At 41.4% G+C, this 72,089-nt stretch overlaps 1 protein-coding gene and 1 long non-coding RNA gene across 5 annotated transcripts; both read left to right on the forward strand.

Annotated features, from left to right (window-relative positions):
* Positions 1–23,815: 23,815 nt before the first annotated feature.
* Positions 23,816–27,720, forward strand: LOC146492741 (uncharacterized). The gene is made up of 3 exons (XR_014871848.1): positions 23,816–24,308; positions 26,364–26,430; positions 27,410–27,720. It is a non-coding gene; the product is annotated as an uncharacterized LOC146492741 (long non-coding RNA).
* A 2,086-nt stretch (positions 27,721–29,806) lies between these two features.
* Positions 29,807–53,738, forward strand: rxrba (retinoid x receptor, beta a). 4 transcript variants are annotated; one of them, XM_085147932.1, is made up of 13 exons: positions 29,807–30,049; positions 30,839–30,987; positions 33,335–33,570; positions 34,080–34,233; positions 34,327–34,506; positions 37,373–37,393; positions 39,182–39,342; positions 39,584–39,713; positions 42,323–42,455; positions 45,123–45,158; positions 46,892–46,983; positions 47,111–47,216; positions 47,776–53,738. In XM_085147932.1, the coding sequence occupies exons 2-13, from the start codon at positions 30,972–30,974 to the stop codon at positions 47,921–47,923; spliced, it is 1,413 nt and encodes a 470-aa protein (XP_085004058.1). In that variant the 5' UTR covers positions 29,807–30,049; positions 30,839–30,971; the 3' UTR covers positions 47,924–53,738. The 4 variants fall into 4 exon arrangements, with proteins under 4 accessions (XP_085004058.1, XP_085004060.1, XP_085004059.1 ...); XM_085147934.1 differs by lacking the exon at positions 45,123–45,158 and having other exon boundaries at positions 29,808–30,049; XM_085147933.1 differs by lacking the exon at positions 37,373–37,393 and having other exon boundaries at positions 29,808–30,049.
* The last annotated feature ends 18,351 nt before the right edge of the window (positions 53,739–72,089 follow it).

Raw genomic sequence — 72,089 nt, forward strand, 5'->3', positions numbered from 1 at the left:
GACAATAAGGCTCTGGTATTTATATAAAGAAGAAGTGCACAAGAGAATAACAAGGGGGCTGTGTTTCTACCAACCAATAAAATTATAATGAAATAAAAAAGTTGCGGAGGAAGCTGATGAATTAAAAACACATGTACACCCATCAAAGATATATGGGATCATAAAGTTTATAATAATTCTGTGCAAGGATTAATGATACTTTGAATAAGAACAAGATAAAGAATGAAGTCATAATGTGATATTGTGTAATCATGACTGTGATAGTTTGAATTGTTTAGAAATGAGTCTTTAGTCAGGTAAACATGCTTCACCTACCATATTTCATAAAACCAGGAAGCAGTCCTACATTCGAGACTCTTATCTTCAACGCCACACTTTTCCACAACAAAATGAAGACGTTTCTGTTACTCCTGGGTTGTTGTGTTAAATTTGCAGATATGATCACATTTTAGACATTTCATGTGCACTGTGTGTTTGTGTGTAAGTGAGTTTAAATGTCAGGAACACTAAAATCTGTAATTTAACACCTATTTTAATGGATGTAGCAGCACTGCCCTGAAGTTGCCCTGCTGTTTGTAAATGTCAGGGGTTGTGTGTGGAGGCGAGGAAGAGATGACCCAAACGCTGGACTCACGGTGCAGGATAATGGTGTTTTATTGTAGGTAGGCTGGATGAACAGAACATGAACTGAAACGACTGACTGGGTGACTGAACTAACTGGCTGACTGGACTGGACCGGACCGGCTGGCTGGCTGATTGACTAAACTGAACACACATGCAGAAAGACGACATCGACATCAATGAGTCATTGATGAACATGCTCTACACCAGCTGAACTTAATCAACAAATGCAGCCACAAACTTGGGAATGCTCTGAGCTCCAGAGGTTTCAGTGGAGAAATACCTCAACTAGTGTTTCACTGTAAAATTATAAAATGAATGTGACTTTGAATTAGGAACATTGTTTTTATACATACTTTCTTGTAGTATAATTAAGGAATATTTTTGTCATTAACTATTCAAATTAACTTGGCTTTTCACTCCAGACAGTTTTCAGTGAAACATTTGTTTTGGGTTATAATCATTAAAATGAAATATTTCTGTATTATTCATTGTGGTAATCATTCAGTAACCCGCTGAATGCTTTTGATGAATTAAATGTGTCTCCATAAGGATGGGGTAGATAACCTTGCATTTTAATCAGTCAAAAATTACAATACTAAAACAGGGCTCTATGTATACACTCCACTCAAGAAAACCTGACTTTTCTGGGGCTGATTACATTTTCTCCACCTTGAGAATAGGTAAATACAATTTCAGCACCTCATAGTAAAACAAACACAAAATTATTCATAGCAGTTCAGGATGGAGAGACCATTTAAAAAACTGAACATGATTTAAAGAGAAACAGAATTTGAGAAAGGAGCAATTTGTTAATTAGGCTCTAATGAAGCAGGACAGGATCACCTGGAGTCTACACACTGGTGCACCAGTGTGTAGACTCCAGGTGATCCTGTCTTCACCTCCATGGAGGTGAAGATGAAGATAAAGCAGATGGAGACTTGGACTCTCACCCACATGCTTGAGAGTCTGAAAGGTGAACTGACAGCAGGAGAAAACTGAGATTTGAATCACACAGACGCTGATAAGCTCACCAGTGAGAAAATTATTAGAATACAGTAATGTTGACAGAGTTTGATAGCATGAAGAAGCAGAAGGAAGAAAGATCCAACAATAAACCCAAATGTACAGGAATGCAGTCAGACAAGTGACTACAAATCTTCTTTTTTAATCTCTTTTTTAATCACACATAAGTATCGTGAACAGGAAATAAAAATAAACCTGAACCAATCTATGTCTAAGAAAAACAAAGGTAGATAAATACCTGCCTCAAATAACCACAAAGGGACTTTACCAGTTATCCTGCTTGGTAAGCAAGACTGGCATATTTCTAAAACCCGCAGACGAGGCGGAGCTCATGGGAGTTGGTTATGTGATGCCATGCAAGCACAAAACAACAGGTGACATTTTGGACAAAGTTAAGGCAATAAGTTCCTGGTATTTCTAGATATACACATTACAGTAACATATTTCATAAAACCAAGAAACAGTCCAACATTCGACACTTATGGGGGGGGCCCTGGCGCAGGGGGCCTCTTGTGCATCGGCCTAACCGGGGGGCTCTTGAACTGGCGGGGAGGTTGTTCCATCTTTGCAGGAGTCCACTCTGCAGGTGGGGGAGACATAGGAGAGGTGGAGAATAAACTTAACCTGGGTGTCTGTGTCTTGTGTAGTCTGGGAGATGATTGAATGTTGGGGTGGGTACAGTTTCCTCTGCGGTGGGGTGGGGTGGGCTGCCCCGGGTCCTGTGGGGCTTGGCGGTGCTGCGGCCGTAGGCCCCGGTCTGGATGGGCCTGGGCTCCCTTGCCTTGGTGGATACCAGGGGACGGGGGTGCATATTGGGGTCAGCGGGGGAGCTGGCCCTAGGGAGGGACACCCTCCCCTCCCTTCTTTTCCTCCCCATCCCCGGCTGCCTCCCTCTTCCCGCTCCACCACACCCACCCACACAGGTAGGGCTTTGGGGTGCGGGTGTGTCACCAGGGTGCAGGGGAGACATTCCCCCCCCCTCTGTCCTCTTCTGGCCACCTGTGCCTCAATTTTATCTCACAACTTAGACATCCACATTACTTACACTCTCATAACACACACATATATATATATATATATAGGGCCTTGAGGGTGGGCACGTTAACGGCGTCCAGTAGACGGTCTGTGTATTCAAACCTGCCTCTGGCGCCGGTGCCCACCTCTCAATTTTAAATCCATGTAGACATTGAGGGTTCTCGGGAGGGGCCGTGCTAACACCTGCTGCTCTCTGGCAGCAGCACCACGCTCTCCCTTGTTTTAAATACACTTTAGAGCAACACGCAGCAACACTACACTTGAGCGGGAGGAGGGAGGTATGGGGTCTTATCACACCCCTGTTCTCTGCTAGCCATCGGGGCGGGGGGGCTGGGAAGAGATGCTGGCTGTCCGATTGGCCTCCCTGCTGCTGCGGAGCCTGGGGCGGTCTGCTTGCCTCCACCCCGGAGGGAAGGGTAACATCTCTTGGGTCTGGGTGCCGTTTCCATCTCTGGGGGTGAGGATACCTGGACCCAGGGTATAGAGTATGTTTGGGGAGTGTGATTGTGTGTACATGTCCATTTACGTTTATTCCTACGTTGGGTGAGTGCTGAGTGTTTGTATATGTGTGCATGAGGGTGGGAATGCATGTCTGTGTCTGTGTGTGCCTGTTTGTCTGTGTCTATATGTCAGGTCGGGTCTTAGACTCCACCTCTCTGGGAACTCCCAGGCCCTCCAAAGTGTGGAGGCCTATCTCCCCTCACCACACTCCCTGCCGGTGACTGATGCCCTCAGGGGTCGGTGCGTTGGTGGTTCTTGGTGTCCGGGGCTGGGCGCTCAGGTATGTACCAGCTCACTCCCGGTGACTACTTGGCGGGGCCTGGCGCCTGCTGCTCGGTCAGGCCTCTTCCGGGGCGCGGGGGGCCCTCGGGCCTCCGGCCTCTGTGCCTGCGGCTCGGTTCACTCTGGCACAGCTGGCTGCCGGCGGAGCCGGCGGGCACGCCGGTGCAGCCCCCTCTAGCTTCTGCCCGGTGGCTACTGGGTGACCCCTCATCTGGGGATCCTCAGCCCTTCCCATGAAGGTGGCACGGATGCCCCTCCGGTGGTCCTCCTTGGGCTCTTGCACTCTGGGGCCTCTGGATGTCTGGGGCCTGGATCTCCTCCATGCCTGCTTCATGCCCTGGGGGACGGGGCTATGGCTCTCTACATCCTCTAGCAGACCATTACATGGGGAAACCATTTGAATACAAGCGCGCCGATCCACACAGGTGTGCACATGGGTGTTCACTATTCGTAGACTTAAATCACACCTTTCTTGGCTGCTACTTCAAAGCACATTGTGCGCTGTCTGTCCTGCGTGCTGCACAACAACATTCAATATTTAGTATTTACTGCTGTTTACACTTAGCTAGATTAATGCGATGGTGTTGTGTATAGTATGTTGCATTGTTTTGTTTTTTTTGCTTGTTTTCTATTCTTTTTCTCTCAACAGGTGATCCCGGAGATATTTTTTCTTCCCCCCTTCCCCCCTTTCTTCCCCCCTTTTCTCACTGTCCCTCTCTCCCTCTACTTCTGTTTTTCTTTTCCTTCCTCTTTCTTTCTCCCTTTCCTATCCCTCACTCATGTCTGTCCCGTCTGTAACAACTGAAAATAAAATAAATAATAAAAACAAAGGTCGATCAAATGGACCAATACGGCAATGCCATGATGATCCATTTGGCAAAATAAATCCATTGGGTATCCTTGTTGGTCTTCAGACAACAATTCTGACGGCTAAAGAACCAAATGGGACAGGCAAAAAAAAAAAAAAAAAAAAAAAAAAAAAAAAAAAAAAACAATTGACTTCTGTCTGACCTCTTTCCTTTGAGTACAGTCCAGGAACGCCTTAGGCTGGGCTGAATCCACACCGTGCCATATGAAAAGGAGGCCTTTAGAATGTAGCCTACCTAATTGACTTTGTAATAGTGTCATAGTTCACTGCCACCAAATTGACTGAGTTTTCAAGCATGCTTTGGCTACAATGACCCCTGAAAAATGACAAAAGGGCCTCCCAGTGCAACTCCAAATTTATCACTAGCAACAAAACGCTGACAATCTAAAACTGAATAGCAATGTGATTATTTACAATTGGTCATTTTGAGTAATTAGTTTAGCATGTCTCATTTCCTCTCCACTAAATCTGCTTTGCTTAATGTTCTTTCATTTGGATATTTGACCTACTGGGAAAGATTAGAAGACATTAAAAGGCTATTTTAATACACTACTCTTTCAAATGTTAATAAATGATGTATTTTTGAAAAAAAAAAAAAAAAAAAAAAAAAAAAAAAAAAAAAAAAAAAAACAAATGCAGCCACAAACTTGGGAATGCTCTGAGCTCCAGAGGTTTCAGTGGAGAAATACCTCAACTAGTGTTTCACTGTAAAATTATAAAATGAATGTGACTTTGAATTAGGAACATTGTTTTTATACATACTTTCTTGTAGTATAATTAAGGAATATTTTTGTCATTAACTATTCAAATTAACTTGGCTTTTCACTCCAGACAGTTTTCAGTGAAACATTTGTTTTGGGTTATAATCATTAAAAATGAAATATTTCTGTATTATTCATTGTGGTAATCATTCAGTAACCCGCTGAATGCTTTTGATGAATTAAATGTGTCTCCATAAGGATGGGGTAGATAACCTTGCATTTTAATCAGTCAAAAATTACAATACTAAAACAGGGCTCTATGTATACACTCCACTCAAGAAAACCTGACTTTTCTGGGGCTGATTACATTTTCTCCACCTTGAGAATAGGTAAATACAATTTCAGCACCTCATAGTAAAACAAACACAAAATTATTCATAGCAGTTCAGGATGGAGAGACCATTTAAAAAACTGAACATGATTTAAAGAGAAACAGAATTTGAGAAAGGAGCAATTTGTTAATTAGGCTCTAATGAAGCAGGACAGGATCACCTGGAGTCTACACACTGGTGCACCAGTGTGTAGACTCCAGGTGATCCTGTCTTCACCTCCATGGAGGTGAAGATGAAGATAAAGCAGATGGAGACTTGGACTCTCACCCACATGCTTGAGAGTCTGAAAGGTGAACTGACAGCAGGAGAAAACTGAGATTTGAATCACACAGACGCTGATAAGCTCACCAGTGAGAAAATTATTAGAATACAGTAATGTTGACAGAGTTTGATAGCATGAAGAAGCAGAAGGAAGAAAGATCCAACAATAAACCCAAATGTACAGGAATGCAGTCAGACAAGTGACTACAAATCTTCTTTTTTAATCTCTTTTTTAATCACACATAAGTATCGTGAACAGGAAATAAAAATAAACCTGAACCAATCTATGTCTAAGAAAAACAAAGGTAGATAAATACCTGCCTCAAATAACCACAAAGGGACTTTACCAGTTATCCTGCTTGGTAAGCAAGACTGGCATATTTCTAAAACCCGCAGACGAGGCGGAGCTCATGGGAGTTGGTTATGTGATGCCATGCAAGCACAAAACAACAGGTGACATTTTGGACAAAGTTAAGGCAATAAGTTCCTGGTATTTCTAGATATACACATTACAGTAACATATTTCATAAAACCAAGAAACAGTCCAACATTCGACACTTATGGGGGGGGGGGGGGGGTTTACATTCAGATAAGGTCACATTCTTAGACTTTTTTATGTGATGTGCACTCTGTTTTTGTGTGTAAGTGAGTTTTAATGTCAGGAACATCAAAATCCTTAGTATCATATGTCCTTTGCTGGATATACAGTGGGGCAAAAAAGTATTTAGTCAGCCACCGATTGTGCAAGTTCCCCCACTTAAAATGATGACAGAGGTCAGTAATTTGCACCAGAGGTACACTTCAACTGTGAGAGACAGAATGTGAAAAAAAAATCCATGAATTCACATGGTAGGATTTGTAAAGAATTTATTCGTAAATCAGGGTGGAAAATAAGTATTTGGTCAATAACAAAAATACAACTCAATACTTTGTAACATAACCTTTGTTGGCAATAACAGAGGTCAAACGTTTACTATAGGTCTTTACCAGGTTTGCACACACAGTAGCTGGTATTTTGGCCCATTCCTCCATGCAGATCTTCTCAAGAGCAGTGATGTTTTGGGGCTGTCGCCGAGCAACACAGACTTTCAACTCCCGCCACAGATTTTCTATGGGGTTGAGGTCTGGAGACTGGCTAGGCCACTCCAGGACTTTCAAATGCTTCTTACGGAGCCACTCCTTTGTTGCCTGGGCGGTGTGTTTTGGATCATTGTCATGTTGGAAGACCCAGCCTCGTTTCATCTTCAAAGTTCTCACTGATGGAAGGAGGTTTTGGCTCAAAATCTCACGATACTTGGCCCCATTCATTCTGTCCTTAACACGGATCAGTCGTCCTGTCCCCTTGGCAGAAAAACAGCCCCATAGCATGATGTTTCCACCCCCATGCTTCACAGTAGGTATGGTGTTCTTGGGATGCAACTCAGTATTCTTCTTCCTCCAAACACGACGAGTTGAGTTTATACCAAAAAGTTCTACTTTGGTTTCATCTGACCACATGACATTCTCCCAATCCTCTGCTGTATCATCCATGTGCTCTCTGGCAAACTTCAGACGGGCCTGGACATGCACTGGCTTCAGCAGCGGAACACGTCTGGCACTGCGGGATTTGATTCCCTGCCGTTGTAGTGTGTTACTGATGGTGACCTTTGTTACTTTGGTCCCAGCTCTCTGCAGGTCATTCACCAGGTCCCCCCGTGTGATTCTGGGATCTTTGCTCACCGTTCTCATGATCATTTTGACCCCACGGGATGAGATCTTGCGTGGAGCCCCAGATCGAGGGAGATTATCAGTGGTCTTGTATGTCTTCCATTTTCTGATGATTGCTCCCACAGTTGATTTTTTCACACCAAGCTGCTTGCCAATTGTAGATTCACTCTTCCCAGTCTGGTGCAGTTCTACAATTCTTTTCCTGGTGTCCTTCGAAAGCTCTTTGGTCTTGGCCATGGCGAAGTTTGGAGTCTGACTGGTTGAGGCTGTGGACAGGTGTCTTTTATACAGATGATGAGGTCAAACAGGTGCCATTCATACAGGTAACGAGTGGGGGACAGAAAAGCTTCTTACAGAAGACGTTACAGGTCTGTGAGAGCCAGGGATTTTCCTTGTTTGAGGTGACCAAATACTTATTTTCCACCCTGATTTACGAATAAATTCTTTACAAATCCTACCATGTGAATTCATGGATTTTTTATTTTTTTTCACATTCTGTCTCTCACAGTTGAAGTGTACCTCTGGTGCAAATTACTGACCTCTGTCATCATTTTAAGTGGGGGAACTTGCACAATCGGTGGCTGACTAAATACTTTTTTGCCCCACTGTAGCTGCGCTGGCCACATTATGCTCACAGGAGAAGGCACCAGAAATAAATACACTGATAAAGACATCATCAAATGGAGTCCCAGAGTTTGCAGATTTTGTGTCTGTTGCTTTTCTTAAAAAGGAGATATGGCTTCTGCAGGATCAAGAAAACTGAACTGAAAGAAGACTGGTTGACTGCACTATGTATACAGTCCCCTGCTGCTGCCTCATTCGCTGGGACAGCAGTGATCTTTAAATCTGAAAATCACAAGTTCAGTGTGCTATAACCACACTGGAGGTAGGCCACAGAAAAAATGTTTTTCCTGGCTTGCTGTCAAACAGATGTTGCCAGGCAGGATTTTACAGAAGCGCAAAGTGACAATGTGCTCACATATTACTGTGGCACCATTGATGAATAGTTTCTCTATTTTAATCTCCAATAGATGAGGGCTCTGGGATCTCATTGTGCCTTTCTGCTTTACTCTGCTGGTCTGTCACGTGTCCATGTAGTTCAACAGATGGCAGGTTGGGAATGTAACGATGAGACCGGGGATATTATTGCTCATCATCTGTACAGTTATGATGGAGAAGCCTTCATATCTTTGGCCCTCTAACATGGATTACTCCAAGGCCGCAGGCTGTTGCCACCAAACATGAATTTTAAAAAAAACTTTTTTTGTGAAAACCAGATTATGTTTACAGTCACATGAATATTGAAATATAGGAAATTAGACTTTTTCTTGCAACTGTACGTACTGTAATTTGTTATAGACATAATTCAGAACCACAAACAAAGACTACAGGAATTTTTTTTTCAGATTTGCCAGTAGTTAGTACCCCACTAAACACACAATATTAAACAATGACATTATATCTTGATCATATATACACAAATATCTTTATTCTTTCAATTTCTCTGAATCTCCAGTTCCTCCCCCAGTGTCTCTCCTCCAGAATACTCCTTCCTCTCCAGTCAGCTGCCATGCTGCAGGTTTCTATCCTAACAGGGTCGTGATGTTCTGGAGGAAAGATGGTGAAGAGATTAATGATGGAGTGAAAAAAGGAGAAATAATCCCAAACCATGATGGGACCTTCCACACAAGTGTCAATATGAATGTTTAATCGGTCCCATCTGAAGACAGGAGAAGATACCACTGTGTGTTTCAGCGCTCTGATGACAACATCATAACCAGACTTGACAATGAAATGATCAGAACAAACTGAGGTAAGTCTAAAATGAGATTTAGCAGTCTTTAACAATGCCAATGTGTTGTTTTAGTTCAACAGAGATCCAAACATTATTATCCTCATCATTGTTGCTCTGGCTTTTCTTATTTTCATCATCATCACTTGCAGAGTCGAATGAACAAAAACAAAGAAAAGTAGGAGACAGTCGTGTTTAATTTTTTTACAACTGTGTCTAAAACAGTCTACAAGAACTAAGTAAACTAACAACAGAGTACTTATGAGGGAAGATGGGGAAATATTTTTTGCATTTCCCCAGTATTATCATTAGGCACTACTTAAAATGACTTATGTTGTTGTCACGGCCAGGGGATCAGCAGGCTGCCGACTAGTAGCGTTCTCTCTCTCTTGCTCTCTCTCTCTTGCTCTCCCTCTCGCTCTCTCGCCAGGGCGGAACTCATGGTGGGTTCACGCCCTCGGCCCACGCCCCTCTGAAGAGGAAACACCTGGGCCTCATCAGTGCAGCCAGCATTTAGGCCAGGGAGTGGCTTCTACTCATCGCTGGATCGTTGTGTGTGACTCGCGTCAGTGCAGCCCGGCTCTGAGCAAATTCTCTTTTGCTTCCCTGCGCAAAACCTCTAACGTGTGTTTCCTTCTGTACATAGATCCCCTGGACCCGACTCTGCATTCCCCGAGCGGATTCCTTTTTTGTGTGAGTGTTTGGAGAGAGAGTGGTCACGATAGGAGAGAGTCAGAAGAGGAGCAAGTGTCTTTTCCCTACCTGGATTTCCCCGGAGCCTTTTCCCTGTCACCGCTTTGTATATAGCACTACCCCTTGCACTGTTTGTATATATACACCTGGTGGAACTGCAATAAATACTAACTGTGCCTCTGAGTCCTGCGTGTGAGTCCTCAAGCGAACCGTGACAGTTGTATTATTGTATTATTATTATTATTATTATTATATGTATTATTTAAAATTACTTACACATGATTTAAATTTACATATATTTTATTTATTATTTATTAGTTTTACCCCCATATTCTACTGTACTTACCTTCAGGTGTTTGTAAGTTAATAGAATTACATATACTTAGAGGGGACTTAATCCCTCAGTCACAGGCCACATTATAAAGTGTTACCATGAGGTCTCATCGTTGTTTATGATAATAATCATTTTTGATTAATATTGTTTTTAATATTGTCACCAGGGTCTCAGAATTTTCAAGCAAATCAAATACTTTAGTAATTTTAAAGTGAGTATCATCAGTATCTTTACAGAGGACAAAGAGGAGTGTCTCTTCACTAACACTGTGTTTCTGTCTTTACAGCTCCTCACAGCAAGGCAAACAGACACTCCAGCCTGCATACCAATAATTAATGCATGCTGAGATACAAACTGTGTACACTTTTGTTAGACAACTTTCATAGTTAATTTGTCAAACTGTTACATTTTATGTGTTTTTTGGTGAGGGTTACATTATCACAGCTCACACATCACAAACACAATATTCTAATATACTTCCCACCTTCATCTTTGAAGAAGAAAACTGTAAATACCCAAAGAGTCTGTGTTCACCCGTAACGGGTGAATGCTGACTCAGTGGAGATGTTTCCATCAGCTGCCTCTAGCTTTATTCCAGCTTTACTACATTTTTAAAACATTATTCATTTGTTTGTATTGAACAATGACATCTACAGACTTTTTTAGATTTTAGACTTATTTTAAGCCCTGTAATTTTGACTATTGGACTTTTGGAGTCACTGTTTTCTAATGTGTAGGCGCAGTCTGGTTTTATATTATTTTAACTGAAATTAAACTTGCTATGTGGATTTCTGATACTTCTCTTTTACTCTTTGACCTCCCAATTATATTTTTCAGATTTCATCTTGTTCTAATATGATGCATAATCAGCTGATGAAAATAGATGTCATGAACAGAAACACACTAAATGTGTGAGGGTGAATGAAACCTGTAACAAACCCGTGCCACCCAACAATTTTCCTTTCAGTGAATCCTCAGGCTCAGTGTGTGTTTTTCCATGTTACCACCAGAGGGCAACATAGCGAAAGTCCCAACAGAGGAAACAGTTGTCAGTGTCAGTGTGTTTCCACACCTCTGGCTTTTCAGAGGGTTTATGTTTTTTAAGGAAAACATTCAATTTGGCACTGAGATTAGTCTTTTATTGTTTTGTTCTGTTTTATTCTAGGGGAGTTATACCTATCAGAGGAAAGGTAGCTTCAGTCTTGTTGTTATCAGAATAATGATCCAGTAAAATAATAAGTAGATATTCATCTATATTTGCTGATATATTTAGATTTAAAACTGGGGAAAGTAAATTATTTAAGTTAACATGATTTCGTATAAGTTGGAAAACTGTCTCAATCAAACACAGACAATCATGTTTTCTTACTGGAAGAGCACAGATGTAGTTTTTTGTGCCTTTGAACAGTTATTTTGTTGCTTTGTTTTTTCCTATTGATTTGCATCAATCTGATGAGTTTATGTGCTGATAAATATCTTAATCAGTCCAGCAGCTAAATACTTCCATTCCACAATTTTATACATTTTATATTTTGTGAGGATTTACTAAATGATTTTGTGAATAATTACTGTATTTGCAAAACGTGTGATTTGAGATAAAAATCTGAAGTTTCACATCTGATTGGTTTCAATTTCTCTTCTCTATGCAGGTTGTACTCACACACTCGTAGTACTGTTATTAGTTTTAGGGCTATTTTAGTCAAATCCAAAGTGCAGTTCAAACACTAAAAAACAATAAATGTTTTTTTCATAGTTGGAGAAACACAGGAAAGACAGATGTCAGACGCACTCCCAGACAGACAGACATTTGAATCAATCAATATCCTTGTCACTGAGTAAAGTCTACTTCAAGTTCACACGTTCTCAGGGGCGTCTGCAGCCGGCTGCTCATTTTGTCCAGGGGAACTCCGCTGACCCCTGAGCTGCTGCTGGGGATTGTCCCGATGCAAATCAGGAGGGAGAACCAATTCATCGCAGCACAATTCGATTAGACATCTGCATATTGAGCATCTGCACCCCTCGAAAATCTGCCAATACCTACCCTCCTCCCCCTCGCTGGCCCCCCATGAGGGTAGCCCCCACGACCCCGGGGCCAGCCTGTGTCCCTGCTCCCCACCCACCTCCCCTTGTCTCCCTCTCTTGTCCCCTCCTGACCCTGTCAGGCCCGGCTACAATACCTGACCCCGCCCCAGAGACGGGACAAGTGGAGTTCAAGGTAAATGTCCCTTTCTCTGCGTCCGTCTGCGCCCTGCCCTGTGTGGCCTCTGTCCGGCCGTTGTCCGATAATCACATGCACCGCGCTTTTTTTTCATACTTTCTCACACACAGACACACACACACACTCTTTTTTTTTTAGAAGACATGACTTCATGACATGAAGGCTTTCCTTTCTCTGAAGCTCTTCCATTGTAATCATTTCTGGCTGCTGGCTCTTATTCAGACATTTCTGCTACTCTTTTTTTTTATTGATTCATCAGCCTCTTTCAGTGCTGAGGGAAAAAAGAGTGAGGATGTCAAGAAGTTTAAAGCAACTAAGAACTGAGCCTTACCACACACAACGCAAAGTTAAGATGTGATCTCCAAACCTTAAAATCTATTAGACATTAAATTATAATTTTAAGCTTTTAAAGCATAGAAAAGCCTCAGAATGCGTTCAAAAGATGATCAGATTTATTCACATTTACTGTTTCACACACACAAAAAAGAAACTTTAGGTCTGTGGTGCAAACATGTCGCTACATGATGTGATACTCCGTGTCCACAACAAACTTTTACACTAAAAACAATAAATGAATTTCTGAAAAGTCCAAAAGCTAACCATCCACGTGATGGTAACTTACAGACTGTGTCCAGATTTTAAGGTGTCCACCCTGATAATAAATGACTTTTGACTACTGACATATGAAATCATGTATGTGGCCAGCACGACAGGGATCAATTTAAAAATAATTTCCTTGATATTTAACAGGGATGTTTAGGTTTAGGTCTTTTGAATTTTTGACTGATGAAAGTTTTCTTCCATCTTTGAGTCATTTATTCTGCAGTGCTGTAGGATGCTGTTGTTGTAGAGGGGAAGAGATGTATGGTGTGAGCAGTGTTGGGAAGGTTACTTTTAAAATGTATTCCATTACAGAATACAGAATACATGCCCCAAAATGTATTCTGTAACATATTCCGTTACGTTACTCAATGAGAGTAACGTATTCTGAATACTTTGGATTACTTAATATATTATCATGCTGTTTACAACTACATGAATGTACTATTGCTGTGATTTATTACTGTTACTGAAGGTCCGCGGCTCCGAACCGTAGTAAAGGGACCTCTGGCTAATACGGTGGGTTCTGTGTCGGGCTCGTAGCCGAAAACTAGCTTTACTTTGTTGTCTGGGTCAACTTTGCTAGCGAGAGACAGAGAGAGGCGTTGAAAGGCTGCTCCAACAGAACTTATTGTTTTTGGAGGAAAACACGAACACGGTGTACAGTCGAGTCTTAATAGCTTACTTACAACTGGGCTCGTCAGGCTCTCTTCTTGGCTGCAGTGGTTATTATTATATTTACATGCTTCCAGCTCCCGTTTTTGCTCGATGACAGCTCGTACTTTTCCTTTTTCTCCCTCCCTCGCTCACAGACACATAACGTGTATGGCAGTCCATTCTCCCTGCAGCACGGACTACACTGCCTATGATGCTACATTCTTTAGAGCTATACCTGTAGCATTCTGCCTATTAGCTTAGCACAACAACAACAAAAAGGCCTCTCTCACCCAGGAAACACGCAGAGAGAGAGCGTCACCCTGTAACCATGGCAACCGTAATGCTGCCACCTGGAACAACAGAACGTAGCTGTCAAACAAAACCCAAACAGTCCTGACCCGCCACAATATGAAACAGGGAAGTACCGCCGTGTAATCCATTTATTTCAACAAAGTAACTGTATTCTAAATACCACCTTTTTAAACGGTAACTGTAACGGAATACAGTTACTCATATTTTGTATTTTAAATACGTAACGGCGGTACATGTATTCCGTTACTCCCCAACACTGGGTGTGAGCGACATGCAGCAGACAGTTGTTCAGTTCAGATATTCCCTTCCCCCTCCTTTGTGTCTCTGATATGGACGCTGGGGTCAGTGCTGACCTGTATGTATGTCTTGTGATTCTTCATCCATTTTGAAACTGTAGCTGGAACTTGACACCACAGGCAGCGACTCTTATGTAACCTACCAGAGACAGACAAATGTTTGCAGGTCTCTGTGGGTATATAAGATAAAGTCTTTATTAACTCAGTGTAATAGCCAGTCCAAACAGACAGAGACATCTGAGAGGACTGATCCTGGTGTTTAAAAATATATTTAAGGTAATGATAGTAAATTTACTTTTTGCCTCCACCAATCAGGACAGTAGAGTTACTTTCTTTGTATCTGCGCAAAATTTGTTTTTATTTCTCTGACTGTTCATTAGGTCTCAGACGTGTTAAGCTTTGATCAATACAAAGACTCAAAGGAGAGGAAAACTTCAGTCTTTCTTCTTAAAAAATGGAAGTAAAGGTTGAATAAGCTCAGAAACTTGTGTTTTATAACAGAAACATTTGTTCCTGTGTTTTAATTTACTTTTTACAAAGAAGAAATGTAGTGTGAAACATTTATGCTGACAACAGCACTCCAAGTCAGCAGAGAGGAACTCCACAGCCAGCAACAAATGAGAACAGGAAAGTCACTCTGAAAACGTGTGTTTAGTTTTGGTCATAGAAGCATTAAACACCACTAATGAAACAAACACTTGAATTTATCGTGCAGAATTCAAAGTTTAATGAATTGAATACAGATTCCAATGGATATTTAAAGACACTGGTATCACCATATAAGGTATAACAATGTATTTTATTTTTTAAAATAACTGAATATTAATGACTTTCTGCAACTTTCACACTTTGCACATCCATCCTGCAGATGGACTGGAATGATTGGGGAACTGGTTTTAGGACTTTAGCTGTTAGAGACATCACTGCTGCTGTTTTTAACCTACTCTACTCATTATAAATGATTTATTCCTTAATCAATGAATGTGTCCCTGTGACTGATGGGGTTTTGAAGACTCAGGACTCGCTTCTATAGGACCAAAGAGCAGGCATGGACTTGTTTCATCCACCTGTACTTCAGTGAAATTTCTCCAAACATTTATTGTAGGGATTATGGAAGTTTAGGCTGTAGGAAAAAGAGGTCGTGTAGCATGAACACATCCATCACTAAACTATAAACCAAGTTTGTACGTGTGCGTCATTGCATGTCTGTTGGTATGTGTGCCTCAGATGACTTTGAACCTCCTCTTTCTTATTCTTGGCAGGAAGTGAGCGTCAGCAGCTCTTGGTTGTAAAACTGCTTTTGGTCGCTCTCCCAGAGCGCAGTGGCAGGAGAGAGGACAGAGAATCTCTGTGTCATCTCGCTGTGGCACGGGATGTGAGGAGATCGCCGGGAATGTCAATAATCGCTCAAACCGAGGACGAGCTGCTGCCTGCTCTCAGTGCAACACAACGACCCGAATATCAATATGAGAGAAATTAAAACAAAACATTTCAAAATAAGTTGATAAATCCTGTAAAGGTGAGTCACGTGCCCCAGATTTATTCATACATGACACTAGAGCAGGGGTGGGCAACTCCAGGCCTCGAGGGCCGGTGTCCTGCAGGTTTTAGATCTCACCCTGGGTCAACACACCTGAATCAAATGATTAGTTCATTACCAGCCCTCTGGAGAACTTCAAGACATGTTGAGGAGGTAATTTAGCAATTTGAGCCAGCTGTGTTTGATCAAGGACATGTCTAAAACCTGCAGGACACCGGCAATCGAGGCCTGGAGTTGCCCATCCCTGCACAAGAGGAAGATCCACCAGAGATCCGCATTCATATTTAAGGGTAATGGCACCATTGCATTCTTTCTTAACCCTTTAAAGCCGGTTGGAGCGGGCACGCTCCGTTTTGCGTAACTATTTTTAAATCCGCAATAAGCGCAATAATTTTTTTTGCATATGAAACCGGAGGAGTTGTACTTACATCTTATGCCATTAGCTTGTCCTCGGTCACAGTTTCCTTCCACATATAGTTTTGCAAAAATTGCATAAAAAGCGCTTGCAGGAACAAATACATAATATTCCAGAAACACGCTTTGCCGATCCGATCAGCTGTTCATAACATTTCCTAGACGTCAGCGCAAACTTTTGCATGTCCACCATGACCTGCCCAAAACCGGAAGTGACGTCATTTCGCTGAAATGTAGTTTTTTACCACCAGGGCCTTATGAACCTATACTGGTGTTTTTAAAAGTTATCTTTGACTTTATGACTTTCTGTGTCGTTTCTGGGATGCTTAGGACTCATATTGCACTGCTGGAAATAGTTTATTTTGATGCATATGCTGTTTATTTGCAAATTTGCATTATAATATTTATTTTCGTTTTTCCTGCAGTATATAAAAATTGGTGTATTTAAAAATTAAAACTATGATAACACTCAAAATAAATTTCGTGTTGTTGGAAACTATTTTGTGCAACTTTTTTTATTTACAGTTTTGAGGGATAAGCCTCTTAAATTTCTCTAACTAGAAATATATGTTAAAAAAACAAAAACGATTTTCAATTTTTTTGTAGTTTATTGCACTTTTTTGCAATTTATGTAATTACTATGCACTTAATGCATACATATTATTAAAATTTGGGCTATAATGGTTGTATTGATGTATAGCAACCTGAAATGCTCCCACAAATGGCTCCACAGCATGTAAAAATATAATATAAGCTCTGGCAGACTTGGTTCTATGGTAGGTCTTAAAGGGTTAAACTTCAATGTACTCACAGTCAATGTGCTTGCATTCCTTTATTGAATTTGTGATATGACAAATAGTGACTTTTTTCATATTGATAAACATGAAAAATTGTGTTACAATCATGCAACCATTGTGCCCATCCATGTATCCAACCAGGGTCATGGTTGGACTTCGTTAGACGAGCTGACACTGGGTAAACGATGGTGTAAACCCTGGACAGGTCACCAGTTTGTCACTGGATTAACAGAGACCTGCAGCAAGTTTAGGAAAACAGAAAACCTAAAATGGATGTGAAAGCATACAAGAACGTGCCATCTTTCCACCGACCAGCACATTCACACCAATATCTGCTGTCCTTCCCTAACTGAACACTGTGTATTTATGTTGTTCCTCTCACTGTGGAGCTTTTTAACACATTAAGGTTGATTCTGAGACTGTGGCTGAGTCTATCTGCACATATTTACTCCCCTGGGCATGCAACTATAAATGGAGCAAAACCATATGGTGACTACACAGTATACCTCTTTCCTCGCCTCATATACAGATCACACCTTTATCATTTAAATAGCAAAATTTAACCATCAGACAGGTCAGCGTCATGGTAAGCTGTGTGGCAGGCTGGTTTGGACCCAAACGCAGCACTCGGAGACAGAAAGCTTAGCTAAAGGCAGCAGCTTTATTGCTGGAAAATAACAACTAAAACTAAGTAAATGACTGATGATAGAAACAAACAAAAGATGAACGAGAACTAAAAATCTTGCACTTGACTACTAACAACTAGATGAGACTTGACATAACATGATGTAGCTTGAGAACATGAAGCTTACCAGGAACGCACAGCAAAAATGGAGAAGCATGACAAATAGGTAGATGCAGACAACACACGTGAGCTTGAAACTGTGACTGGGGGAATGAAACAGAGACTCACAACAAACAAGAAAACACTGGACAGTGAAGTAGAAGATAATCACCAAGAGCAAGAAAGTAACATAAGCACAAAAACCGTACCTGATACAAAACCAAGAAATATTACCCAAACTCAAAAACACACAAACCCTGAGTCACCAGACCCAGGACTGTGACAGTCACTGCCTCAGCTTCCACCTGTGGTCTACAGCAGGATATTTACTCATCACTCCTGAATTTTTAAAGCGAACATTTAAGGAGAATGATAAACTCAGACCATACATGCCAAAATATCCAAAAATTAAATTCTGTGTTTTTAATTAGCTTTTAAACACAACTATGCATTATGTGAGAGAGAAAAACTTCAATTCAATTCAATTCAATTCAATTTTATTTATATAGCGCCAAATCACAACAAAAGTCGCCTCAAGGCGCTTCATAGATACAGAGAAAAACCCAACAATCATATGACCCCCTATGAGCAAGCACTTTGGCGACAGTGGGAAGGAAAAACTCCCTTTTAACAGGAAGAAACCTCCAGCAGAACCAGGCTCAGGGAGGGGCGGGGCCATCTGCTGCGACCGGTTGGGGTGAGAGAAGAGAACACCTGAAATTACACATTTATGACAGAATTTACTAATTTATACTGTATACCAGGCATCATGGATGCTGTCATTGTGATCCAGTATATGATGTCTTTCCTGTGGTGCACAGGAAGTGGTTCTTCTAATGGTTTGGTTGAAATAACTCAATAAATACACAATGGAGTAGAAGCCACAAGACAAGCACATGTTCCTACCAAAGGATCTGCTCTCACTTTTAAGTAAAGAACTCACATCTCAGAAACTTTCCAATACTTAATAATGTATAAAATCACTATCAGCATCAGGCCTTTGCCGGTGAAGGCATTGTATGGACTTAAATTGTGAAAACGTGTTTTCTCCATTTTGAAAATTGATTGAGTTGTCAAAATCGCCGTCTGTTCGTTTTATCTGCTGTGGACCTCGAGGCTCAGCGTTCTCCCATCAGGATATATTTGTAGCTACAACACAATGTTCAAAAGCTTTTGTCCCTCATCCTATTGCTGTGATCTGCGTCTCAGGGCTTGTGGACAAAAGGTGTCAAACGGAGCAGTGGACTTGGCCTGCCACGTCCTCCCGAGCCTGCTCCTAATCCTATTAATGTGGGCCGCAGAGGAGTATGGATCCCGCACTCCTTTCATCCCGGCAACTATTAAAGTCTAAAGGGGCCCTATGTGTTTATTCTATGTATTTGTGTGTCTGTGTGTGTGTTCTTGTGTGTGTAATTGCATTGTAAGCGTCTTCTTATCCACGTTGTCATAATGTGTTATCCACTGATGCGGCTCGAGGTTGGCCGTCGATTTTGTTCGCTACGGGGCAGATGGACATTTCAATCTCTCGCTCTTTGCTGCTGCCATAGTTGAAAGCTTATGAGAGTCCAGTTCATGTAGTCCAATTTGACCTCACGTAGGCCCATCTATTTAAAACGCTTCACAATGACCTATAAAAATTACAGCTACATCCTGAAAATATCCACGTTTCATGAATTTACAAAACAAATGTGTCAAACTGGGAATTCTAAGGAAAAAAAGAAAAAGAAAGAGAAATTTCAACTTAGAGGTTTTCTGCTTCAATAATTTCAAGCTAAGAGTGGCACACACACCTTCACATAATAATAATAATAATAATAATGGATTGGATTTATATAGCGCTTTTCAAGGCACCCAAAGCGCTTTACAATGCCATTATTCATTCACTCTCACATTCACACACTGGTGGAGGCAGCTACGGTTGTAGCCACAGCTGCCCTGGGGCAGACTGACAGAAGCGAGGCTGCCATATCGCGCCATCGGCCCCTCTGGCCAACACCAGTAGACGGTAGGGTAAAGTGTCTTGCCAAAGGACACAACGACCAGGACAGAGAGCCCGGGGATCGATTCTACAGATTCGCTTCCCAACCCCCTGAGCCACGGTCGCCCCCAATGACATGTAGAATATGTGTAATCTAAACAACACCAGTTTTTACATCTTCATGTGTTAATCATGTTAGCAACACGAACGCCAGGAATAACAGTGCATTTTATTGAAAAATTGGAGTTTTTAATGACTTGTGTGACCCATCGAGTGAACCAGACTGGAGCTTTTGGTGGGCCAGTTCTGACCTGTAGACTGTATGTTCACATCTTTCAGTCTGGCAGGTATGTGAGTGGGTATATTTTGCAAGAACAGCTGATTAGTTAGCTGTACAATGTTTTACTTGCAGAAGTTAAACAATAAACGAGTTCATAAAAGTAACATAAGATCACAGACAGCTCACACTGGGTGAAGGCCAGGGGAGTAACAGTGTGTTTTTAAAAGAGCCGCAACTGCAAAAGCATCTCAACACATGCAAACCTTTTTCCTTCGTGTCTCTACTGAAACCAGTCTAATGCCTTATTTGTCCCTGGTTATGAACATGATTCAGTTTTAATAACAGTATTAGTATATCCATCTTGGTGTAGCTCTCATTTCATCATTACCAGCTTTATTATCAGACACCTTTTGTTGTGATAGCCTACAGTCTCACTTTTACAAGACAAATAGTAATAAATAGGGATGCAACAATACCAATTTTTTCAAACCGATACAATACCGATACTTGGATCTGAGTACTTGCCGATACTGAGTACAAAAACCGATACTTCTACCACACACACACACACACTGCCCGTGGATTTTCTCTTGACATTTTTCATCGCTTTTCCAAAACCTGAGTTAAAGTTGTCTGTTCCAGTCCACACTGCTGACATTTTGTTTAGCCTAGCTACAGCAGCCTCCAGTTTCTCTTTTTTTATCTGGAGCTGCCAGTCTCACTCGCCTAACCCTGTGCCTGTTTAGCGCCGGATGTCCCCCTAGTGGCCAATCTAAAAAACTACAACAGAAATGACAAGCCACCCTCTGATTAATGAAATAAGTTAGTATCGGTTCATGGTATCGGTTAACTTTTCTGAGTATGAGTACACACACATTTTACAGTATCGTCCCCGATACCCGATACCAGTATCGGTATCGGTGCATCCCTAGTAATAAATACTATGATCAGTCTCACATAGGTGTTTTTAGGTGTTACTTAAAATGTGTTAACTGTGACTTTAATCTATGAAATCAAACATTGAACTTTGATATTTTTCACACTCCAGACTTTCATTTTAAAATCTTTTTAATGAGAAAGTGGGAAAAAAGGTATTTTCACACGTGAACGTCAGACATCATCGGATCAAAGTATTGTCCTTTCTGTCACGCAGGCAGCAGCAGAGGCTCCACAGCAGCTGAAAAGTTTTCTGACTGTTGAAGTACGGCATTTGGTGCAGGTGAGGGAGCTGCCTGGACAGAGTGAGCTGCCAAGTTAGAAACAACTTCATGTCCTTTTTACTGAGTCGGATATTTGGTTACCTGCCTGTTACAGAAAGAAAAACATGGGGTGAAGTTAAAGGTGAATTGTGTGCAGTGTCTATGAACAACTGAAGGTCAAATTATCTTCAGCGCTTTCTTTTTACATTTTAAATTTTGAGTTTTCCGCCAACATAAGCTCATATTTGAACATTACCAAAGGAAGTACAAAAACTTCTGCCTGAGCAGATTTTATTAGAAACACATGACATTTGCTAACAAACCAACTCTGGTCTCAGGTTGTGCTTTTCATGTATGCCTTCCTTCAGTATTATTCTCTCACACACATATTTACTTTCTCACAGTTGATGCCAGTAAAATGAGGCTCCAAGTGTGCAAACAGTCTTTAACAGATAGTCCTCCACTGCAAAGAAGCCTCCTCATTTGATTTTGATAAGCTTTAATCCATTTTTTTAACTTTTAAAAGTGCTGCTGGTCGCTCGCTGCAGTACATGGGCAGCAATTTGTGCATGAAAGAAAAGTTCTAGGTAATGATACGAGATGGGAAAAACATGTAGAAAACGGTTTTCCCATGCTGAGCGAAAGTTTGATTCATTACCTCCCTTCAGTTTGTCTCATTGTCTGCGAGCAGTTTTGAGGCCTAAAACGAAAGGAATGAAATGTTGTCCAAAGGGCCTTTTGTCTTTTTTGAGGTATCACTTATCCGGGTAAAGTGCAGACTGTGGCCACACAGACAGACACGCACTCACATGCAGCCGGCCACATCCTCTCAATAGTCGCATTTGCGTGTACATTGACCAGAGTCAATTGCCTGTCAAATGCAATGTGCGATTAGACACCAGTAAGGCAGCGCTGCCTCCCAGAGCCTGGACGCTGTGGGAGCCCTGCTCTGTGAACCCCACGGCCCCTCTCACTCCCTTCATCCCCTCCGCCTCCCCCTTTTCATCTCACCACCCCAGTTCAATGTTAATGTCCACTGGTGTCCACTCTTCGGACGTCTCCTTCTAGAGTGAAAAAAAAATGAGAGAAGAAAGGATGAAAAAGAAAACGAAAATCAAACCTTCGCTCCTTCTTTTCTCACCCTGGCCTCCTCTTGTGTGCTGTCCAGCTGGCTGTGACCCTTGACCCCCTGACCCTTACTCCTGACCCCTGGACTCGTTCCCACGCCACGCCTTTTTGTGTCCACCTCGCCATGGCAACACCTTGGTCACCACTGCTGCCACGGTAACAGATGGACAGGGGCCTGGAAATAACTTCATTCAGCCCCGCCCGGAGGGGTGAGTACCATGGACAATCTGCCCGCACCCCCTCCCTCCCCTCCCTCCCGTGTCTCAAACACATACACATCCTCGGACACACTCACACACACTCACTCACTCACACACACTGTCACACACAGCGCGCCCCAACTCTGCCACCCTCTGTGCCACATTCTAACACCCCAATCCCTTTGGATCCATTCCCTCAGCAGGGGCCTCTGGGTATCAGGGCCTGATAGAGTCATTAACACAGAGATCCCAGATTCACCCTGGCATGCACACATGAGAATAAGAATAAGTTTCCGCTGTTGGCGCAGAAAAGCGTGTAAAAAGACATCCTAAAGTCACCCACATATCCGATTTTACACCGGCGGTATTTATGGTTTTGGGGCGTAGGAGCGCAAACTTCTTTGCCGTGCTGTAATTATCTCTGCTTCTTTTATTAGCCCCATTGTTTTCTCACATCCTTCGATGAGAAAAGGGGCTCGGGGAGAGTTGTAAAGACACAGAGCTGAGCAGCGGGGGATCTGTTTGCCAACCCAGAGACGAGCGACAAACTGAAAAGAATCGCTGAAGAGCTCAATAAGGTGCACCGGGAAAATGAACTGCAACAGTTTCTGTGCTAATCAGTAACTAACCTCTAAACAAGGTTACATGTGTTTTGACTTCTTTTATTTTGGGGAGGAACATCTCTTGGAGAGAGACACTGAATAGATGTGAGAGGAACAGTGTAATTACTCGTGCTGAATGGGGCCTGCACTGTGCTGGAGAACAGAGAAACACACTCTTTGTAAAGAGAGCTCTGATCCCCGCGGCGAGCAAAGACACAAATAAACAAACAAAACTGAGACTACTGACACCGAGGTCTCCAATCTCATGGTTATCAAAATGGTATTCATCTGTATCAATGGTGGATTTGCAAAAAAAAAGTGAGGTCAAACTTTAATTTCCCTTTAAAAAAATATATCATGTTAGGTTCATTTTTAATGTTTTTTGGTGGAAATTTAGCTTCAAACTTTTCAAATGAGTGTAGTTTGTTTTGTTTTTTTTGTGGTCAGACAAACCAGGCTGAGTGGAGAGCAGGTGAGGGGGGGGGGGGCATCACAGGCAACCAGCAAAGCACTGACCATTGAGGCGAAATCAAGCAAAGCCACTTATTCAATTTTTGGGATTTCGTATCCCCCTTACATCCCTGCATAGATCTGCATCCCACTGTCCCTCTACTCTCACACCCCCAACTCTCCCTCCCCTCCTGTGTCCAGCACCCCCTCATTCTACCCAGTCCCCCCCAGACCCTTCATTTCTCTCCCCTCCCCTCCTCTCTGCCTCTCACCCATTTCATTGTACCAAAGGAGATTTTCTCCATTGAGGCCCAGTCTCTTAGGTAACCCCAGCGCTGCATGAAATGAGGAGAGGGAGAGAGCGAGAGACAGAGAATGAGAGAAACAGAAAGAGAGAGAGAGAGAGGGCGGGGAAATTGAGAAAGACAGGGGCGAAGGAAATGTAAAGGCGGAGGGAGGGCCGGGCAGAAAGGGTTGAAGAAGGAGAGGAAGAAGGACGCCGGATCAGAGGAGGCAGAGGCAGAGAGAGTGAAAGATGGAGAAGTGGGACAAGTGCGGTCAGACGTCGACAGCGACGCCGCTGAAATTCGGCCCAGAGCCGAGGGAGGAAGACTGACTGGCGGAGATGTCCATCGCACATGTAAGGATGAACGCTCTGTGGCCGTGAGGGACTTCATCATATGCTTTTTGCTGTAATTGGTCGTCCAGATTTTAGGCCACGAAGGGTTCAAACACTGGGTGCTACTGCACTGTTGTCTTCTTGATTTTGTGTGCGTTTTGTTGTTGAGTTTTTGTATTTATCCTTCTTTGTTTATTTGGGTTTTTTTGCTGTTTCGTTCTCTTTTTTTTTCTTCCAGCAGATTTAAACTGTTTTAAATTTACACCTGTAAGTAGCCTGTGTGCTAACAGGAGCTGAAGAGCAAAGTTTGGGCCTTTAGGCCTGTTTTAATACCAGCACTTCATGGAGATTTGAAGCACAGTATTTTATTTAAAAGTGTAGGACAAATATTTCAAATGCAGGTATTAGTCAAGGACGATAAACTTTATTGCAAAGTCAGTTTCATGGAAAAAGTTTCAGCCATTCATGTTAATTCATGACAGAAATCATTTACTTTACAAAGAAGAGCAACGTCAAATGTTTTTAAGTTAAATATTGCAATATAAAACTCTCTTCCTCTTTATTTCAGCAGTTTCGACCATAATTAACACCTTTTTTCTACTTTTTTATAATTTTACTACATTTGTTGGATTTTCTGGTTTTGTGGTTTAACCACAAACTTTATCCCGAACAGAGACTTCAACTGTAAGGAGAGGACTTTCTGAAACGCTGCCATCCTTTGTGGCCATGCTACTCTGCACCTCAATGGTGGGCACACAGCACATGGGGTTCCCATGAATAGACCAGGCCTCACCAAAGACCACATCATTTGGATAAAGATGGGGTCCCACAGAAAGAGAAAACGCCTCACGGAGCGAATCAGATAAAGAGAAAATGTTGCGTACGGCAAATCAGATTAGAGCGGGTCAGAGCTTTAGTTTTTCGTTTGCAGGCCCTCCCACGTCCACCCGCCTGCATCGAACTCTGTGAAATTTACTACCGCTTCTGCTCAAGTGTCTGATAATAATGTGCTCCACTGCTGTGCTGAGTTATCATCTCAGGCTTTTGTCTTCTTTGATCCGTGTGACCGTTGGGGGATTCGCTTCTTCTTTTGTACAAGGTCACATCGCTGGCTCCCTTTGGACGGGCCTGCCCCCGGGTGGTGACCCCTTCGTTCATCATGGTGTCACCGGCACAGAGGACAAGCATGAGTTAAAGCTTTCTGTTTCTTTTCTCTTCTTTTTTTTTTTTCTCTTCGCCTTCCCGCTCATTCCTGTGTGATGGGCTCACAATCCTTTTAGTTTTTTTGTTCATCCTCCATTATGAAAGTAAAGCTCAACAAGTGGAGAAAAGATTTTTTTGGGTGGACCAACACCAATCAGTCTCTGGCCTTAGTGGACTGAGGCCTACTTTAAGTAGGCTATGCACCCGAGTGTCCAAGCGTGCACACTTACGGATGACCAAGAAAAGGATGGAGGTCCGGAGCTGATTGTCCAAACGCAATTCTTGCATGTGCTTTTGTGAAACCAGGAGTTGTGGATGGACATCACGCCCCTGACCTCTGAAAATCAGCGAGGGAGAAACCACCTTTGATGGGCTCTATGGACCCGCGGCTTTGCGGGTGGACGAGTGAAAGACACTGAAAGACAAACAGAGAAAGGAGCAGAGTGTGTGTTTATGTAAATGTAAAGCCCGTAAGAACCTCTCTTGACATTTTTTGGAGGTCAGCTTAACTTTTTTCCCCCCCGCGGGAGCATTATTTAGAAAACCGCTCAAAGGTTTCACTTGTGACAAATGACAAGCTCTTAAATTGTAAATATTTCAGTCAATCTAGGTGTGCAGCGAAGAGAAGCTGGTGAATAATTAATATCATCGCTGATTTGAAAAGGCACCAAACAGAGGCAGCAGGTGGAAAGCAGCCAAAGGAATAGTAAAGAGAAAGAACTTCATCTTGAATTAATCTGGCCATTTACGAAACGCAAATAATGTGCAAAATTGCTAAATAATGCAAACTTTCTTGGAGATGTGATTAAATCAATGCCAGTTGGCTGCCGGTGACATTTGGTTTCGCTAATATGTATTTTTCTCTCCGCACAGGTGCAAAGTCTAAATGCTTGGAGATGCCTGGCAGTGCAGATCAGGAGGGTCCCGTTTTGGAAAGGAGGTAAGAGTCTGTCTGTGGAGCAGAAAAGACTGAATAGCTCTCACCGCGTTAAGTACAGTTGAATGTGTCCGGTTCGCACTTCAGCACCAGAGTCTAGAGAGGGTCCTGCTAAATTTGCACTGGAAGGGGTGAGAGTGACAGAAAAGTAGAATGAATGAGGGGAGGGAGTTTGTGTGTGTTACTCTGTGTGCGCATATATATGAGTGTGTGTGTGTGTAGTCTCCTCCTCTGTGTTTGCCCCTGTGAGTTTGCTTCTGTGTGTTTCTCTCTGTTTGACAAAGTTTGAGGGGCCAGGCTTGGAGAAAGAAGAGGGAAAATGAGTGAAAGTAAAGGATTTGAATGAGGTGGAGGGTGAGAGGGAGCAAGCTGGGGAGTGGGGTGAAAAAAGAAGGCAGGGATCTGACGGAGAGAGGGAGGGAGAGAAGGACAAGAGGACAGGTTTTGGAGGGAAAAGAAGAGCAGGCACCTTGAAATCTCTGTGGCGAGTTTGCTCGCTGCTTCACAGCACGAGTGGCGTAAATTGGTAAGATTTATAGATTGAAGCTGCAGGAAGCGACAACTCGGTCTGGAAATATGTATGGAGAAAGAGAGAGGGAGAGGCTGAGCGGGAGAGAGATCAAGAGCGAGGCTGCATTAATATGCTAATGGCCTGAGTGAATACACAACAGGCCCACTGACCAGGCTAATCACTGGTGGACACACACTGAGGCTAATCCCTCACGCAGCACTTACACACATGTGGTCACATGCATGCAGTTGCTCATGCAGACGTACTGTACAGTGCAGGTTAAAATACTGGGACAGCTCGTTTGCAGTGATTTGTCTTTGTGTTGTAGCACAGGTTTGAAAGACTGAGCGTGAGGTCAAAGTTCAGCTTTTCTGAGTAATTTCAGGAGCTTTTCTACCAGGTTGAATGCTCGGTGACAAAACATGAAATTCTGACTGCATTTAAACTGGAAATGGATTTCTTTTATTGCAGACTGAAAGCACAGTCCAAACACAAAAACTGATGAATGTGAAGAGGACTGTGGGACGTAGACGAAGCAACTGAGTGCAGATGTTTTCCAGCTGGTGTTGTAAGTAGATTGACGTGATTTAATTTCATACTATCAGTATTAAATTTCAGATTACAGAGATATACTCAAAAGATAATGTGTCACTGTGTTAGCAGAGAAAAAAGGAAATCTCCTGAACCACTGAAATGCAGCTGTTGCTCTTATGTGTCTCCTCTGTGTTTTATCTTTGATATCACTGCCATGTGTGTAATTGTATTAAGAGTACCAATAATAAAACTACAATTTAAAAATTTGCCTTTGTGTTTCGATGTGTTTCTTCTTCTGGTGTTATGTGGTAAACTCTTGAGTTAAGTCGACATGTTATTGTATCAACTAATGAAGTTATTTTTCCTGTTGAAAACTGACAAATATATTACAATTTATTTTCACACATAAGTAAGGATAACAGGTTTTGCTGGTTGTTGGTTTTGTCTCATTATTTAAATCACTAAAATTATTTATAATGTTTATGAAGTTCATTTAACTTACAGACAGTAGAAAAGTTCCACAAAGTTTATGAGATAATGTGGCAAAACACATTATTCTCTTAAAAGTATTCAACTGGAAAACAGTATCTGTCAGTGTTGCGATAAAATCTGGAGCATAGTTATCACATCATGCGTTTTGTTATCGTGTCATACCATTTTAGTCCCCTTGAGGGTGACAAAGCACCGACAAACTTAAAGAATTCAGCCACAGCAGATGGAAGGAAGAACCTGCTAAATTGTGAATCATGAGTTTTCCATTAGTTGTTTTTGAAACACAGTTTGGGAACACAGGAGCAGGCTTTTGTATAACACTGCTGTATAACACTGGGTTTGATCTCACTGCTTTCTGATCTCTGCATTAATAAAACAGAAATTGTAAAAATGGAGGCAAAACATTCTTATCACACAGTTTAAGCCAGTTTAAACAGGGACTGATTCTCAGTAAATTTCCATATTTCCGACTGACATCAGGTTAAACCGATGATGTGAAAGGTGAATTAAGAGTGTGTACTTTATATCCCTTCATGCTAAACAGACTTTATCAAATTTGCTGATTACTTTTATAATCCTCGTTAGTCATGTATTAAATACTATTCCAGTTTGATGCCTGTTCTCACCCATTGCAATCTGATTTTATTTACATTAAGTACATAATGTTCCAACTTTTTTGCACTAGGGTTTGTAAATTTGTAACATTCACACACATTCTGGCTCTAATATTTCAAAATGTAACGGATTATTTCTTATATTTTATGTCAAAATGTAAGCAATGTCAAAACTGCAGTTCATTAATGGTATAATTAATTAATCTAGGTAAAATGCACAGGCTGGCAGACCACATGAAAGCAAGAAAAGCATGACAGGAAACGTTTTTCATTCATTCTAAACTAATAAATCTGAACTCAGCCAGTTCAGCCAGCTTGCAATGTCGATACAGCTCAGACACAAAAACTAAAAACTGAGTAAAGCTAACTAAACTAAGCTGTTACCTTGATAAACATTCCCGAAAGACTAATGTATGACAGATATATAAGCATTAATTTTGGCAAAAGCAACAAAATCTGTGACAATTGTGAGTGCCAGCATCTCTTCACTGATGAATTTCTTCCATCAAGAAGAAATCGTGCATTTAACTAGTGTTAATGTATGAATAGAGGCATCTACGCTTGAGTCACCTTAGTACTGTGAAATCATTACAAATGATGTGACTTCTCCTCAGATCTCATTGCTGTTTCTTTTATGTTTATATAAACTGATTGTAGATGCTTCATCAAGTTTTAAATGATTTCCCTTTTACATAAAGCAACAGACTTTTCCAACATCCCTTTTTAAAAGGAAAATGGGAAAAAAGATCATCAATAACAGAAAACAAATCTGCTTGAACATTCTATGTTGTTGCCAATACAGCTGTTGAGAATATAAACTATTAATAACTTTCACAGCTGATATATTTACAAAGAATAAAAAGTACATTTGTGGTAAACACAGCTGAATTTGCATTGTATTGGGACATGCATAGCTTTTTCTTGATAACACCACAAAGAAAAAAAAATTCTTTTTTACCTTTGCAGGTGCAAAGCAGCCACTAACATGTTTCTTTTTCAACCATCAGTCTCTTCTGTATGCCTTACATATCTGCACCTTCTGCAATAACAAAAGAATATTTTTGAATAATTAGGTAGTTAAGTGTTTTGAATACTGAATCTGAAAAGACCACAAAGGCTATAAAGGATTATTATGATTAGCATTGATTTCTCAGTAACCTTTTCATCTATTCAGCTGACACTGAGCTGAACTAGTCTTGACCTCTTGACCCTCTCGCTGGATGTTGTCTCCCTCACTCAGTGACATGTGGGGCACAACACTCCGCACAGTCCACGTCCTGCTTTAAGAAGCAAGGGAAGCCAGCGTTGAGCTGTGAGAGAGCACTAAGCCAAATCCTCCACCATCATCATCATGTTTTCATCCTTGCAGGGGGAGGGAGGGTTGACTACGAGGCAAAGTGGGGGGAGAGACAGACACACACGAGGCCTAGTCGCCACATCTTTTCATGCGGAGAAGCTGAGCCGCTAAACCGTTAGTAACTTCCATTTATTTGCACGAAATATTTACTTAAAATATTCAGCATGTTTTTAAAAAGATTGCATAGTTGGGGGAAGAAGGACTGAGTGATGGGGTGGCTTGTTCTCGGTAGTTTCGCTCTCCTTCGAAGCTTTCGTGGTAACTAGCATGCTAGCCAAGTTACGTAGCTAAGTGTAGTTAGCTTTAGCGATAGGCTTGTTTTGCCAACTTAAACTATGCTTTTCACGCAATTTATTACCAGAGCTTGTTAGCTTTAACGGAAGTGTTAATCGGTCTAATGCCACTTGATTTTGATGTAATGCAAGCCACTCTGCTTCTCGGTAGTCACAGACATTGCAAGTTAGCTAGGTTAGTTTACGAGCTTTGGCTAACGTTGGCTAGCATGGAGAAACGATGGGTTGTTGCCATCTGTCTGGGCTCCATCTCTTTTGGTTTGGGGTGTTTTATTCACCTCGTTGGACCCAGATAAGATGAGCAGTGTTTTTGTATCAGCATGCTGCTTATTTGCGGAGTATAACACGGGTGTTTTGATCTGTACTGTAAAAGACAATCTTGGCATCAGCTGAGCAGCTGGCTGCTTTAAAACGTCCAGCTGTAACGTTACGTAAAATCACCCAAAATGTATCAAATACGCAAATATTTCTAATGCTAAGCACAGGTAGAATTCACAGCCGTGTAAAGATAGGAGCCACGATAGTTTTGTTTTGCATCTTTATGCCCAAATGGACCCTCTGTGTCACACTCCTGTTTTATACGGTGCTCTTTCTTCTGTTGGAATTTCAGAGCCGTTTTTGGGTTCCCAAAAAAACTCCGGCCCGGGCCTCAGTCCGCGGTCTAGAGTTTGATATCGGGCTGTTAGAGACGGAAGCACGTCGGCTTGTAGCTGTCAGTCAGCCCCTGTGCCCCAACCACCATCATGGGAGACAGCAGAGGTAAGCAAAAGGAAGAACTAATGTGCAAAGATTAATCTTTCAGCACTGCAGACAGGATTATTGTCTAGATGACTTGCATCTGGAAACTAGTGTTAATAATAGATCAATGTTACATTATTATCTGTTGTAAAATCGTAGCTATGAAAGATATGTGGTATGAAGGAACAGAAACTAAAACAAGACTTGCTTAAACATCACAGTGCTAAAGCTTAAACAGATGTGTGTGTGTGTGTGTGTGTGTATGGGTGGATGACTGGATGTGTAAAGCCTTTGGGGTCCTCAGGGCTATGCAAATACAGGCCATTTACCATTTATGTGTTACATCTGACACAGCTGACCAGGTAGACGTTGTTTTTTTTTTTTTAATAAATCAGTATGTGGTGTCCAAAATATCACCTGCCATTCTTCTAAAAATAAGTAGGGTTTAATAATTGTTTTACTGTTAAAAATAAAATCTCCCATTTGATTGAATCGGTGTTCAACTTGCCGGTTCTAATGTAGGAATAGAATTAAACAATGCACTATAAAAACATGTCAAAGCTAAAAAATAAATTATGTATATAATTCACTGTGAGGCAATCATAAAGTTGTTACTGTGCTAAAAAGAAGGCACTCTTCACTCTTTGATTCTGTTTTTCATTAACCTCGATCCAAAACGTTTCAGACTATCAGCACTTTGAACCTTTATTCCCAAGCCAGGAAAGTAATAACAACTCATGCCAGTGATGGGGATTTATTTATTTATTTTCCCCTGAAATACATGGACAGCTGAAAGTATGCACCACTTAAAATTAAACACATACACAAATCTGAGTAATATACGGCACAATTCGTTGACTTTGTTGATTTGTTTTTGAAATAACTGTTTTCTTCTCAGCCTGCAGTAGATGATTTGTGAGACAACGTGATTCCCTGATTTTTGTTCCTGGGGAAAAGGGGGGGGGGGGGGGGGGGGGGGGTGATTACATCAGACGGCAGCCAGTACATCGCCCACAGCAGCAAGAATGCAGCACAGCCAGCTGTAGAAGGGACCGACTAGTTTAAGGAATGATGATGGGGAAGAACACAATTTACATATTATTTCCAACAATATTTTATGTCATTATTTTTTAAAATAAATCTGATTGAAATTGCACAGTCAAATAGGGTCTTCAGACAAATAAGTACATTTATTCATATTAATATTCATATTTTTCACATATTGCACCAATAACATAGAGCAAGCACACATTTCTACTAAAACTCATGCAAATTGCTGTAGTAAGAAGATTTTTATTTCCTTTAGAAATGTAAGGAATAACTACTGAGTTCCATTTGACTTAATTTCGCCCTAAAGTCAATGTTAAAAGCAAAGAGAAATTTATATCACCTCATCCACGATAACACAGGTATCTTTACGTATATAGAAATGGCATATCTTCCCGAGAACCAAAGAAAAAAAGTATCTTTCAGTTTAACTTTTTTTTATAATTTCCTGCCTCTATGGAGCTAAAAGAGGCCACCCAGTCACACGAGATATCATTGGAAAGGTCAGGATGTCCTAAATTGAGCACATCAGGACTTAGTAGGGTTGCTTTAGTAAGTCAAAAGATATAGACCAAAAACAAATTTCCATTAGGACATAAATGAATAGGCTGGGTCTCAGGAGGACATCATGATATAATTAAATGAGATGAGCCTGGGCACATCTGTTGTACGAGTAGGAGCCCTGTGTTTGCATCCAATGATAATTTACGGCTCAAAAAAGGAGCTTCTTCAGCAACCTCCTACAAATCACAGTGCTTTGCAAATGATGCAGGGAAGCTGTTCCTGATAACGGTGGAAACCACTTAAGGCCGAAACAAACTGTTGACTACAACCAAGCTGTGAAGGAGTCGATACTTCCTGCTGGTGACGTGTGACCCAAATGTAAACAAGTGACTCAACTGAGCTTTGCTGGGGCACTGATCCTTGCACTCCTTATGACAGGAAGAGCAAACGGTGGATGGACATTACTGATGGGGTTGCATGGTTGTAAAGCAGCTTATGAAAAAGCTTGATCCACGATGCAACATCCCTTGTAGAAATAATGTTTTTAGTTTTGTCATGTGACAATATTGTGGAGCTCCTGATGACTTAAAGGCTTAAGTTACTTTAGGTATTGTTGAACTAAAGTGTTAAGTAGTTGTTTTATACTTTCTTAGTGTAAGCGCTCACTTAATGCAGTTTGTTTTCCATACTTTTCACACACATCTAACTGATGAAACATCACAGAGAAAGCCATCCATAGACGTAGGTGTTTTTGCTGTGTACTGTTATTATGAATAATGAAATTTACTGTATTGTTCATCTTGCCGTTTCTTATCAGATTCCCACAGCCCAGACAGTTCGTCTGTGTCCTCCCCACCTTCGGGCCAGCGCTCCCCTCCGCTGGTTCCCTCAGCTGCAGCTTCAATGACCTCCCTGCCTCCCATCACCACTGCCGGGGTCAACAGCCCCATCAGCAGCATTGGTTCCCCCTTTTCTGTTATCAGCTCTTCGCTGGGGTCGCCCTGCCTACCTGGCACACCGTCAGTGGGTTACGGCCCAATTAGCAGCCCCCAGGTGACATTTTGCTTTGAAGTATGGTTCAGTACATGTGGATGTATCCGTCATTTTGTAGGATTTAGAGCTTGCTACAGCTAAAGTGATGGCTAAACCAACTTTACTCTGTAAATCAGTATCATTCAAAATATTTCACGTTGTATATGCTCAACATTAAACACAAAGTATTCAAAAAATGCTGTTTTTGCTTTAGTGTTTGTCTTTGATATCAGAAATGTTTGTTCTTTGTTGTGAGCCCATTTATATTGTTTTCTGTTTTTTGTTATTTACATGGAAGATTCTAATAGCTGTCTGTTTACAAACATTTGGCAGAGAGAGAAGAGTAAGTAGGTTAAAAATTAGGTGCAAAGTTTCATTTTCAGTGTCCTCTAAAGTTTATAGTGCAGTCTTGATCATAATATTAAACACAGTCTTTGGATTCTTACAGAGATGAAAAGGGAATAGTGAATAATGTATCATAAAAGGCCTGGTTGTCATTGCATTTTGCATCTTTTCTGTTGCTTTCTCAGATCAACTCAACAGTGTCGATGTCGGGGCTTCATGCAGTGAGCAGCTCCGATGATGTGAAACCTCCACTGGGCTTAAAACAGCTGTCATCTCACAGCCCTGGGCCGATGCTTTCCCAGAAACGTCTTTGTTCCATCTGTGGAGATAGATCCTCTGGTGAGTAGACGTCTAAAATACAGCTACTTTTTTTGTGTTGCCTCTGAGTTAGTTTCATGTATGATTAAAAGCAATTATTCCCTTTTCTCTTAGGTAAGCATTATGGAGTCTACAGCTGTGAGGGCTGCAAAGGTTTCTTCAAAAGAACTGTGCGAAAAGACTTGACCTACACCTGTCGGGACAATAAAGACTGTACTGTGGATAAGAGACAGAGGAATCGCTGCCAGTACTGCCGCTATCAGAAGTGCCTGGCCATGGGCATGAAGAGAGAAGGTGAGCCAGCAGGAAAAGGCCTTGTAATCTGCTTGTTCTAAATCTTCTCTGTGTTATTCCTGTTTATCCAAACAAGTTTAGGTTAAATACACAAAGAGCCAAATATTCACACACAAAATACTTTCTGCATCCTTTACAACTTGCAGTGTCCTAAAATCCTTTTTTAAAGTTTTAAAAGGTTTTTTACTATTAATAGTTGGACAAGAGTGTTGCTGATTCAGCTTTGCAATTTATTCTTGTATAACAAAAGTATAATGTCCTGAAAGGCACTTTCAATTGGCCCAGTGTTGTGTTTCGGCCTTGGTGCCTTTGCTGCAGGAACCAGTATCTAAATTAAGTTCCATTTTAAACTTCCAAAAAAGTCCCTGCCTTGTACTTGTGAAAATGTAATGGGTGGGGTTTGCAGCAGTGATCATTTCTGACTGGTGGAGTAGCCAACATGAAGCAATTGAGCCAGCCCCTCACAGTCACACTGCGCAACAGTTTGTAAAAATCCGTTTGGTTACTTTAAAGTACGCCACAGAAATCTTTGGTTACTGTTTGTAAACACAGCTTTGAATCTTGGCCCTAATGTCCCCATTCAAAGGGTGAGAGAGAGAAATGGAGAGCAGCTTCAGTGAGCCGAAGCACGAGTGAAGGAATGGAGAGTGAAAACAAAGAAGTGAAAATAGGACATAAACATTTTTCTGAAATACAAATAAATAAACTCACATCTCAGTACAACCCTGCTCAAAACTGCAGCTTTGCCAGATTTTGTGTGAAGTTACCAAAGTGCGCATTTCTTCCATTGTGGTTGCTCTGCTGTGTTTTTGTGTGCACTGTAGTTCAGTCTGACACAGCCTGAACGCTACCTCTGACATTGATTTGTCCTGATCTAATTTTGTGCTTTTTTCCACAAATTAATTTGACTAATTTGTGTCTTTAGACCGCAGTGGAATAAACAGAAAATATTTTAACTAAGGTTTTAACTTTAAAAAAATTGTTTATCTTTGTGTCACTACCAATGAGCTTTATATCTGTCCCATAAATTGGATTAAGGAAAAAGAAAATGATATTTACTCAGACTTCATGCCTTTTTAACAGTTATTAAACAATAACAATGTTAAAATGGATGACATGGCAATTAGCACGAAACATCAAACGCCATTCAGAATTCTCACTGCTGTCCTTAAGAAACCTTTACAAACACCTACTAATCTGTATCTTGCCTTGTACAAGTGTCTTAACACTGAAAGTTACATTATATCCATTTTAAGCCGGCCCATCTGAGATTATCTGCTGCTAAGCGTCTTAGAGTTGAGTAGTGTAAGTAAGCTAACCATATTGCACCCTGTGCTTTCTCGTGTCCTATTATTAGATCAGCACTGAATTCCTTACCGTTGTACAATGCATATTTTAGGAACATTGATAATGACTTAATGCAAGTTAAATGTAAGCTATGTCACCACTGTTGTTGCTGATATTGCCACTGTGGTTATGGAGTATTAAGACGGCACAGATTTAGGAACATTGGAGGCAGCATGCTTTCTGTGGGACTTAATGTCTGCATAATTTGCAGTTTCTGCAGCCTAACACTGAGCCTAACTTTTTAACTTCACCTTACATTTTAAGAGCTATGATATACCATAAAAATAAAATTAAACACATCTGCTTGCAAATGTTCTTCCTTTAATTTAAGCTGTTTTCACACGTTAGCACTACTCCATGTGGTTTAGGGTGAGAAAGCTGCTTAGTGCGTTCAGTAGGCAGCGCTAATGACATCATTGCAGTAGAGGTAAATGTTCTGGACTATGTACCGGAGTTATTTGCACATCACCACAGTCCACCTTTTTACAAGGGAAGTGGCAAGCTAACGACTTGCTAATGTCACGCTCACTGAGTTTGTGGTTTGTGCTGTAAAATAACAATATAGAGAAGTTGACGGCTGCAATACATGTGTAAAAACTATTTAAAAAGACACTTCTGTCTTAATCTGATGTCAATTTAACAAATTGGTACTGTGCCTGTATAAGCACGCAGTTCAGTTAACGGTAACAGACACGATGGCAACCCCACTAGATCTGTCCAACCAGAGCAATCAAAATGGAAGGCATGCAAAAAATCCGAACCAATTCATATGAGATATCTTTATTGTATATTTTCCTCACCAGTCATAACAACAAAATAAATTATTCTTAACAAGCTTCCATGTGATTCCAGGCATCATTCGGTCGCTGCAAATTTGAGTAAAGCTGCTGGAAATGTTGCTGACGCCACTGTTGTATTCCTATCTGCTACAGATTGTCCACGTGACACAAATTTCAACATTAGAAGTTATACGCAAAGCTTTGTGTAGCTGTCAGCGCTCCTTTTAATTTGCTGTGGCCAGGCAGATTTGTCCACACATCTACTTTGTATGCTTCCCCCAAAAGTGCTCCACGCTTGCTACAAAATAATATAATAGAAGTAACTACTCTTCCTCTGTGTCTGCAGCTGTCTGCATGTACTTCTGCAAGGGAGCGTAATCTCTGCCTGACACTCAGATTAGAGAGCTAATCTCACTTCATGCTGATTATGGAAAAGACTTGTATCTTAAAGGGACTGTAATGATCTCTTAAATTATATGCAACTTCCTCTGCTTTCTATTCTTGCCTGTTAAATGTCACAAATCATCCAAATCTAATTGATGAGCTTGATGAAGCAGCAATGCTACATATTCCATGACTGAAAAGGCTTTAATATGTGTACGATGGAGGATAGAAAGAGCGAGTAAAGAGTGGTAGAGAGGGAGATGGGGGTGGGTAAGCCTTGTAAACACTAACCCCTTTCCCCCTCTCTTCCTCTTTTTGTTTCCTCTCGATCTCTCTCCCCCACCCTCCTTCTGTAGTGGCCAAGATGAACGACAGATGTAAGGAGAAGAGGGAGGGAGGGGTGTGTGTCTGTGCCTGTATGAGTGAGCAGGAAGCAGAGATATTACATTGCCTATCAATTAGGAGCAGCTAGTTTAAAATATTTTTCCACTGTTTCTTGCCAGTGCTGAGAGGAGGACCAGTGCCAGCCTCGAATTACTTCCCCATGTGTTTTTAACCTTCATGGTTACAGGGAAAGTTTGCTGAGTATGCCCACTCGTTCAGTCATCATTACACTAGTTTAAGTTACCTATTCTTCGCTCTTAACCAGGTGCAGCCCAGTAGAGTCACACTTCCAAAAGAGGTCCGTTCAACCGTGTGGAAACATTTATTTAAGAATAAACTGATGCTTGGTAGTACCGTAGTAAGAATACTGTGAGGATACGTATCCAGATTCTTTTAATTAGCCAACCAGCTGTTGTCTTGCACTGCAGACAGACGCCACTTCACCGTCTCATACTGGAGCTGGCACTGGTAGTCCCGGTTCTGTTCTGCTCTGCCGCCTTAGTGAGCTAGCCGTAGTGGCAGATAACCAGTCCTCCACCTGCTGCGGTTTCTGGTTTCAGTAGCCTTCCAGCTCACTGCAGATCTCCCAGCAAGCAGAACCAGAACTACTGTCGCCAGCTTTAGTCCAGGATGGTGGACAAGAGAATCACTGGAGTGGCAGCTGAATGACTTTAGGACTGCCACAATCAGCTTGTACACTTATTAAACAGGCTTTATTTGAAAAAAATCATACAAAATCTAGGTTATTGGCATAAATCTGGTACCTTAAACAAACCAAAGCGGCCAAGTCACATAATCTGCATCTGCTGATGTCTGTAGGATATCAGACTGTCAAAACATTTGACTGCAAATCATTTGTAACGGACTATGAATTTGATTATTTTAACGCAATTGTGCGTTTATTTCTTTTAAAAAAATCTGGTTACTGTGTATATTAAAAAACTCCCACAAAAATAGGTCATCGAAAGTGAATATAAAACCATATTTTTATTAAACACAGCTTTTTAATACCTCATGAAAAGGGAAAGTAGAGTTCATGGATTTATATCGATTGCATTTACATGGGCGCTGTCTGCAATAACTAGATTGCTTGAACTTTATGAAAATAGAAACCTAGTTTTATTACAGCAGGGATTTAATAGTTCCAAAAACTTTGTTCCAGCCATTAACTGTTAATTGCCTGGAATTGGAATTCAATCTAGGAAAAAGCGCTTACACTCTGAGTTTGATTTCACTGTAATTTCTTCCTTATTGTCTATAAAATGGTTTGTTAATAATTTATGTGGTATGTCTTAATTGGTCTATTTCTGCCTTAGTTGTGGACCTGAAAGAAGTATGAAAGACAGTATGAGAGACTTTTTATGAACTGTGTATACATGTGCCTCTCTCTCCCTGCTGTTTGTTTCTTTTCATATTTCAAAATTCATTTGAATCTTTCTGCTTCTTTCCTTTTGTATGCTCAACTCTCCCTACACCAATCTTTATCCCTCATTGTTCACACATTATCTGTTAATCTCCTTTCCTGCATCTCTCACTTTATTTACCTTGGCTCATTCTTTGTTTATTCTTGTTCTCCACATTTGCCTGCCTACCCAAATCATTTGCTTTCTCGGCCATTCCTCTGCTTGTGTACTTTTCCTCCTCTCATAATAACATACATTCACTCATTTTACCCACCCACATTTTTTTTTCTCCTTTCTGCTCTTCCTACTTTTTCCTCCCTTCCAACCTTCTTGCCCTTTATTGTTTTCCCCTGTGTTCCTCTCTCCCTTGTCCTGCAGCTGTCCAAGAGGAGCGGCAGAGGAACAAGGATAGAGATGGTGACGTGGAGTCGACCAGTGCAGTCAACGAGGAGATGCCAGTAGAGAAGATTTTGGAAGCAGAGATGGCCGTAGAGCAGAAGACAGAGCTGCATGCAGATGGAAGTTCGGGCGGCAGCTCTGTGAGTAGCCTGGAGGTGGAAATAAACCCTTTAGATGTTTTTAACAATAGAAATAATTATCAAAGGAAGTCAGAGTTTAAACAAACTGTATAGCAGTTACACGTTTGTGTTTCTTGAGCTTTGCATGATACAGTTACTGTTAGACGTCAGATTAGTTTTAATATTATTCACAGGCACATAGTAATGCATTAAAGCTGCAATGAAATCACTACCACTCATACTGTAAATCTGCTTATTTCAGCCCAACGATCCAGTCACCAACATCTGCCAGGCAGCAGACAAGCAGCTCTTCACGCTGGTGGAGTGGGCCAAGAGGATCCCTCATTTCTCAGAGCTGCCCCTGGATGACCAGGTCATCTTGCTACGTGCAGGTAAGTCAGACTGATTTGATCCGGTTTAATGACTCAGATGAGATTCTACTGGTTTTACTCTTAGTTAAAACTATCATGATATACTCCAACAGTTTTAAAAATGCACAAATAACTAGAGATGGACCGATCCGATATTATGTATCGGTATCGGTCCGATACTGACCCAAATTACTGGATCGGATATCGGCGAGAAATAAAAAATGTAATCCGATCCATTAAATATCAGAAAAGCACCTCACAAAGCTTGCTACACGGCGTAACTCGGCTCATAACTGTAGCACGTCGCAGCAGTGTGCCTCACGTGATAGAGCCGCTGTGTGTATTTGTAGCCTTGCTAGCAAACCAGCATTTCATCTCCGAGGAAGTTTTCCCAAAGAGAAGTAAAGCAAGTGTGTAAGTTCATCTCTGAATGTTTGTAAAGCATTCCCACGTTAAGCTTAACAACCGATATATGGAGCGACTGCCTCTCTCTCTCTCTCTCTCTCTCTCTCTCTCTCTCTCTCTCTCTCTCTCTCTCTCTCTCTCTCTCTCTCTCTCTCTCTCCTGCTGCTACTGCCATCGTGAAACTGCTTAATGATCAGCTGATCGGCTTTTCTGTCACGAGTCCGTCTCTCTTCTTAGTTTTTGGCCCACTTCTCACCAGAAAGAGGAAACCAGCGGCTGAACAACAGCAGCACTATTAAGCTTGATAAGCTGTTGTTAGAATTTATTTAATATTACTTTCTACACCAGGATCTTTTTCTATGTAGCTGACGGCTGGTAACTGTGCAGGGGCGGATCTAGCAAAGTTTAGCCAGGGGGGCCGATAGGGCATGAACAGGCAAAAGGGGGCACAAAGACATACTTTTCTTTCTTGTTCTCATTTAAAATGTCTAGTTTTTAATAAATAATTATCTGAATCTTACACCCAAAGTTTTAATCTGATGTAAAATATATAGAAGTCCATTACTGTATATAGTAACTGTTAAGTCTAATATATCCTAGTAAGCTATACTACTTTTTCCTTTGGGAAGATACCATCTGTACAGTCTGCAATTCTGTTGAAGAAAGATGTTGAATCTATTTAATTATTCTTGAAAAATAATTTCTTTCTGTGCATTTTTCCCCCTGCATCAAATTAAATTTGATTACATTGATTAAGCATCATGAGGTGGAGGGTGGTTCCCTATTTTTTTTTTTTTTGCTGGGAGTTTGCAACCCTATTAGTTAGGTTGCTTAATATTTCTGCTAAGTACTCTTTAAAATACCAGAATAGGGAGGATGGAGTAGGTTTACGTTTATTAGATTGATCAGTGTTGCTGAACTATGAAATATTTTGTTGTATTTTTTACATACAGGTATAACAGAATAGCTAAAGTGTTGTTATTTATTTAAACTTGAGTATAAACTTATACAAAATGCAGCAAGATATTAAAAAAAAAACGTTTTATTGATTAAAAAACACACTATATCGGATTCATATCGGTATCGGCAGATATCCAAATTTATGATATTGGTATCGGTATCGGACATAAAAAAGTGGTATCGTGCCATCTCTACAAATAACAGGGCGGTTGTTGCAAACAATGAACATTTTTTTGTGGTTCTTTGTAACAATGGCATTATAGTTTGATCTTCACCATGCATGGATTGATATAAAGTACACCATATGGTCTGTCCATCAAAATTGAAACATTTTAATCTTACATAATCTTCAGTTCTCAGGATTTATATTGTGCTGTAACCCGATCTTAAAACTTCCAGTGCAGCTTTTAGCCTCACTTGTGCATCAAAGAAGAATGCAAACATCACTTTTGCTGATCAAATAAATTCAGGAAACAATTTAACAATGTTAAGTTTAACTCTTTGATGTTATTTTGATTTCATTATTTTGGTTTTTAAGATCCATTGTTACGTCTTGTTCTCAATAAATTTCACACTGTGTCAGTAAAGATTTTCAACTTGAATAATTATTTCATCAATCATGTTTCATTTAAGTGTTCCCATATTTATTTACTTATTTATTTATTGAGCAGTATATTTGATGCAGTTATTACAACAGCAGCCGCTACAGCCAAGACAAGCTAAGCATAAACCTGCACACTATTTTTGCAAGGGTATTTGACATGTTCTGCTTTTTGTGCTTTGTGAAGTACAGTAAATTTGGGTAATCTCTTGTTTCTGACGGGTTGTCACATTGAATGGATCCGTGTCTTTGATTTTGCACACATTTAATGATGAGTGTTCTGCCTGATCTCTCCCATTTTTCTGGGTTTTGCAGGAGCACAGTAGCTTGTGACCCACTGAGGCTGGGTTTGTGTGTCTTAGCCTTGAACTGGGGATCTGTCTCATGTATTAGCCACTGCACCAGTAGTTGCTGAATTTTATTTACATTTTTTATATATATTTAAATGATCAGGAAATTATTTAGTCTCCTGCCATTTTTTAGATGCAACCAAAGATTAAACTCGACCAAATTCAAATGAAGGCAATTGTGTGGTTAAAAACTTGCTTACAGGATGAAATGAAAGCTTTTATAAACATTTATTAATAAATAAAGTTTAATGTATTTGTTTTTTAAACATGAAATAAACCTCATTAAAGATACTGAGACGCCAACTTTTCAACAGGCTGGAATGAGCTCCTGATTGCGTCGTTCTCCCATCGCTCCATCTCGGTGAAGGACGGGATTTTACTTGCCACAGGCCTGCATGTCCACAGGAACAGTGCCCACAGTGCAGGTGTTGGAGCTATCTTTGACAGGTAATGCCACAATGTATGGAAACACAAACGGTGCAACTGTGACGCACAAACAACATTTGGGACTCTCTGCAGCTTTAAGGAGAAGAAAGCATGAAACCAAAAAATTGTGTTCACTGGAGTGTTTTAGCTTTGTTATATAAGTGCATTTTCAGAAGCCGTTCTACTTTGAATCTCAAGTGTACTACGTCTACATGTATGCAGTATAAAATCCTGTACTACATAGTAAAATTAGCAGATCCTGGAAAGCCAAAATGAAATCCCTTTTGGTTTCTCTGGATAGTGAACAAGAATCGAGGTTACAGCGTTCATCTTTGGCTGGCTGCAGCTGCTGTGTTCTGCATTGGCTGTAATTGGCTGAGAGACTTTGCTTCTGTAGTGCTGCCTGTAGGATCACAGCGCATGCCAGGGAGGCTGGTGACTAATACTTAGCAATAGGCATGCATGCAAACTCCTGCACACTCAGTGGCATATCACTCATTGTATAATGTGGTAATGGCTGGCAAATGTACAATCTTATGTGCAAATATGAAATGGAAATGTCTTTAAAAATATGTGACTATAATTTAATTACTGTGCAGAACGTTTTAGAGGCCGTAAGTATGTTAAAAGGTGTTAAATCTTCCCTTTTTTTATTATCTTTTTCCCACCGACAATTTCAGTACGACTGGCTTAACATGCATAAACAGATTTAATTATAAGTTAAAGATGTCAAACTTTATGTTTTTTGAATTATCGTGCTTTAATATGGATGCAGATATACAAACGGACACTTTTATAAATGATTAAAGTTCTGATGCAAACTCCAGTGTGTCTACAAGAAACCATCAGATCACAATCCACGTAGCGTTTATGACCGCAGGCCAAAGATTGAAAAGTTGCCAGCTTCATGAAGGGGGTATATTTCCCCGACTGACCGCCAAGTCGCACCCCAGGCATGTGTGGCTGCGCTGAGCGGGGGTTTTCCCCTCATAGCCGAGAGGTTTGCTGGACGAGGACCCAGAACAAAATGGTGCACTGTTTGTTTGCAGTTGATGCATTAGAAACTTTTCAATTTACTCACATAATTGTGGCCAAAACTATTCATCACTACATACGTGGCCTCTCTAGTCTTCTGCATTATTTCAGCTTCCATCGTTTAATACTTAGGTAAGGTGAAATAACGTGTTTCATGTCATGATGGGATATCAGACGGTTTTTGCCTTTGATTTTAAAAAAACTATGCGTATTGCAGCTCTTGGTTAATCTTCTCTAAAGTTTTGGCTTGATCACAGTGTTTTAATTCACAGTAGTTGCACATTAATAGATTACTAATTTGCTACAAATGGTTAATCCTGGCTTCAAATCCAGTTTAGTTCAAATCATGCTGGGCTTGTTGCAAATGGCTCGAAGGTAATTTTCTCATAGCACTGCTCTCTACTAGCAGCAGGCTTCTGTTTCCGCTTGGCATCAGCATCTGTTTGAGTCTACTGAACCATATTTTATGAAAGAGGATGTGGATATTTCTTTGTAACACATTACTCGCTGTAGACATTTTGCTTTAATACCACAAACTCTTTAAAAAAAGAAAAGAAAAGAAAGAAACTCCACACACAAAACTGAAAAACACATCATTTAACTACACGAACTAACAGACAAATTTCAGCAAACACAAAAGCTGAGCAGGTCCAGATTAATACGATGTAGGTTTAAAAGATGTAAGTCTTAATAGTACCATGACGCTGGTGTCTTATTTTGAAAGGTACCATCTTTCTTTTGAGTTTGGACAGGCAGAAAGTAAATTGATTATTGCACATCCTTTCCTGTTTGCTTCCCTGGTCAATGACCCTTTCCTAGAACAAGCAGACCCAGTCCTTGCCTAGCAGTGTTTCATTCAGTTGAATACTAAATTATGGTCATTGCTGACCTCATTCAAAGAAGCTACTGAACAGTTAAATTTAGTATATTATTATGCTGCTACTGACTAGATGGCCAAGAGGAAAGATAACGCAATGAGCACACACACAGAAAAGAAGCACACAGTGACCTTTTGCCTACATACGCTCCACATTTATGTGAAAATAAATCAATGACAAAGGTAGAAAGCATCTCTGCTTTACTTTGTTGTTGTGTTTGTGCTGTTTTAAATGTGTTTTCTGTTTACTGATGTTTTATTTTCCTTTTTTGTGCGTGGTTAATTTGTTGTCCTGAATGTTGTATTCTGCTCGTCAAGCCTCTGTTCTTCATCCAACAGACACAGTTCAGTGACATTTACTCAGGTTACTTTCCAGATCTGTTAACATTTAGCTAGAAAAATCATTTAAACGTTGAAGGGCCGTTTCTGTAAGATGTTTATCTGCTGTCCTGCATTTGGCTCATAAAATCTGTTACAGCCTGTGCTTGTTTTAATACATGTGCAAATCATTGAATACTATATACACACTATAATGTAATAAAGCACATCAAACTTCTAACAGAGGTCCACATTTAGCAACATGTAACAGTACATGCACAATAAATTTTCAAATAAAGCAAACCTTAAACCAGACGTCAAATTTAATACAACCGTGTCACATCACATGTAAGCGTGGACTACCTGTGCACTACCTGTACAGCTGAAGGGCTCAGAACAGAAACTGTACTGTAACTGTGTAATGACATTGTAATAACACATTGTGATTGAATACACAGGGCGCACAATGCCGAGGTTGGGGCCATATTTGACAGGTAATTACCCCACTACACAAACACTTTCCTTGAACCCCTCCTCTTTAAGTCTACCTTAAAACAAACAAACAAACAAACGACGTGGAAACGTTGATGCTGTCAGACTTTCCTGCAGCCTTACAGCTGCAAGCCAGGTTCTTATAACAGGATACAAGTCTGAACATCACCTACTAAAAATTGTAAATGATCGGCGTACTGTCAGACACCATGTGTTGTTTGTGGCTTTGAATGCATCCTGTCACTGAATGTTTTGCACTTTGGCACTTCATTTTCTTAGAGCATAAAGTATATTTAGGTTAGACGACTGCAGAGTGAAACTAAATGTGTGGACTGCCTTTGTGAACAGCAAATACTGTATTACCTAAGTCCTCGGTTAAAGTTTAGAGCCCCTAATTTACAGTGGAGGTGTTGTTAGCTGTCATCAGATGGGAAATACCCGTAGTATAAAAATAATGACACGTACTCTGGGTGTACCCCATAAATTACTCGCTTCCTCCACGTTCTCAAGTAAAAAAAAGGGGGGGGGGGGGGAGGCATTTATCCAGAGCGCTGCCGTGCATAAAACAATTGATTTGGCAGTGCATCGTAATGTTGGTTAAGGTGGTGTCTGTTTAAAAAAAAAAACAAAAAAAAACAACATTAAAAACAGATGTTCGTTTCTGATCAAGGAGGATGGAGAAGCAAATAAGCAGTCTCTAACAGTCATCACTTCTTCCTCTTCCTCTATAATTGTATCCCATTCCTCTTTCACTCAGTTCGTTTGCCTGGAGGGGAAACACTTAATAGTTTGCAAAACGCAACGTCTACTAAAGATTGATAAATGCATTGAATGAAATGTTTGAAAATGTTGTTATTGTGACATTTTCATGTTTAGGTTGTGTTTTTGTTAGTTGCAGTTGTGAAAAATTAAAAGTAGCCATTCTAAGACATTATTTTAAAAGTGAGCATTTCATCAAAATGCTGATGACAGTCCTAGAAAAGTGTAGTTTTTTTTAAACCTTAAATTATGTTTAAAGGATTACTGTTAGGAATTACAGGGGATTATTTCCACCTCGGTCTCTGTGCAGCTCCTCACTCCTGAAACGAGCCGTTTTACCTCCTCTCACTGGTTGTGCCTTTCAAACAGGAGGCTTTAACAGCAGATGGGTGGGTCTGCTGTCCCCACAGCCACAGCTTTGTACTTGAAATGAAGAGTTAAAAAAGAAAAAAAAACTGTTTAACAGAGACAACAACAGGATATGTTCACTTCACTAAATACATTTTGGGTTTATTCTCAAAAGCTTTGGTCCAAATTATGTGTCTGTGTTTGGTAAATGAAAAATGTGTCTCTGCTTTAAAGTTAATTAAATTAAAGTTTTAAACTAAACAAGAAATTACTAAAAACATTTTTATCTCCAGTCATTGTAGATTTTGACATTTGCCAGCCATTTTCATGATAGGACAGATTCAGTCACCGGTGCAGCTGCAGAACCAGCAGTGTTCAGCCATGGCCTAACTTACAGTCATTATATTACTAAGTAACCATAAATGGCAGTGGTTTTGCCATCTGGTCTCTCTGTTTCACTTAATATTGTCTTTTTCTCATGTATTTTCTCCTATTTTTATCGATTCCCCCTCTTTTTTATTCTTCACTGGCACAATCCTTTCTTTTTTCTCCCCTTCTCTCTTCCGGCTTTTTCCTACTGTCTCCATTTGGGACTTCTCTCTTTGCATATCTCTTGTCCTCTCTTCAGGGTTTTGACAGAGCTTGTTAGTAAAATGAGAGACATGCAAATGGACAAGACAGAGCTGGGCTGCCTTCGAGCAATCATTCTCTTCAATCCAGGTACATGTGCAGGTGCAATGTTGAAAATCATTGGGAAAACTAAAATTAAACAGACTCATTAATGTCTGGAAAACTGAAGGAATTTTAAACTGTTGAAATAATGAAAATATTCTGTTTTTACCTGAAGATGCTAAGGGTTTGTCCAACTCCAGTGAGGTGGAGCTCCTAAGAGAGAGGGTGTACGCATCTCTGGAGTCTTACTGCAAACAGAAATATCCCGATCAGCAGGGAAGGTAAGATATTGCACATGTGACTGTGGGCTCTGCTGTTTACACATGCACAGAGCAGCTGATACAGTCTGCCTTTCTGAATTAGTCTCTGGGCTGTTACCAAACAAACTGAATGTTGTATCTTGATCAAATTTACTTGTGCTCATAGTGTGAAAACAGAAAAGTTATAAAACAGCCAAGAATCCTGGGCAGCATTTAATCAAGTCCTCTTAAATCCACTGACTTTGTTAAAATGAAACAGCAATTTATAATAATAATAATAATAATATCTTGTCGCTCGAAACTCAATGGAAGAGCAGGGGCAGATTCTGTGTACTATAAGCATAACTTGAGCTGTACACTGTTAGATATCGTGATTATGGACAGATATTTTATGTATTCCAACTCGTGTTTTCACAAACTGTTAGTTTTGCTTAAATACATTATATTAACAGATTATCCAGGATGCTTTCTTTCTGTAATCTGAAAACTTATTCACATTTTTTCATGCATTTTAATTGATTTTAAGACATTACCAGGTCAGTGGCCATTTCTGTCCCTCATGGTTCCTTCTGTTATACAGGTTTGCAAAGCTCCTCCTCCGGCTCCCGGCACTGCGCTCCATCGGTCTGAAGTGCCTGGAGCACTTGTTCTTCTTTAAACTGATTGGTGATACGCCCATTGACACCTTCCTGATGGAGATGCTAGAGGCGCCTCACCAGCTCACCTAGAGGAGGAGCCAGCTTTGTTCCGGTCAGGATCCAGTGCACACCAGGATTACCAACACGACCCCTCTGTGTTGGGTCATTGGCTCTTCTTGTTCTTCCTCACTTAACTGCAGCACCTGCTGGTGGACACACAAAAACACACCTTCACCCTGGCTAATTGTCTACACACACACACGCATGCAGATACCTTAAATTGCAACCATGGATTGACCTATGATGTAACTAATACACAGATAATATGGCTGTGAAAATAAGTTTCCTAATACTGAGACACACACATTTTCACTTGTTTTCCCATATCCAGTTTTCCTGCATAGGGGTTATGACTCAAGGAATACACGCCCTTTTTATCTTATATATACAGTAAATGTCTTAATTTTAAGTTAGCCTTCCGTTTTCCCATCTTCAACTCGCAGTGGGTTTTTGCTTCTGAGTAACTGATGTACCTCCCCTGTTTTTACTTGGGTTACTGCCAGTTGCACCTCTGCATATTATATCCATCACTAGCCGGTTAGTTATTCATGTTTGATTTTAGCTTGAAATCAGGTGCATAGTATTTCAATCAACTGTCCATCATCAAAAGTTTTCTTTTTTTTTGTCAGGAGGTGCCCTGTAATGGACAGGCAGAAACACCCTCCCAACGAGCTCATCCAATCTTGTAAAAATTGAAATGTTTAATGCTTTTTATTCATGCTGAAACTTGTTTAAGTTTCTATTTTGAAGTACTGTACTCATGAAATGAGAGCTTTTTCCAAGGCTTTGAAATCCAGGAAAAAGGGGGCTGGGAGGACTTTGAACAGCCAAACATGGTCCTTCCCGCCCTGGTGCGCACAGCGGGCTTTGTAAGAAGAATGACTTGAATTTATTTTCTTTTTCTTTTCTTTTTAAGTTTTATTTTATCCTTTTCTCTACTTTGGCAGATGGTTTAAACAGCTTGAGGCTCACAGGAAGTACAGCTTCATGCAAAAAGAAAAAGAGTATTCATTTAACTTCCCATTCATTTAACGGCTCCTCTTGCTGGTGGTCATTTTTATGCACTTTTGTGAATTGTAACTGTGTAAATGTTTCTGTTTCCTAGAAATGACCATCTCAGACATCTAAGATGAACTTGAAGGTACTAAGTGTAGGATTTTCTTATTGTTGTGTTATTTTCAAATCCCATGTGGTGATTTGTTATAAAAATTCGGTCACGTCCTGAACAAATAATAATCAGATTGGATGCTAACCTCAAATATACTGACTATATTACCGTTACTGTCTTGACACGCAGCACAGCTGAACATCTCCATTTGTTATGGGTTTTTTTGGTTTGTTTGTTTTAGACAAATATTTTTTTAATCGATTGTGTGTTGAACACAAAAGAGGAAAATGATTTGAATTTCTCCCTGAGCAGTTCTGCATGTAACTGAACGGTCTGTCTAAACTGAGTCAGGGAGACTGTTCAGTAAATTAACCCAGCAGTTATTGTAGTTTGAGAGGCATGCTGTGCTGCACCCATACTCTCTGTTAAAGCAGGGTTTGTGCAATACAAAAAGCAGCAGCTGAGATTTGCATAATTTGTCCATTGGCGTAATTTTGCAGCCCACAGCTCGTTATAGATCTCGTGTTGAGGATGGAGATCGGTGAAGATGCCCCCATGTTTACAAAGATCCTCGCGTATGTCGTGTTTCTCCTGGAATTAACTTGTGATTATATATAATGGAAATCCTACACCTACTACCTACTCTTTCAAAACTTTATTCACTGTGTATGGGCTCGGTGCTTGCAACCTTTTGTACAGTAGATGTAAATAATAGAAAAAAATGGAGTCATGTGAAAACAAAGGCCTGTTCACACTTGAGAACGTCAAAGATGTGGCTCCACCAAACAAATTATAAAGCTCTATTTTTAGCTGTTGAATCAACATTGGACTGGATTCCCATGTGACAACCATTAAACCTTCACCATTGAACCTTTTGGAGCCCAGGGCCAAACCACACCTCAATGCTGCTTTTGCACCAACTTCTGCCAATGTTTCCTGTAGTTCTTGGTAATTGGTTGGCTGGATTTCGTTGACAATGGCACTTGACATTTACTGTGATTGAAATTTGTGAGCAACTGAATCTGAGAATTACAGTGAAAAGTCAAATGCAGCTACCACACGATCAGGAGATATTAAAACTATGAATTAAACCGTCTACACGTGCTCAAAGGCGAGCAATACTGGGGTACACATAAAGATTTGCTGCCATTTTTGTTAGTATTTAAAAGAGTGTTGACATTCTGAAGTATATCTAGCCTTCTTTTTAGTCACCACATTGAATAGAAATTAGATACACATTTTGCAGTATCATTCTACAGGGAAGAGGCACAAGTGTCCTCTACCAGGTGCTAAATAACGAATACGGTCTTTTCATTTAAGACTTGCACATTTACATCAATGCAATTACAGTATGCAAGTACACAGACAAATCAGACAGCCGTTCTCCACTCTAGCTTAAAACTGAATCTCCCTCTTGAAGTTTTCTTTCATTTTTTAAGACCCCGGCCTTTATTTTAGTCTCCTTACTTTGGAAAATGAATACCAGCAAAGTGCTTGTACTTGTTGGCTGTGGCTGATAAGGCTCTGCTCTACCGGTCACAGCCAGAGTTAGTTTGTTTTGTAATTATAGGAAGCAGTTTGCCTGGTGGAAGCAGTGCAAGTAGCTGTTGAATTTTGGGGTCCGCCAGCTACCAGAATGAGCAAAGAGCTTCCCGCCCTGCAAATAGTCCAAATACTTCTTCTCAGAGAGGATCCGCGGCCTCCCCCATGTGATGTGGACATAGAGGCTGGCAGTTGACCTGTAAAACAGGTGTCGTGTTTAACATATAAGTCGGTCTAACCTTAGAGTTTGGTTTTGTTTCACTTCTTCTTTTTCCTTGCATACAAACGATCAACTCAACAAAGTAGTCTCCAGATGTCCATTCATTTCCTACATGCAGAGAAAGCTCATTCTCTTATGCACCATTGCTGACTCGTGTTATGTATTAGCAAGCGAAGCGAGATGGTGATAAGCTCATGATTTAGGTGAGATGCACGAGCATCTACCAGCATTCTTGTACTGTATAAGCTGTAGTACGGTCTCAGTGCTTTAGTGACTTGAGGTGGTTCAGATGAAATAATAGAGACTTGAGTGATTCTGCAGCCATTGAGCTTTGAAATCTGTGGTCTGGACACAGGTTTGGTTATCCTGAGACAGTTGGGCTGTGGATTAGGTTTTACCTTAAACAAGCTTTTGTTTTTTTCCTCCGTGTGCCGCTCAGAGAGTATGCTGACTTCAGGATGTGTGATGGTGTGAATAATCTCCTCTTCTGGTTGGTTGATATCCTTGAAACTTTCTCTGCAGGATTTTAGCTTTGGAGCTTCCTCTGTTGAATGTTTAAGCCTGCTGCTACTGCACCGTGTTTATACCTTTGGGATGGGAATCATTATAGAGCCAGTCACAGTGCTGGAGGGTTCACTAGTTGACATTAAGTACTAGACACACATGCAGAGTTGACTGAACGGACGCCGATTTCTGTTGGTGATTCTTCAAAAGTCAAAATATGCAACTTGTATACTCATCGTGGTTCAACTTGTCATGCATTATATCTGTTGTGCTTCTGGCATTAGTTCATTTTAGCTTAGTCTGTTACATTAATATTAATTGGCAGTAAAATCATTTAGGTATTCCCATCCCTCCATATAACAGCAAAGTATTTAAGTTGTGCTATGCTATTTTTTTTTTGATTCCTTTACTTTTTGCTATGAGCTTAGCCTTTAGAAGACAATAAACAGAAACAGTAAAACAGCGATACAGTCGTTGCAGGTTTTACGCGCTAAGACGTTTCAAGCTTTCAGGCTGACTGTCCTGGCAAAAGCTGGTGGTTGGGTGTTTTTGTTTTTCAGCTTTTGTTTTAAGGTATGTGTGTAAGGTTTTATGCACATGTGTATGGGATCTTCTGCAGCTGCGCCTTTTGACTGGCAGAAACTGTAGCTTTGGCTGTGACTTGCTGAGCGTTGTTAAATAAATTAGTTGCGTGAAATAATAAAATGGTGCAGGAAAGGGAGCCAGGCTGGAGGGGTGATGAACTTGCCCATTGGCCTGATCTCTGTCAGTACAGCCCGGCCTCCTTCCTTCCTGTACTGCCCCATCTCCACTGCCTTTTTTTTTTTTTTTAAACTTAACATTCAGTCACCCACATGGGCTGAAAATTGTCGGGCTTTCCATCGGAATGGACTCGGACCGTTTGAAAAGGATGTGAAGCTAATCGTGGGACAAAGTGTTGGAGAGCTATGGCGAAGGGATCCCGTGGTGTGTGTCCCTCTTTGCTTACTTTACTTGACGGCAGAGCTGCGGCGATCTGTGGTCTCCACCGAGGGGCCTCGGGATCGCGCCGCACCGCCAAAAATGTTTGTCGTTGCGACCTTGTGCACTCAAGGCAGACGCATGCTGTGACCTTTTGACTGTGTAGCAGTATTGTTGTCGCCATCTTTGTTACATTTTGAAATGACTCGCTTTTGAGAATAAAGACGTTGATTATAAATATGCTTTTTCCCGCCTGCGGGCTGTGACTGAAGATTTGATCACCGTGTTATGATTGGACGTTTTAACCCAGGCGCCAAGGCCCCTCCTGTTTGATCAGTGAGTGCTAAAGAGTGTGCTGTGCAGCCTCGAAACCGCCACCACCTTCACTGGTTTATTTATCACTGCCAAGCTGTTTGCAGCCATTTTTAAATGCAGGGCCACTCAGTCCCCAGCGCTTGTCTGTCATGTCATATGTTGTGATCGTGCAGAATGTGCGCTCGCCTCGGCCTGTCTGTGATGCTTACTAACGGGGGCCCTAATAGGAGTTGAATGATAGCACGTGTGGAGAGGGGACGTGCTGGTCACAGGAGAGAGTGGATCAGTGTTGTGGACCCCTCTGGGTGCTCAAGCTGTGCATTGGTGCTTAATAGCCTGAAAAGATCTGCTTTGGTTTATAAAGGAGAGGGGAATGCATCGATGAGTGAAACTAGGATAAGGAACGATTTAAGAGGGCTAGCATAGCCTAGTTCTGGACCTGCTCTTCTTAAGCTGGGTTTGGTTTGGTATTTTTGCCGCTGGGTGTTACCTGTCTGGCTAAAAGTGGACGTTTGAAAAGCTTTTCAGAGTTTGTTTTAGATTATAAGGGAGAAAATATGGTTCTAACTTTAGAGGAAACAGTGCATAGCCCACTAAAATGCATAGGTGTGGTGAGCAGGATCTGGTTGCATTAACTTGATAGGAAGGATCAGCTGAACTGGATTTCTCCGCTGAAGGAGAAGGTGGTTGTGTTTGAGGTTGGACGAACCGCGAAGAGTAGGTCAGAGAGCCGAGGAGGGAGGAGAAGAAGGGCAGGGACAAGAACTCAGATCAGGTGTTCGGTTGTTGATCAAGAAGAAAAGCAGAAAAACTATTTTCCAGTAGATCTAGAATCTTCCTTAATTGTTTACTCTTCACTTTAAAAACGTCACACACACTTTCTTTGTCTCGTTTCTTGTATCAGTCTTTTCAATCTATGCTATTCATATTTTGTTTATTACAAAGTATTAAACAAATACGAGAAGTGTAAAATCAGAATGGAAGAATCTGTCACTCGTTATTAATTTCTCTCTTTCTCGTGTGTCTGTTCTTTGTCCTGTTTGTATCTTACTCCATCGTACATGTGGAGCTGATTGACTATTGTGTGCTTTGGGGATTGAAAGAAGAAAAAAAAAATATGAAACTTTTTTTTTCAGTCATTAATTCTGAATCTCGTTTCTGTTTGTTGTATCATGAGTAAAGGTTTTAATACTGTACGAGAAGTGTTTGTCTTTTTTTTAAGTCTATGAGATGATAAAAGTTACCAGAGTGCACTCAGTTTCTTTTAAAACACCGACTGACCACAGATGTAAGGGAACGTGCCGGCTCTGCTCCGACTGCCTCGGGAAACGATATCCTCCTCAGTCCAGCAGGACCCCAGGGCCCCGAGTGACCACTGGCACCGCACTCCCATCTTTCCACCTCTAGAGGGAGCACTGACCTTTTTGTCCTGTCCAATTTTCAGCAAACGTGGTAAAATTGCTTTGCATTTCTTTCCCGGCCTATGTTGCACACCTTGACCAATAAGGATGCAGCAGACCTAAGATCAGAGCATGCTTTGCTGATAGGTTTCACCCCGACACTGGTGGCTCTGTTCTCTCTGCTGCATATTTAAATGTTAAGAAAAATGTGGGTGTGAGTTTGTCTCTGAGAGATGTAGCCAGGGGAATGCTCTTTCACTTTTGTGCCACCTCCTTTTTTCTGTCTCCTCCCTCGTCTGACCGTCCATCAAAAAAATCTCCTTTTCCTCCTGACTAAGAGAAGCTTTAGCTCACTATGCAGAACCATGAGGATTTGTTTTAGGTCTTTAACTTTAATCCTGAATATGTTTATAATCAATAGAAGTTTGCAGGGAGTCAGATAAATCAACTATTTTAGACCACGAAGCACCTGTTTTTTATAAGCCTGTTCAGAAATGCTAGTTATTTCATACCTGTAACTACTCTCCCTCTGTAACATGGGAAACCACACATTACCATAGAAGCATAACAATAATACTGTAGCTGCTTCTGGGTTTTTCAATCTGATTTATGCCAAAGATTACAGATTAGACTGGAGGTTTTTAAAAGCTGAAATATATGGGTCAGATTTGTAACACCTTCCATCACTTCAGAGCAGAGAGGTGGTGAATAAGCTTCAAATCACTAGCTGGTCATGGTTATCCTGACTTGGATAAGTAAACTAAGACAGATTAGAAGGATGCTGAGCGTCACTTTGAATGCTACAGATGTTCGAGCCAAGTGTGCCACTCTGAGCGGCTCCTGAAGTACCACCTGCTGCCAGCAGAGGGCGCAGGCACAATAAGGTCTCTGTTCTGGAAGCTCAGTACAGCCAAGTCAGCAGCCTCTATTTAGAGAAGACCCTATAACCTCTCATCTTGGAGTGGTAGACAGTCAGTTTCCCAGTTTGATCCAGGAATATATTTGTCAAATGATGTTTATTTAGATTCCAAAAAAAGGTTTCCACCTGGTTAGAGTCACTATTTTCCCGTAAAGTTGTATTTTGACACTAAACACAGCATTTTGAAACTTCTGAAACATCACTTTTAGTGAATTAAAATAACAGCATTTAATTATAGCTGACCTTTAGCTTTGCGGTCTGTTTAAGTGTTTTGCAGCTATGCTGTTGCCTGGGCCTTTAACCTTTTCTAAGGCCCATTAGCATCTTCAGAGTTTGCTTTACTTCCTGCCTCACGTTTCCTTCCTCATCACAGTTTTGCCTCTGTTGTCTTGCTTTTTGTCCACTCTCTAATATTGACTGCCTGCATTTTGTCTCACTTTCTTTCCTGCTCTGTCCCCAATCTCCTCCTGGCTCTCCCGCCCTCTCACCCCTCCCCTCTCCTGTCTTCTATTTGAGGCTGAGGGCTGTAGAAAGACACCTTTATACCAGGGGTCAGATTCCTCCTAATTCCTGCTTAGCGAATGCCGATTTTTCACCGGGTAAATGTTTTTTCCCTGCGCTGAATAAACATGATGTGTTTGAAGTCACTTTTTGTGGATCCCGTGTGGTAGAATACCCCACACATCGTCCTCACACACACACACCTGAGGAGGACAGAGCTTTATTGAGCCTTAAACTCTTTGGAGAGGCAAATATTACGCAGGAGGAGAACATGTCAGTTGTGTTTTCTGCTCACTGTTATTTTCTGTTCGGCCTACACAGTAAAATAAACACTATAATCCCCTTTGAGCTTTTTTACATGGTTTTTGTTGTTTTCTTAAAATCCACCTTAAACTCTTTGTGTATTTTATGCTAAAGCTCCGTTTACTGCAAATCTGTTAAGCATTACTACTCATACTGGTGACTGCAGGGACAAATAATTAGTAGTTTTTGGGGGGTTTGCACCAGCATACACACAAAAGCAATGACCCGGTTCTTCCTACACCACAGAACACAAGTAGGAAAAGATCATTTAAAAACATCATCTCTCTATTTATAAGACAAAGTACAAACACTGGTAAACTAGAAGTGATTGAACTACTTTAGAAGCCAGTTAAAGTAAACATGTATTAGTGGGAAAGACTGTATATAAAAATAACATCACCACTGTGACGTCCATTGTTTGATTGCCTCCACATCTCGAAGCCCCAGAATCATATTCACTCATGAAAACAGAAAAACACACGTGTCAGATAATCGCACTACAGAGACCTCGAAAAGCCCCAAGAGGCAAATCAAACCAGAAAGTTCCAGTTAACTCTGAGGTGAAGCTTTGCAGAGGAAACAAAACGGTATACGAGACGATCGCCTAAAGATTTCTGAAGCTTTGAGCGTTTATGCCATCAAGATCTTGCGTGCAAAAACTTGGCAGCACGGTGGTTAGCACTGTTGCCGCACAGCAAGAAGGTCCTGAGTTCAATTCCACCATCAGGCCGGGGTCTTTCTGTGTGGAGTTTGCATGTTCTCCCCGTGTTTGTGTGGGTTCCCTCCGGGTACTCCGGCTTCCTCCCGCCGTCCAAAGACATGCAGCTTGTGGGGATAGGTTAATTGGATAATCCAAATTGCCACTAGGTGTGAATGTGCGAGTGAATGTGAGTGCGAATGGTTGTCTGTCCCTGTGTGTTGGCCCTGCGACAAACTGGCGACCTGTCCAGGGTGTACCCCGCCTCTCGCCCTATGACAGCTGGGATAGGCTCCAGCACCCCCCGCGACCCTGAAAAGGATAAGCGGATGGATGGACTTAATTTTTAATTCATTATGACCCAGAATTAGTAAGAGAGCCCATAAATGGGAGGGAGAGTGGGTAGTGTACTAATCATAACGTCGATGGTTCGAAACCCTGGCTCCCCTACTCATAGTAACCTTGGGCAAGACGCTGAGCCCCACGTTGCCACTGATGCCTTCATCGGGCAGAAACCATTTCTTAAAACAGAATTGGCTTCATTAAACCTTTAAACCTTAAAATGCATCTGTATACATACAGGTGTCAAAGAGAAGGAAATTTATTTACAGGGACTTAAACCTTCCACCTTTACTTGGATGTTAACAGGTTATTTTCCTTGTTAAAGTTCATTTTAACAGAAAAGTCTGTAACTAGTTACTGTTGGAGCCAACCTCATGTGTAGTTTTTAATATGTGCGTGATTCACAGCACATAAAAGAATGAACATAATTAGACGTGGACAGTAGCATCTAATGTATTTTGCGGATTTAACTGTGTCCTCTTGTTTATTCACCAACTGTGAATGAACAAACAGAGGATGAATGTGTATGGATCTCCAAAGGAGGCTGGGAGAATGAGTGCTGAGTGTTTATTATCCTCACATATGAAGCTGTTACAAAACTGGTGGTCCTCGCACAGATCCTGCAGCACCACCTCCCTGCTGACCGAAGGGAGACCGGGTGGTGTGGATCATCGGGGTCCATTATGGTGCTGCAGAGGGCGGTCACATTTGGTAAGCTAACCTACTCTGAAAAAGTAAAATAAATGAAAACAAAAACATTTATCTTGCTAAACCACCCACTGAAGGTAGTCGTGACAGTTTATTGTGATAAAATTAAACTTTTCTGTTAGGGGGCACCAGGTGGTACATGTTAGATTCTTGGAAACACCATTTCTGTCTCGTTTCAAGTTTCAAGTCACGTTTTTGTCTTTTTTATGTTGTGTCTGTACAGTTCAGACTTTTGGGACGGGGAGAAACCTTGGAATGAGTGGTGACAACATTTATAAAAGCCAAATTACTGGTCAGCCACTGTCCCCATGTTCTTTCAGGCGTAATGATATGCTAGGTTTTGGGCATACACAGACCAGCTCTGAGCCAGCGTGCACTTAGATGCCTGAGAGCGCCTCCTGAGCAGAGCTAAATCTGGGTGAAACTGAGACCGGGTCCCACACAAAGTATATAATTCTACATTTGAGGATAGTTGGTTTTGCTTTCAAATCAAAGGAACATGGCAGATAAATATATGTCAGGCGGCAAGAAAGGCCTAAAGGAAGACATCGTGGTGGTGCCAACTGGGCACGTAATCAAGAAATGTGCCCCAAAAGGTTTAAACAGCTACGTTTTACGTGCAATTTGTGGTGTATTCTCCATTTTACAGTAAAGGTAAAAAACCTAAACCAGGAGAGAAAATCAAATCTAATCCTTTAAGCGTAATGACTGCCTGTTTTGTCCATCTCAGTTCAAGTAACTGGTTCTACTGGTTTTTGTGCCACTTTCCAAAATAATCTGTCTTATAAAAATCATTCAGCCTTAAATCTTTATATTAAGACATCTAAACACCAAAAAAGTGGGGAAATAGACATAAAATTTCAATAACACAAGATTTTCTTCCTACCTTTTTTTTTTACATTCCTAGAAGTGCGACATGATTGGTCAGTGAAGGCAAACAAATGCAAGCAATGTTCATATTACCAAAGTATGGATCAGGTGTAGTAAATCTATTAAAGTCATGGACAAACTCCATCATCTTATTGATTTCAGTTAGAAATTGATCATTTTTTTAAAATATTAAAGTTTAATAATAAAAATAATCTGTAGAGCTGCACGTTTCAACGCACCAATCGAGGAGGACCTTCGATTGGTGGGTGTGTGCATGGAAGATTTGAAGCATTTCTAATGGAAATTACATCACAAAGCTCCACCTCTTAATTTCACTGTAATGATGAGAGAGTGGGAAGTCTGTGTGTGGGAAGATTAACGAGCTCCTGACTGTTTGCCAGGACTGAACGTGAGAGGGGCGCGATGTGTCAGCGAGGGGAAACCGGTAGATGCAGAGGAAGGAGGGAAACGTAGATTGGAAGACAGAAGAAGGAAGAGGGAGGGTCGTTTTTTCATTTATGCTGCATCCTCGGCTGTTTTGCTCGTACAGTAATGACCCGGATGGGACTGAGCTGCAGGCAAAGATGAAAAGCTCTTTGATGAACAGACAGACTGACAGACAGAATGAGCTCAGATTGTTTTCATTGCAGGTTTTCCCTGACCTCATTAACTGTGTCTGTGCACCAATACTGTGCATCTGTATGTTCGGCCTCATGTTTTGGAAATTAGTAATTTGTTTTCCTCTTTTTGATCTTTTGTCTGTAGGACAGCCAAGTCTCACCAACACACAGGGGCGGGAATCATAGTGTAATAGTTACAGTACTGTAACTGTGGGTTCATAATAGGGCTGCCACGATTAGTCGACTAGTCACGATTACGTCGACTATCAAAATCGTCGACGACTGATTTAATAGTTGTTTGAAGCTTTGTAAGATCCCAAAAGACGCAGGAATAAGTAGCAGGATTTAAGAGTGTAATAACAGACTGAAACAGAAGATGGCAGCACTGCATGTACAAGGACGCCAGCTGCTGTTAAACCACGAAGAAGAAGAAGCTGTGTCCCAGAATTCATAGCGTAGCGCAGCTCAGTTTCCAACAATGGCGGCAGCTAGTTAGTTTTAATATTACTCTTATTATTCTTTCTGGGTCACAAAATAAACGTTTAACATATTTTCAGGCGTGAATGTAGCTGTGTAAACCTCAAATATCTGCTCGGTTTATCAAGACATCACATATTTTCAAAAGCACTCCGACGTTTTCGGAGACGTCTGTTACCCACTAGCTCGATAGCTAGCCGGGGGCTAGGCTCACTAGAGCCCGTGAGAACACCGGACTCCCGGCAAATCATTTTCAAACCCACCGCCGTCTTTCGCTACTCAGGTTAAATATATATAGGTCACATAGACAACTTCAAAATATTATTGTTTGGCTTTTTTTTAGTATTTTATTTGTTCCTGAGTAAATCGGTTTGGCTGAGATTAAAGTTATAGTTTTTACACAGCTGAATAAACTCAAGCAGACAGCTGATTATCAGAAGTGTGAGATGCTCGAGAATTTACTCCGGTGTCCTGTTATATTTTAGATAGCAAGGAGTTTATTAAACTTCACCGAAACAATCTGCAAATTTCATTAAAATTTAATAAACTATCATCATGTCTTTATTTTTAGTTAGCACATACCTTAAACACTTAAAGCTGTAAGCTAATGATAGTTATATAAGAGCAGATGCTGCTGGTGCAATAAACTACGTTTTACGTCCAATGGGTGATGATCTGATTAGTCAACTAATCGCAAAAATAATCGGTGACTAGTCGACTATCAAAATAATCGTTTGTGGCAGCCCTAGTTCATAATACACAACAACAGTACCGTGATGCTGCTTTTATCAGTGAATCAATTCATTTTAATGTTTTAGCTCAGTTTGTAAGCTTTCTGATTTACCTCTGTCCTCTATTTTCTGCCATCTAAGTTTGTCCTCAACACAAGTAGGTTTAAATTAACTGACTGCATGTTGCAATAAAAACATTTATTGTTGAAGTCAGTGTATCGATAATTGTATCACAAGAGGAAGTAATATGATAAATCACACTATGTAGGTTTTCTACCACCTTAGGTTCTCACTGTGTTCTCGTCTTCCGCCTCACTTGTTACACTTTGATCTGTTTTAATCTGCCGTTTTGTTGTCGTCTGTCCTCGATCTTATCCGCCTTCCTCGCTGCACCTCACCTTTGCTCTCGCCATCGTTCTCATATCCTAGATTTGTCTACTGTACCAGAGAGAAGGCCCTGGTCTCAGCAGCTTCCTGTCTCACAAAAGACCCTTCTGTTTCCCCCCTCTGGGTTTCCTCCTCTGCCTCCCCACCCACTCTTCAACACCCCTGTGGTACATTCCCCCCTCCTCGATGCATTCCTCGTTGACCTCGGCAGGCTGAGGAGTCCCTCTGTCAGTGAGCTCTGTGAGAGCGCGACTGAGCCTTCACTTGTCGGTGGAAGCAGCTGTTAAGTTCAGGTTAAGTAAATCTGCAGAGCGTGCCTTTAAAAGTGAGCCGAGTTATCTTTATTGTTGTTGCAACACAGGTTGTTGCAAACGTGGGCCGACAGCACGATGATCACACTTATAATACTATAATATAATACTTAATTATCATATGCAAAACATGTCAAAATGAAAGTTAAATGATATGCAGGTGTGTCTGCTTTAAATCAAAGCTTAATGGAAATGTTTTATTTTTACTTGAACACACAAATGTTCATGTACATCGAAGCTTCGTGTCGAGATAACAACATGACCTGGTTGCTGTACTGACTTCAACTAGTCTATTGACCACTCATGCTTAAATGTCTGTTCATTACATTCAGGTAAACAATTTATGTGGAGATTAAAAAAGGGATTATATTGGCCAGAACTGCACAAGATTAGAATCATCTACAAACTGAGGATTGTAACAGAAATGGAAAATCTCGTCCCGGATGTCTGCAGGCCCCGAAAAATTAGCCTTTTCCCCCAGAGGCTAGCTGATGGGTTCCCACATTGTAGAAAAACAAATGAACTTTATCTTTCAATGTCTACTCAGAGTCTTTGATTGGATTCAGGAGACAGACACTCACTCTACTTTTAAGATCAGGCTTATAGATGAGGTGACCCTGAACCCTCCTGTAGTTATGCTTCACTAGGCCTTGGCTGCAGGGGCTTCCCATGATGCACTGAGGTTTTCGTCTTCAATACATACCATGAAGACTTGTCACGTAGAAACTGTACAGTGCAGTTTAAATAATGACAGATGCACCAGTGAGAAACTTCTCTCTGCTGTCCTGCTAAGACCCAGCATGATGTTCATTTTCCGAACTAACTGTGCTTGGTTTTTGTTGTTTTTATGTAATTGCTACCAAACCCGCAGCTAAATCCCTTAATATGCCTTAAACCTAATTTTATTGTGTCCTCCATTTTTCACTCAGGGTGTGACTGTTTCTCTCATTTGCCATCTTGATATTTTAACGCGTTTCGTGGAGGAGTTGAGTTCAGCAGCTGGTGTGAAAGGAGCCTTTAAGCTCCTCGCTTCAGCTGCGGCTCCTCCATCGTTCTTTGAAATGCTCAGCTGGGTCAGGCTCAGCAAAGTGTCGACCTAATGCCAAACTGACCCAGCCGACCTTCACCTCCACCTCACGGAGTCCAGCTGACTAGTCAGGGGTTACAGCTGGGCTTCACTGCCCTCTGTCCCTTCATCGTTCAACCAACCAAATACTCCTAATGCCTCACATTCTTGGTGCTTCTCCTCTTTCATTCTTTACAATGAAGAAGACGAGCTTGTTTTCATCTTTAAAGTGCTCTCCTGTCTTTGTAGAGCCAGACAGCAGCTCAGAGCTGCAGCTTGTACTGCTGGAAGTGTAATACCTCACCAACCAGGTTCCTACACAGGTTTATTTGCACTGCTGTTAATTTTTATAATATTCATTCAGTCGTTTTAGTTTTCTTTCTTTTTAGGGAGTTCTACATGGGTTTGACTCAGTTTTTAGAAAATTACTCAGGCACCTCCGCCTCACCAAACCACCCCGAGTTCAACCCCAATTCCAAAGAAGTTGGAAAACTGTGAAAAATATGAACGCAGAGTGCAATGATTTGGAAAATTCATAAAATGATACTTATTTACTCATTTTGAAATTTGGTGGCACCAATAAGTTTGGAGAAGTTTGTGTCTACCACTTTCATTTTAACAACAGTCTCTAAACATCTGGGAACAGACGAGTCCAGCTGCAGAACTTCTGGGAAATGAATCCCATTCTTGTCTGAGAGAGGATTATAGCTGCTCAACAGTCCTGATCGGTCCTTCTCTTTAGTCTGGAGCAGGGGTGGGCAACTCCAGGCCTCGAGTGCCGGTGTCCTGCAGGTTTTAGATCTCACCCTGGGTCAACACACCTCAATCACATCATTAGTTCATTACCAGGGCTGTATCCCAATTCAGGGTCTGCAGCCTTAAAGGCCGCATTTTAAGGCCGATTACGTCACAGCGACGCGACGAAGGCTGTCCCAAATCGAAGGCTGCTCGAAATGCGGCCCTCAAATGCGTCCTTCATTTCCCTGAATTTTAAGGACGTGGCGGTGTAGACTTCGTGGCCCAACATATCCCAGAATGCACAGCGCGGCGGTGGGTGTGGATAATTTTGCAGAAAAAAACGGCGGATGAGGGGTGCCGAAGAGTAAACTTTAAGTAAGTACTGAATATTATGTCACTTATTTATGTGCAAATGTTTAATAACGAAGAACATTAAAACATTACTGTTGGCCACATGTCGGCAAAGTTATGTGACATCAGTGACGTTTGTACTAACTTGGTTTTAAAGCCTTTACTTTAAAATATACGCTGTTCAATAGCTGAGCTTAATCTTACAGAGAATGATCAAAGCTCATGTAGAAACAAACAAACAAATGAACAAAAGATTTTCTCCTTCATTTCTGTCAAACAAAGCTGTATGAAACGTTTCCAACTGTCAGTATCATGGTTGCTAGGCAACCTGGGCAGCGCGACGGAGGCTAGACCGTCCCATTTCACAAGCCTCGCACTTCTAGCCTTAGCGGTCTTTGAGTACGAGGCCCTTGTGGACCGTTGAGGCTGCGTACTTTAAGGCTGCAGACCCTGAATTGGGAAACAGTTCCTGAATTGGGATACAGCCCAGGCCTCTGGAGACTTCAAGACATGTTAAAGTCATTTAGCCATTTGAATCAGCTGTGTTGGATCAAGGACACATCTAAAACCTGCAGCACACTGGCCCTTGAGGCCTGGAGTTGGAGACCCCTGGTCTGGAGGATGCAGCGTCCACGTTTTTCAAAAAGCATTTGAAGTTTAAGTTTGTCTGACTGTAGAACAATTTTTCACTTTTCCTCAGTCATTTCTAAATCGGTTCTCTAAACCTTTTGATGATATCATGTTCTAGAGATGATGAGTTATTCAAAGACTTCACTATTTCATTTTGAGGATAATTGTTCTGAAATACAATTTGTAGACAGATTTTTTTTTTGCTTGTTGATTAAATTCTTCCCATTTTCACTTCTTAGAAACTCTGCCTCTATACGATGCTCTTTTTATACCCAGTTTGTGACCAAATTACGCAGCTGTTGGGATGCTGTGAGAAATGTAAATAAACACAATGATTTGTAAATATCATAAACCTGTTTCTTAGCACCACTTACTTTTCCAGCCTTTTGTTGCTCCCATCCCAAATTCTGTGAGATGTAAAATTCAAATGAGAAAATATTTTTCTCCCTTTGTTTCATTGATTTTATTTACATTTTTCCAGCATCCTGAGCTTTTTATTTTCAGTAGCAATTCCAACAATGTTTGAAGCAGAACATTTATAACTGCATAAACATGTTGAGGTGGATCGTTTCCTGTTGTGTCACATGTGAGAAGGAAAATAGTGGAAAATATTCCAACCTGATTATTCAGAAATGTATGAAGTTGATATGTTGTTTTTAGCTTTAAAGTAAACATGGAAAAGGATTCTCCACTTTGTAAAATACTTTATGAACATTTAGCTCATTGTGGAAAAACAGGGAAACTTTACAACTACCGCATCTACTCTCCTCAGTTACCAAAGGAGGTAAACATGGAGGTAAACCTGCTGTCCTAAGCATCAAACTCAAAATAACCATAAAACGTTTAACATTTAAAAGGTTTATAATTTTTTTTAAAAAGTTGCATTATGATTATATTTAAATCCAGCACAAAGCTCTAACTCTTTTTGGAAACAGGTTTTACTTTAGTGGGAAAAAACACAGAAAATGCAGTTTGGTGCATCTGAAAGTCTCCTGGAGAGGCACTACATATCCACCACCTTCATAAAATATGTAATTGTATTTGTGCTCAGTATAACCATGACCACACCGAAGGATTATTTGTGTTTTCATGGGAACTAGCACTTTAGGACTGAGGTCACCTTTGTGCTCTCCTTCTGAGGGAAACTCTTCTCTAAACTTCACTGAAGGCTTCTGTCCGCCGGCTGCTGAGGTGACTTCATTTGTGGAAAAACGTGCAGCTTTAGCGACACAAAAATGTTGCTGTGTCAAAGTCGCCGAGGTTCCACCCAGCGTTTTAGTCAGTAGGTCAGATGCATCCGTGCAGCCACCTTCTCCCTCCTCAGTTTTATTCTGGAATCTCGATGTGTAAATACCTTTTGATCCCTCCTCCCTCCCTCTCTTTCTCCCTCCCCTCACCCTTGTCCGCGCTTTCCCTCTTTATCAATGGCCCTCATTCATTGCCTCTCACCCTCTGCATGCCTGTGTGCCCCTCACCACCAGCTCTCCCTCTCTATTCATTGCTGTGACTTTCTTTCCTGCCTGTACCTTTCCACGGCCCTAACGTCCCCTCCCAGGCGCTAGTTTCCTCAAGCCTTCATGTGAGTCCTATCGCTCGCCACCATCTCTGGCTCTGTTTCATTTCAGGGATTTTGGTATTTAGATGCAAATCTAGATGTGGTTATTTGAGGCTTAGGCAATATTCATTGGCATTTATGAGAGAAAAAATGAATTGCTGCTACTAATGTGCACGTTTTTCTGTGGTTAGATGTGGATCTGTGGCCCCTGTGAAGCACAGTAAGGCTTGTCGTGGGCTGACTTTCAGCTCCTGACAATTTAATATTCCTCAGGTGAAACCGGCTGCTCAAATATATAATTTTATGGCTCAGTATAGCATACCTTCTCCTTCTTGTTCATGCTATAGCCACAGTTCTTTCAGTTGCCTTTTATTAGCACAACTATTATGCACCACCTGGGCAAATTACCTTCTAACAGTGAGTAATTGTGCTAAATTGACCAAATCCTGGAGTTCTCCTCTTGCTATATTTAACGTCAAAGGCCAAAGAAGCTGCCTTCAAACTCCCAGAAAAGAATTGCTAAGTGTTGAAAGAAAGTAATGGAATAGAAATGCTTAGAAAGGCACACACACGCCTTTTGTATTTTTTATTTTCTTTACTGTTCAGTGTATCGAATATCATCAAAGGACGTGTGTACTTTATAAATATACAGCGTGCTCATATATAAACCGTCCCTGTGTGTCGCACACATATGTGCTCTGTTATGCATCAGCTGGCACGCAAACACTCACCCCACAGAGAAAAACACACCCACTTGTGTGCACCCTCGCTGTACCTCCTTCTCCCTCGTTCTGCCCCACCGTCACCCCTCGTTGTCCTCCCTCCTCCTCCTCCCCCTGCCTATTTCGAGGTATGCGGTTAGCTGGGTGTGTTTGGTGGCCAGATTCGAAATCACTGAGCCATTCTCCAAATAAATTTCCTCCTTTTTTTCCCTTTTTTACATACCTGACTCAGCACACCTTCATACTGTTTTAGTAAGACGAGTGGAGTGTATTCAACACACAAACACACTCACTCGCTCACTCTTTGGAGCCACTGTTGGTGCCGAGAGTATCAGTCCACTCCCTTACTCTTTCCTCCCAGCGAGCCCCTGCTCTGATCTATTTCAGTGTGTTGTGGCCAGCAGGGTGTGTGTGCATTTGCAGCCCTGCCCAGTAAAATACAGACTTTTCAAGGAAGTCAGCAATATAATATGGTCGCTTTATTGTAATTACAAGGTTCTCCTTTTGGAAATGGCAGAGCGAGAGAGAGGGCGAGCTGCCCACAGCCACTTGCTGAGTCCATCTCCTGAGCTAATGCCATCTCTGCAGACTTCCCTGTCTCGGTTTCATTTATCCTTGAAGTCTCCCTTGCTTGTCTTGACTCAGATGTTGCCACACCATGTGGCTTTATCAGCTGTATACCAGCATTACAGCCAGCAAAGACTTTTCTGCTGTCTGATTGGTTGAATTGTGAGAAATCTGTTCAGTGGGTGGCCGCATCTGATGGAGCGCACCCTCAGGGAAACCTTGTGGCCTCTGGGCTCTTAAAACCCTTGAATTTCTGTCTGGAAAATTAGAAGGCTTCATTAATCCCTGCTCAGCTGACATTGAAGCTTAATTGATAATTACAGGTTTGCACTGACCTGCCTCACAGGTTATTCCCTTTTTCCTGGACAGAACGTTGTAAGCACCTGCCTTTGGATGTCAGGGTATTTTCGCAGCCTCACCTCTTGTTAAAGTGGTCACGGGGATTTGCCATAAGTCTGTTTGAGGATGGTGAAGTCATGCTGCGACTGAAGGAATACGTGTTTTCCTAGTTCTTGGAATTTGTGGTCATTCCATAACATGGATGCTTAGCAGATTGTGCGGACTGTGCTTCTGCCAGGGAACGCTCGCTTCTGCTGTACTTGGTAAAGGGTGTGGTCACGCTGGATAAAACACACCGTATACTAAAACTGAACAAGACGTTTTAAAACCCAAATTTTGCAATTTTTCATGCTCTAAAAGCAACAAAATAATGAGATGTTATTGAGCTGCCACAATAAAGTAAAAGATAAAATGCGTTGATTATAATTTTGATGGTGAACCCACAAATCAAATGTCTAGTTGTGAACATATACACGCACATTATTACATTTATTTTGCCTTGTAAATAGAAATTTACTCCTACGCGGGTAAACTGGCTGCTTCGTGCACCACATAACAAGACGGGGCAACACCACCCGCGTTCCACTCGCGGTGACCGAATGTCTGAGGCCGTCAGTCTTGCTGTCACCCTGTAGTTCACATCACACTACTTTCATCATAAAACTCTGTGGTCGTGCTGGCCAGTGATTCAAATGTCCAGCAGCCCAGGCTCTGACTGGACGGGTAGTTAGTCTAGACAACTAGAGACGACTTTGTGATGATATCAGACCAACTGCAAACTCAGTAAGTTGTCTGCACACACCTTTCACTGACCTCGACTTCAATTGTATCTCAGCGACGCACCTGTGAAGTTTCAGAGCCTCATTTGGACAGTTTCTGTTGCCATGACAAAATCTATCCACAGACACTGGCCAAAGTACTCAAAACCACCTTCGTGGTAGTTTCCGCAACTCCAGGTGTCTCCAGGACAACATTTTTCCATGCTGACACACATACAGACAAACTCTCACAAGGTGACGGCAACACCGCCTACCAACTAAAGCCACATTATGCTGATCTGTGTAAAGAAATGTAACTAAACACTAAACTTCTTTAATTTCCTGCTGTTGTCCTGGTTTTAGTGTTTCCTCCAGTTTACTCTTTAAATCCAAAGCTCACCTGCAGAGGTGCACAGTGCCTCTGTAAGCCTAAGCACCTGCTCAAGCACCTGCATTTAGTTGCAGATACATGCGGTCTTTGGTTTGGATGTCAGAATACAGCGTACATGTTCAGTGGTTAACAAAACTATTATAGCTTAACTTCCAAATGAACATGTAAGACCATATTTTGCTGTTTTTAATCTGTTACATTTCTGTTCCTCGTCGTATTACAAATTTCCACATTTGGGATCTGTGTTTAATTCTTCAACATTAACCCAACCGACTCAGTTATTGTTGTAAGCAGTGTTGGTCAAGTTACTTAAAAAAAGTAATCAGTAACTAATTACTGATTGCTTCCCCAAAAAAAGTAATCCCGTTACTTTACTGATTACTTATTTTCAAAAGTAATTAATTACTTAGTTACTTAGTTACTTTTTAAAAACACGATTTACACCCTGAATAGGTGATAAAGTGATAGATCTTTCAGCCCAATTCTACTTTTTCTGCATAATCCATCATACAAAATGTAATCAAATGGAAAAGTCTCTTTTTAAAACTTGTTTTATTAGTTTTAATCTTTTAACTTTATGAATCAAGCAAACATTAAATTATATGCACCATTCTCTGACTTGAATAAATTAGTTTAACATTTAAACCTATTTTCTGCACATTCCAGCACATAAAATATATTTTTTGTGTGTTTACACTCAGTCTTTCAAACAGATGCAAGTAAAACACAGCAGAAAATAAATAAAGTCAAAGACTAGCGGTCCTGTTGCTCTATTTTCACCTGTAAAGCAGGAGTAGGGTAGGCGGAGGTTTACCCTGGTGCAGGTGTGCCGCAGCGGTCAGTGGAAGAATCCGCGAGTTTCTCGGTGCTTGCTCGGAAGTTTAGGGGTTTTTTTCCGCTGTAAAAAGAAGTTTTCTTCCCACGCACAACGGACACTAATGTTTTTGTCACTTTTTATGGAATCAAACTCAAAGTAAGGTCAGTACTTCCACGCTTTAAACGCTGCACGCTCATACTCTCTCTGCACTCGATATATGATCCATTGTTGATCTGCACACAGCTGTTGTCACGAACGTCGCACTCGCTTACGTCACTGTCATGAGACATTCTCGCAAAAAAATCACGGTTTTAGTAACGCAGTAACGCATCGTTCCTACGGGAAAGTAACGGTAATCTAATTACCGTTTTTGCAATAGTAATCCCTTACTTTACTCGTTACCCGAAAAAAGTAATCAGATTACAGTAACGCATTACAAGTAACGCGTTACTGCCCATCTCTGGTTGTAAGTAAACGTTGTTATATCCTGTGCGGATGAGAATAGAAACTTTTGTTCTTAAAATGAGAAAACTGGCAACAAAAAGCAACACAAAGGGCAACAAACAAGAACACCACTCTGTCTTCTGTCTGTGATTCAGCCATGAATACAACAAAAGCTCTCCACTTGAATGCTTTAGGTTAAGTGAATCAAAGCTGTATGTACAGTTAAAAGCAAACACATACCACAGATGTCTCTTGGGGTGTCTCTTTTTACGGCCCGTGGCATCTACTTTCAGAGCACAAGGAAGCCAGAAACAAACAGTCTGTCCTCAAAAACACTCGATCCAGTGTGTCTAGAAAGCCAAAATAAAACCCAGCGCGGCCGCACTGAGGGAGCGTTTCCTGGACTTTCTGATTTAGTACAAATACTCTTACAGAGAAAATAACAGCTCAGTAAAGCTGGACTGTAGATGATAGAGTAACTTTTGAGTGTATGGTATTTAGATGCCATTTAAATGCATTAAATTTACTAATATTTTGTGCTCAACTCTTTCTGATTTTTCAGCCTTGCAGCTGACCTCCACTTTTATTCCAACAAAGAAAACTTTCATGTTCTTCTTCTGCATCTGTGAACATGGAAAGCTATATTTTCCTTGGTTTTCATGTAATAATATTTAGGTCTAAAAGTGCCCGGGCCCATTTTCCTCATGATTCTTGATGGATAATTGATGGATGCAGCAGGCTTATTGATGGTTTCGCTGAGTGATCACAGAATGGCCGGCCCTTCTCATCAGAGCTCACCCCTGTAGTTTCTTATGAGAGGGCAGTGCGCTTTCTTCTTTTAGCAGTCATTACTGCTGCACACAGGCTCAAACACGGACACGGTACTTAAAGCGTGTCCTTTTTCTCTTCACGGGAAATTTAGTATCAGGGTTTTTTCATCACTGAACGAGTTTGATGCCCTCAGAAGAATTTTAAGCCAGAGCCAAAAGTAAATCACCAGAACTGTGATTTTAAATTAGTTATGTTCTTTAACTCCATCCAATCATCCATCCATCTTCATCCGCTTTATCCGGCCGGGTCGCAGGGGCAGCAGCCTAAGCAAAGAGGCCCAGACCTCCCTCTCCCCAGCCACCTCCTCCAGCTTATCCGGGGGAACACCAAGGCGTTCCCAGGCCAGCCGAGAGATATAATCTCTCCAGCGTGTCCTGGGTCTGCCCCGGGGCCTCCTCCCGGTGGGACATGCCTGGAACACCCCAGGAGGCGCCCAGGAGGCATCCTTGTCAGATGCCCGAACCACCTCAGCTGGCTCCTTTCGATGTGGAGCAGCAGCGGCTCTACTCTGAGCCCCTCCCGGATGGCCGAACTTCTCACCCTATCTCTAAGGGAGAGGCCAGCCACCCTTCGGAGGAAGCTCATTTCCGCCGCTTGTATCCGCGATCTCGTTCTTTCGGTCACTACCCACAGCTCGTGGCCATAGGTGAGGGTAGTGACGTAGATCAACCGGTAGAAACCGGGGTTTTGGGGAAGTAAAAAGCAGCAACGGCAATGAGTGACCAAAAAATGCACGACAAAGAAGTGACGCAAAGAACAGTTTGGTTCTGTTGGCTTCATCGGGTGAGGGCCTCCAGCTCGCACTGGAACGGTTCGCAGCCGAGTGTGAAGCAGCGGGAATGAGGATCAGCACCTCCAAATCTGAGGCCATGGTTCTCAGCTGGAAAAGGGTGGAGTGCCCACTCCGGGTCGGGGATGAGGTCCTGCCCCAAGTGGAGGAGTTCAAGTATCTCGGGGTCTTGTTCTTTAACTCAAATGTAATAAATATTACTAAATGATCAGAAATAACAAGAGGATGCAGAGATTTATGTCACATAAAGTCGCCCAGGATTCACTGAATGAAGAACAAAGGCCTAATCTGAGCCAGGGAGAGTCCCGTTGCTAGAACATGTTCTTCAAATGTAGGTGGTGCAGTTAATCATTGTTTAAACCCATCCATCCATCCATCCATTCGCTTCCGCTTATCCTTTGCAGGGTCGCGGGGGGCGCTGGAGCCTATCCCAATTGTCATAGGGCGAGAGGCGGGGTACACCCTGGACAGGTCGCCAGTCTGTCGCAGGGCCAACACACAGGGACAGACAACCATTCGCACTCACATTCATTCGCACATTCACACCTAGTGACAATTTGGATTATCCAATTAACCTATCCCCACAAGCTGCATGTCTTTGGACGGTGGGAGGAAGCCGGAGTACCCGGAGGGAACCCACACAAACACGGGGAGAACATGCAAACTCCACACAGAAAGACCCCGGCCTGATGGTGGAATTGAACTCAGGACCTTTTTGCTGTGCGGCAACAGTGCTAACTAAATAAGACAAATTCAGTGTTGTCCATGATATATAACCACTGCTACAGAAACTGTGGCAGCATCCACCCTCAGAGTTTTTGTACTGCAGTGTCAGCTGTCACTGGTGATGACCCTGAAGTATGGTTGCCTTGAAGTTATAAATCAAGAATAAAACCTATAAACAGTTAATAGGGCGATCATGGCTCAAGAGTTGGGTGTTCGTCTTGTAATCGGAAGGTTTCCGGTTCGAGCCCCGGCTCGGACAGCCTCGGTCGTTGTGTCCTTGGGCAAGACACCTACCGCCTACTGGTGTTGGCCAGAGGGGCCGATGGCGCCATATGGCAGCCTCGCCTCTGTCAGTCTGCCCCAGGGCAGCTGTGGCTACAACTGTAGCTGCCTCCACCAGTGTGTGAATGTGAGAGTGAATGAATAGTGAATTGTAAAGCGCTTTGAGGGGTCCCGAAAAGCGCTATATAAATGCAATCCATTATTATTATTAATTTAAACTCACTGAAAAAAACTTGATTAAAGCTAAACTGCATTTTTTATTGTCCAAAAAACC

The sequence above is a fragment of the Neolamprologus multifasciatus genome, chromosome 22 (genome assembly GCF_963576455.1).
Source record: "Neolamprologus multifasciatus chromosome 22, fNeoMul1.2, whole genome shotgun sequence".
Lineage (NCBI taxonomy): Eukaryota > Metazoa > Chordata > Actinopteri > Cichliformes > Cichlidae > Neolamprologus > Neolamprologus multifasciatus.

What these genes read in the sequence shown, in the direction of transcription:
- rxrba (XM_085147932.1), top strand. An exon ending in GAAGTTCGGGCGGCAGCTCT is followed by an intron (nt 39,343 to 39,583) that starts GTGAGTAGCCTG and finishes TGCTTATTTCAG; the next exon opens with CCCAACGATCCAGTCACCAA. An exon ending in GTTGGAGCTATCTTTGACAG is followed by an intron (nt 42,456 to 45,122) that starts GTAATGCCACAA and finishes TTGAATACACAG; the next exon opens with GGCGCACAATGCCGAGGTTG.